The sequence below is a fragment of the Gigantopelta aegis genome, chromosome 3 (assembly GCF_016097555.1).
Source record: "Gigantopelta aegis isolate Gae_Host chromosome 3, Gae_host_genome, whole genome shotgun sequence".
NCBI lineage: Eukaryota > Metazoa > Mollusca > Gastropoda > Neomphalida > Peltospiridae > Gigantopelta > Gigantopelta aegis.
Genome location: NC_054701.1, coordinates 379,731 through 451,819, shown reverse-complemented (window position 1 = coordinate 451,819; position 72,089 = coordinate 379,731). Strand labels below are relative to the sequence as shown.

The 72,089-nt window shown below is 39.7% G+C and overlaps 1 protein-coding gene across 1 annotated transcript; it reads right to left on the bottom strand.

The window, feature by feature from the left end:
- Positions 1 to 15,959: 15,959 nt before the first annotated feature.
- On the bottom strand, positions 15,960 to 33,405 carry LOC121367336 (serine/threonine-protein phosphatase 6 regulatory ankyrin repeat subunit B-like). Its single transcript, XM_041491439.1, has 2 exons — positions 32,876 to 33,405; positions 15,960 to 16,899 (listed from the first exon to the last, which is right to left on the bottom strand). Exons 1-2 carry the CDS (start codon positions 33,359 to 33,361, stop codon positions 16,309 to 16,311), a joined length of 1,077 nt encoding a protein of 358 aa, XP_041347373.1. The 5' UTR covers positions 33,362 to 33,405; the 3' UTR covers positions 15,960 to 16,308.
- Positions 33,406 to 72,089: the final 38,684 nt, after the last annotated feature.

Below are 72,089 nucleotides of genomic sequence, written 5' to 3'. Positions count from 1 at the left end.
GTAAGTTTTTAAAGCTTTGTTGAATAAGTTTGTTTTAGTATTAGTAAATTGTCCTCGGGAGTTTATGGTGCATCCAAGATACGTATATTTGATTTATTTTGATTTAGTTCGTTATACCCACAATAGAATGTTCTATCAAGTTTTGTTTTAGTGTTTTTGTTATGGTCATAACCTTTGATTTCTCAATGTAGTAAGATACCTTATTGAGCGAAAGTCATTCAGTGTTTAAATAATTTTAAAGGCCGTCTGCCGACTCTGAGAGAAGCAAAAGGTCGTCAACCCATATCATGTGAGAAAGATTTTCGATATGTAAATTAAAGGGGTCACCTGTGAAAATGAGAGATCATTAAGAAAAATGTTTAAAATGGATGGGCTGAGATTATCCCCTTGTCTAACTCTTTTGTTAGAAGTCAATGTGGATGTTAATCCGTTATTGCATTTTAGTGCAATTTCATATGGACTGTTCGTGTTCTCAATCATGTTGTGGAATTTACCACCAAACCCCTGTCGGTGTAGTTTAAGTAAAAGACACATTATCAAAGGCTTTGCTGAAGTCAACAAAGCATCTAGGTGGAGTTTTTTGTTAGGTATGTGAAAGTATTTATCAAGACTACCAGTCCATAAAACTAAAATGGCGACCATAACGCTGTAAGCGTCGTTTTCTTACTATCGTAAGTATTACAGTTTTATTTATTTCTGAACCGAATATCTTTTTTATTGCACACAAAAATGGTAGGTTGTTTTGGGTTGTTGTTGCTTTTTTGCTGTTCTTTGGGTTTTTTAGGGGGGAGGTGTGTTATTTGCAAAACACTTTTGCTTTTCTGTTTATGTCAAACTAAACCGAAATTATTTACAAAACAGCATTTATATATAGGAGGATGGGACGGATTATAGACTAAAATCCTTAATGACGTCAGACGCATGTAATTTGTATGGCGCTGCCATGCCGTTAAAGTCCCAAACTATAATTAAGAGTCTTGATTCTAGACTCTAAAAGTGTTATTAGTACGGGGTCTACCAGGCTGTGGCCCGGGCACAACGCACAGAGATGAGGTGTGCTCAGGACAGCGCGTTGAACCTTAAATTGCATAATTAAACATGGAATTAATTTCTTACAGTGAAAATTAAATACATTATCATAGTTTTGCATATAAAACAGTTAAAACCCAAGACTAACAGAGTATGAAACGTTAAGGTCACGTCAAATGTTACGCGTGTGACGTCATTAGATAGTTGTGTCTATACCCTAAAGTTTTATAAGCACGGGCCCATATAGCACAAATAATATACAGGATACCTACAATATGCTTATCTAAACGGTGTACCTAAGCACAATTTCCGTTCCTTAAAAACAACAACAGGAAAAATCTTTCTATAAAGGAATGAGTGGAACTATTAAAATAAAACAAATAAGAATATACATGTTTGAACAGCGACGAAGTGGAGTTCGGTTTCTAATACATTCTGCAATTTTCAAATGTTCTAAACTCTGGGGACAGACTAGGTTACGGGATTATAGTCTGGTCTTTGTATATTGCTATTATATATGGCCGACCAAGATAGCAAGCGGCTTTTAAATAGGTTCTAGGTTGGACTATACCAATTAAAATCCCATAGGCGACCATATTAACGTTTGTGTTTAAAAACACTATATGCAATATATTAACCAAACTATGACCTATAAATATCAGTACTACAACCCCTACCTCAAAGTATTAACTGCAGAAAATGGTACCTTTTATGGCTCATTTTCGGTATAACCAGATGTTTCTACAACACCCCTAGTTTCGCACAAAATTTGAATACTTTTTTTTACAGGTACCCCATACATGTTCCAAGAACAAAGCTACTTGACACGGTGGTACTACATCAAATGAAATTGCATACATTTTTAGCCCAGATGAAACTAATTTTTTTTTACAACCGACACACTCACATTTATAACAGGACTTGTGGTGTTAACTTCTCTATCAAAACTTAAGTGCACCTCGAACTTTGACCCAGCCGGAAATTAATTGGTTTAGTGCTACCTCTAGGGCATGTTTTGTTGAATGAAGTGTAAAGTCTTACTACACAGTTCACTTCCGGGTGGGAGTTCATTCATCAAGGTCCACTATAGTTCCCAATTGTGGTATATGCTGCGGCTCATATATTCACTTCTAGTAACTGGGGAAGAATAAAACGATTTGTATGTTCAATGGCAAGCCCTCTGGCTAGATTTTGCTCATGTTATTTTGCAGTATTGTGCATTGACTTTTGGGAACATGTATGTACAGTGAAAGAGGCAGTCGCTGTGAATCGGTTTCCGCACCACTTGTTCGGACCGGTACTACAGCCAGATGCGGTCTTATAGCAAACAAAACTGATACGGAAATGTTCTTAATTTTCAAGTGAAAATAAATGCTCATATAATTTATGTTTTCAGGCGTATATGTTGTTAGTGCCAACGAGAATTGTTTCCATTAGCAATCTTCATTTGAAGTTGGGCAATTTAACATGGATTTCAATGGCAGTTGGCATCTGTGCAGTGGGATCTAAGGTTTATAGAGAAGGTAGCTACCCACCTGGATGTGACGTTTACAATAACATAACTATAGTGTTGATGACCATAAAATCTCATGTCGTGTTAATACTGACATGTGGTATAAAACGGTATTGTGATAACATCTTGGAATCACAGTTAGTAATATCAGTAATCTTACGCTACCAGAATTATTATCTTGTAGTTCTGGAATATACATACTGACAATTATGACTGTGCTTAGGTCGATGTGTTTGTTTTGTTCTTGTTGTGTTTGTTTTTGTTTGGGGTTTAGAGGGTATTTCTTGTTTGTTGTTGTTTTCTATTGTTGTGGCCGTTTTGTTTTATATTTTTTCGTTGGTGGGAAGATTTTTAGTTTTAGGTTTGTTGCAGGTTTTTCAGATGCATGGTTGTGGAGTTTGTTATGCGGATGAGGACGTTTATGCTTTCTTATGTTTTCTATGAGGGTCCGTAGTCCTTTAATTAGGTTTAATGTTGACTGTGCATGTTGAATTAGCCTTGTGGCAGGGGTCGTATAACGACAGATGTGTCATCCCCTAGTGGAGTCCAATCCATGATGGCACATCGGATGATTTCTTAAACTCGTGAGGTTCAATCACCTTCATGTCAGGGCATAATCCATGTTCCAGCTGTGTGGTTCGCATGCATAATGCATGAGATATGATCAATCTGCAAAGATCTGCTATAACAAATGGTTTATGAAGCACTGTCGACAAATGGTTTATGACGCACTGTCATAAGGTGGTTTATGAAGCACTGTCAGCAAGTCGTTTGTGAAACTCTGCCAACAAGTGGTTTATGAAGCACTGTCAACAAGTGGTTTATGAAGCACTGTCGACAAATCGTTTGTGAAACTCTGTCAACAAGTGGTTTATGAAGCACTATCATAAGGTGGTTTATGAAGCACTGTCATAAAGTGGTTTATGAAGCACTATCAGCAAGTCGTTTGTGAAGAACTGTCATAAGGTTGTTTATGAAGCACTGTCATACGGTGGTTTATGAAGCACTGTCATAAGGTGGTTTATGAAGCACTGTCATAAGGTGGTTTATGAAGCACTGTCAGCAAGTCGATTGTGAAATTCTGTCAACAAGTGGTTTATGAAACACTGTCATAAGGTGGTTTATGAAGCACTGTCATAAAGTGATTTATGAAGCACTGTCATACGGTGGTTTATGAAGCACTGTAATAAGGTGGTTTATGAAGCACTGTCAGCAAGTCGTTTATGAAGCACTGTCATCAAGTGGTTTATGAAGCACTGTCATAAGGTGGTTTATGAAGCACTGTCATAAGGTGGTTTATGAAGCACTGTCAGCAAGTCGTTTGTGAAGCACTGTCATAAGGTGGTTTATGAAGCACTGTCACAAGCTGGTTTATGAAGCACTGTCAGCAAGTGGTTTATGAAGCACTGTCATAAAGTGGTTTATGAAGCACTGTCAGCAAGTGGTTTATGAAGCACTGTCAACAAGTGGTTTATGAAGCACTGTCATAAAGTGGTTTATGAAGCACTGTCAGCAAGTGGTTTATGAAGCACTGTCAACAAGTGGTTTATGAAGCACTGTCATAAGGTGGTTTATGAAGCACTGTCATAAGGTGGTTTATGAAGCACTGTCATCAAGTGATTTATGAAGCACTGTCATAAGGTGGTTTATGAAGCACTGTCATAAGGTGGTTTATGAAGCACTGTCATAAGGTGGTTTATGAAGCACTGTCAGCAAGTCGTTTATGAAGCACTGTCATAAGGTGGTTTATGAAGCACTGTCAGCAAGTGGTTTATGAAGCACTGTCATAAGGTGGTTTATGAAGCACTGTCACAAGGTGGTTTATTACTGTCAGCAAACACTGAAGCACTGTCATAAGGTGGTTTATGAAGCACTGTCAGCAAGTCGTTTGTGAAGCACTGTCATAAGGTGGTTTATGAAGCACTGTCATAAGGTGGTTTATGAAGCACTGTCAGCAAGTCGTTTGTGAAGCACTGTCATAAGGTGGTTTATGAAGCACTGTCACAAGGTGGTTTATGAAGTACTGTCAGCAAGTCGCTCGTGAAGCACTGTCATAAGGTGGTTTATGAAGCACTGTCATAAACTTGTTTATGAAGCACAGTCATAAGGTGGTTTATGAAACACTGTCATAAGGTGGTTTATGAAGCACTGTCATAAAGTGATTTATGAAGCACAGTCATACGGTGGTTTATGAAGCACTGTCATAAGGTGGTTTATGAACCACTGTCATAAGGTGGTTTATCAAGCACTGTCAGCAAGTCGCTTGTGAAGCACTGTCATAAGGTGGTTTATGAAGCACTGTCATAAGCTTGTTTATGAAGCACTGTCATAAGCTTGTTTATGAAGCACTGTCATAAGGTGGTTTATGAAACACTGTCATAAGGTGGTTTATGAAGCACTGTCAGCAAGTCGTTTGTGAAGCACTGTCATAAGGTGGTTTATGAAGCACTGTCACAAGGTGGTTTATGAAGTACTGTCAGCAAGTCGCTCGTGAAGCACTGTCATAAGGTGGTTTATGAAGCACTGTCATAAACTTGTTTATGAAGCACAGTCATAAGGTGGTTTATGAAACACTGTCATAAGGTGGTTTATGAAGCACTGTCAGCAAGTCGATTGTGAAACTCTGTCAACAAGTGGTTTAAGAAGAACTGTCATAAGGTGGTTTATGAAGCACTGTCATAAAGTGGTTTATGAAGTACTGTCAGCAAGTCGTTTATGAAACACTGTCATAAGGTGGTTTATGAAGCACTGTCATAAGGTGGTTTATGAAGCACTGTCATGAGGTGGTTTATGAAGCACTGTCAGCAAGTCGTTTGTGAAGCACTGTCATAAGGTGGTTTATGAAGCACTGTCACAAGGTGGTTTATGAAGTACTGTCAGCAAGTCGCTTGTGAAGCACTGCCATAATGTGGTTTATGAAGCACTGTCATAAGCTTGTTTATGAAGCACTGTCATAAGGTGGTTTATGAAGCACTGTCAGCAAGTCGTTTGTGAAGCACTGTCATAAGGTGGTTTATGAAGCACTGTCAGCAAGTCGTTTGTGAAGCACTGTCATAAGGTGGTTTATGAAGCACTGTCATAAGATTGTTTATGAAGCACTTTCATAAGATGGTTTATGAAACACTGTCATAAGGTGGTTTATAAAGCACTGTCAGCAAGTCGTTTGTGAAGCACTGTCATAAGGTGGTTTATGAAGTACTGTCATAAGGTGGTTTATGAAGCACTGTCAGCAAGTCGTTTGTGAAGCACTGTCATAAGGTGGTTTATGAAGCACTGTCATAAGGTGGTTTATGAAGCACTGTCATAAGGTGGTTTATGAAGCACTGTCAGCAAGTCGTTTGTGAAGCACTGTCATAAGGTGGTTTATGAAGCACTGTCAGCAAGTCGTTTATGAAGCACTGTCATAAGGTGGTTTATGAAGCACTGTCATAAGGTGGTTTATGAAGCACTGTCATAAGGTGGTTTATGAAGCACTGTCAGCAAGTCGTTTGTGAAGCACTATCATAAGGTGGTTTATGAAGATTGTCATCATGTGGTTTATGAAGCACTGTCATAAGGTGGTTTATGAAGCACTGTCATCAGGTGGTTTATGAAGCACTGTCATAAGGTGGTTTATGAAGCACTGTCATAAGGTGGTTTATGAAGCACTGTCAGCAAGTCGTTTGTGAAGCACTATCATAAGGTGGTTTATGAAGCACTGTCATAAGGTGGTTTATGAAGCACTGTCAGCAAGTCGTTTGTGAAGCACTGTCATAAGGTGGTTTATGAAGCACTGTCATAAGGTTGTTTATGAAGCACTGTCATAAGGTGGTATATCAAACACTGTCATAAGGTGGTTTATGAAGCACTCTCAGCAAGTCGTTTGTGAAGCACTGTCATAAGGTGGTTTATCAAGTACTGTCATAAGGTGGTTTATGAAGCACTGTCAGCAAGTCGTTTGTGAAGCACTGTCATAAGGTGGTTTATGAAGCACTGTCATAAGGTGGTTTATGAAGCACTGTCAGCAAGTCGTTTGTGAAGCACTGTCATAAGGTGGTTTATGAAGCACTGTCAGCAAGTCGTTTATGAAACACTGTCATAAGGTGGTTTATGAAGCACTGTCATAAGGTGGTTTATGAAGCACTGTCAGCAAGTCGTTTGTGAAGCACTGTCATAAGGTGGTTTATGAAGATTGTCATCAGGTGGTTTATGAAGCACTGTCATAAGGTGGTTTATGAAGCACTGTCATCAGGTGGTTTATGAAGCACTGTCAGCAAGTCGTTTGTGAAGCAGTCATAAGGTGGTTTATGAAGCACTGTCATAAGGTGGTTTATGAAGCACTGTCAGCAAGTCGTTTGTGAAGCACTTTCATAAGGTGGTTTATGAAGCACTGTCATAAGGTGGTTTATGAAGCACTGTCATAAGGTTGTTGATGAAGCACTGTCATAATGTGGTTTATGAAACACTGTCATAAGGTGGTTTATGAAGCACTGTCAGCAAGTCGTTTGTGAAGCACTGTCATAAGGTGGTTTATGAAGCACTGTCATAAGGTGGTTTATGAAGCACTGTCATAAAGTGGTTTATGAAGCACTGTCAGCAAGTCGTTTGTGAAGCACTGTCATAAGGTGGTTTGTGGAGCACTGTCATAAAGTGCTTTATGAAGCACTGTCATACTGTGGTTTTTGAAGCACTATCATAAGGTGGTTTATGAAGCACTGTCATAAGGTGGTTTATGAAGCACTGTCAGCAAGTCGTTTGTGAAGAACTGTCATAAGGTTGTTTATGAAGCACTGTCATAAGGTTCTTTATGAAGCACTGTCATACGGTGGTTTATGAAGCACTGTAATAAGGTGGTTTATGAAGCACTGTCAGCAAGTCGTTTATGAAACACTGTCATAAGGTGGTTTATGAAGCACTGTCATACAGTGGTTTATGAAGCACTGTCATAAGGTGGTTTATGAAGCACTGTCATAAGGTGATTTATGAAGCACTGTCAGCAAGTCGTTTGTGAAGCACTGTCATAAGGTGGTTTATGAAGCACTGTCATAAGGTGGTTTATGAAGTACTGTCAGCAAGTCGCTTGTGAACCACTGTCATAAGTTTGTTTATGAAGCACTGTCATAAGGTTGTTTATGAAGCACTGTCATAAGGTGGTTTATGAAACACTGTCATAAGGTGGTTTATGAAGCACTGTCAGCAAGTCGTTTGTGAAGCACTGTCATAAGGTGGTTTATGAAGTACTCCAATAAGGTGGTTTGTGAAGCACTGTCATAAGGTGGTTTATCAAGTACTGTCATAAGGTGGTTTATGAAGAACTGTTAGCAAGTCGTTTGTGAAGCAGTGTCATAAGGTGGTTTATGAAGCACTCCAATAAGGTGGTTTGTGAAGCACTGTCATAAGGTGGTTTATGAAGCACTGTCATAAGGTGGTTTATGAAGCACTGTCATACGGTGGTTTATGAAGCACTGTCATAAGGTGGTTTATGGAGCACTGTCATAAGGTGGTTTATGAAGCACTGTCAGCAAGTCGTTTGTGAAGCACTGTCATAAGGTGGTTTATGAAACACTGTCATAAGGTGGTTTATGAAGCACTGTCAGCAAGTCGTTTGTGAAACTCTGTCAACAAGTGGTTTATGAAGCACTGTCATAAGGTGGTTTATGAAGATTGTCATAAGGTCGTTTATGAAGCACTGTCATAAGGTGGTTTATGAAGCACTGTCAGCAAGTCGTTTGTGAAGCACTATCATAAGGTGGTTTATGAAGATTGTCATAAGGTGGTTTATGAAGCACTGTCATAAGGTGGTTTATGAAGCACTGTCATAAGGTGGTTTATGAAGCACTGTCAGCAAGTCGTTTGTGAAGCACTGTCATAAGGTGGTTTATGAAGCACTGTCATAAGGTGGTTTATGAAGCACTGTCAGCAAGTCGTTTGTGAAGCACTTTCATAAGGTGGTTTATGAAGCACTGTCATAAGGTGGTTTATGAAGCACTGTCATAAGGTTGTTTATGAAGCACTGTCATAATGTGGTTTATGAAACACTGTCATAAGGTGGTTTATGGAGCACTGTCATAAGGTGGTTTATGAAGCACTGTCAGCAAGTCGTTTATGAAGCACTGTCATAAGGTGGTTTGTGAAGCACTGTCAGCAAGTCGTTTGTGAAACTCTGTCAACAAGTGGTTTATGAAGCACTGTCATAAGGTGGTTTATGAAGCACTGTCAGCAAGTCGTTTGTGAAGCACTGTCATAAGGTGGTTTATGAAGCACTGTCATACGGTAGTTTATGAAGCACTGTCATAAGGTGGTTTATGAATCACAGTCATAAGGTGGTTTATGAAGCACTGTCAGCAAGTCGTTTGTGAAACTCTGTCAACAAGTGGTTTATGAAGCACTGTCATAAGGTGGTTTATGAAGCACTGTTATAAAGTGATTTATGAAGCACTGTCATAAGGTGGTTTATGAAGCACGGTCATAAGGTGGTTTATGAAGCACTGTCATAAGGTGGTTTATGAAGCACTGTCAGCAAGTCGTTTATGAAGCACTGTTATAAGGTGGTTTATGAAGCACTGTCATAAGGTGGTTTATGAAGCACTGTCATAAGGTGGTTTATGAAGCACTGTCAGCAAGTCGTTTGTGAAGCACTATCATAAGGTGGTTTATGAAGATTGTCATAAGGTCGTTTATGAAGCACTGTCATAAGGTGGTTTATGAAGCACTGTCATAAGGTGGTTTATGAAGCACTGTCAGCAAGTCGTTTGTGAAGCACTATCATAAGGTGGTTTATGAAGATTGTCATAAGGTGGTTTATGAAGCACTGTCATAAGGTGGTTTATGAAGCACTGTCATAAGGTGGTTTATGAAGCACTGTCAGCAAGTCGTTTGTGAAGCACTGTCATAAGGTGGTTTATGAAGCACTGTCATAAGGTGGTTTATGAAGCACTGTCAGCAAGTCGTTTGTGAAGCACTTTCATAAGGTGGTTTATGAAGCACTGTCATAAGGTGGTTTATGAAGCACTGTCATAAGGTTGTTTATGAAGCACTGTCATAATGTGGTTTATGAAACACTGTCATAAGGTGGTTTATGAAGCACTGTCATAAAGTGGTTTATGAAGCACTGTCATAAGGTGGTTTATGAAGCACTGTCAGCAAGTCGTTTGTGAAGCAGTCATAAGGTGGTTTGTGAAGCACTGTCATAAGGTGGTTTATGAAGCACTGTCAGCAAGTCGTTTATGAAGCACTGTTATAAGGTGGTTTATGAAGCACTGTCATAAGGTGGTTTATGAAGCACTGTCATAAGGTGGTTTATGATGCACTGTCAGCAAGTCGTTTGTGAAGCACTATCATAAGGTGGTTTATGAAGATTGTCATAAGGTCGTTTATGAAGCACTGTCATAAGGTGGTTTATGAAGCACTGTCATAAGGTGGTTTATGAAGCACTGTCAGCAAGTCGTTTGTGAAGCACTATCATAAGGTGGTTTATGAAGATTGTCATAAGGTGGTTTATGAAGCACTGTCATAAGGTGGTTTATGAAGCACTGTCATAAGGTGGTTTATGAAGCACTGTCAGCAAGTCGTTTGTGAAGCACTGTCATAAGGTGGTTTATGAAGCACTGTCATAAGGTGGTTTATGAAGCACTGTCAGCAAGTCGTTTGTGAAGCACTTTCATAAGGTGGTTTATGAAGCACTGTCATAAGGTGGTTTATGAAGCACTGTCATAAGGTTGTTTATGAAGCACTGTCATAATGTGGTTTATGAAACACTGTCATAAGGTGGTTTATGAAGCACTGTCATAAAGTGGTTTATGAAGCACTGTCATAAGGTGGTTTATGAAGCACTGTCAGCAAGTCGTTTGTGAAGCAGTCATAAGGTGGTTTGTGAAGCACTGTCATAAGGTGGTTTATGAAGCACTGTCAGCAAGTCGTTTGTGAAGCACTGTCATAAGGTGGTTTATGAAGCACTGTCAGAAAGTGGTTTATGAAGCACTGTCATAAGGTGGTTTATGAAGCACTGTTATAAGGTGGTTTATGAAGCACTGTCAGCAAGTCGTTTGTGAAGCACTGTCATATGGTGGTTTATGAAGCACTGTCAGAAAGTGTTTTATGAAGCACTGTCAACAAGTGGTTTATAAAGCACTGTCAGAAAGTTGTTTATGAAACACTGTCAATAAGTGGTTTATGAAGCACTGTCAGAAAGTGGTTTATGAAACACTGTCAGCAAGTGGTTTATGAAGGACTGTGAGAAACACGTGGTTTATGAAGCACTGTGAGAAACACGTCGTTTATGAAACACTGTGAGAAACACGTGGTTTATGAAACACTGCTCGCGAGTGACTTACTGTCAGCAAGTGGTTTATGAAGCACTGTCAACGACTGCAGCTTTTAAATTTAGAAAAAACGTAATGGGTGTTTCTAAATATTCCAAAATAAATGTAATGGAAGGAAACATGCCACGTGACCTATATTTAGCACCAACCATGTAAAATTAATTATAAATTGAATCACCTAAAAAAACAATTCTTTGGAAAACCAAAAAAACAAAGATAATCCCGATCCATTAAACTGTTTATTTTTACACCCAAAGGCCACGCAGTACGGCATTGTTGGGATCTGAAAAGATCGTAAACCCCTTACTCCGAAAGCTCACCGATAAATATGCATAAATCGTACTTTGATACTGATTGGTGTACTTTCTACGTTTTAAGACAATTACACGTGTTTTATTGTTATAAACTTATTTGTATATTATTTTTATATCATTTTGCTTTTAAAATGAGCTATAATATGGTCTCGTGGCAGGTTTCCTGTAAGTATACAAACATGCAACCGACATAACAGTATACATATTTATTGAAACTGGTTGCTTTACACTTAGCATTTTCTCTGTTATAACCTGATCCAAATGTTTTGCAGGTGTGTAGATTAGCTAAACGTACTGTCCATTTTCACTGGGATATGTGCCTTTAAGGCAGTATCGCATTGGTTGCAAAACAGACTAAATCCAAATACTTACAGTATTATATTATAGACAAAATACTACACTAGTGGCCGTTGTTGTTGATGTTGTTTGTGTTCTTTTATGCAAATTGGTTATTATTTTATTTTTAGAACGTGAGTGTGTGAAATCCCTCTAAACCGGACACCCATGGGACCAAAACAAATGTCCGGTTGAAACAGGGATCCTGTTTAGAGAGGTTAAGTTATTTCCTTTTTACAGAGTGTCCAGTTTTGAAAGGTTTCACTATATATATATACTTGCGGAAAAAAGTTCCTGTGCACCAAATAATTGCATATAGAGCATAATTTACTTGAAATCTGGTCATAAAAATTCAGTAAATAAACGTGTAACCACTTCCTTCCATATCCCAGCAGTGCCCAGTCAATTGCACGAGCTATTCATGTTTTGTGATCATAAGTTGCATTACTAGCATTCTTGGTCACGTGCTCCTGTCTGACGTCATTTTTCTTATCATTGGACTCTAAAACTGTTGTATGGATTCTCATCACTCAGAAAAATACTTTTGTTGGCATCTGATCGTCGTCAGTGTGATGTCATGCCTCCAAGAAAATTAACTTCTTCGAAAGATGGGCATGAATGCAGTTAGAATGGCACAAACGTTGTTGCTAGTCATTTTGGTGTTCATTGGTGTTCCTCACAAAACTATGCAGTGTCTGCGGAGATGTTCTCGACAGTTTAGGAATACTAGGGATTTCCATGTTTAGTAAGTCGACACGTGAAGTCACGTTAACCAATCGTCAATATAAAGCGGGTACACATGTGGAATCATTTGTAAATGACAAGTTTAACATCCCAATACATCCCTGTGTTAATGCCAATCAGTGGAAGAACTTTTTGCAACCGATTAGGTGATCACAAAGTACACTATGACATGACGTCAACATTAGAAGAAGTTTGCTGGCGTGGCGGTCTATTTTTAGATTAAAAAATCATTTATGACGCGCATCCGTCTAAATATAGACTAGTTATCCGACTGTGTGACCGAGCCGGACTAGACCATTACAGAGAAGGGGTGTAATCATACAATATTTACCTGTGCACTACAGGACAATACTGCTGCACGCTGACACTCGGAGTTGGGTGTTTGTGTAACAGGGACATTTTAATCTGTACATAATGTTTTATTTTGTTTATTTCAGTTTACAATTAGTTTGTTCTTTCTTTCAGACTGACATGCAAACTAAAATAATTATAGTTCACCCGACTCTTGCACACACTCCACTATCGTTCACGTCACGGCAACCGGCACCTACGTTTTCAGCAATAACTTTACTAAAACTAAAATAATCAAGAAAATAAACCCCACGGATTTGTTTTTAACGAAATTTATAGTATAATAGTATATTTTTACTCCTTTGCAATAAATAAAGAATTGATACAACGTATTAAAATTTGTCAATTTAGGAGGGTTGACTTTCATGAATTTCACACAAAATGTCAAATATCGCGTTTTCGTCAAAATCTTCAAAACACAAACACCTTAAATTGTAAGATATGTCTACAACATAGTAATTTTAAATGAAGTTTGTGGTTGCAATGTTTATGAAAATGACCGTGGAAAATTGCTCAAAAATCGAAAATTGTCTAAAATAAATAAATAATTTTTCGCTATTTTTTTAATTTTTGAAATAATTTTATTTAAATTCACAGAAAAAAAAAAAAAAATTGTTATTTCCAAAACGTTGATCCAAACTAAAATAATAAAGGAAAAAAACCTACTCAAGACTGCTAGCTGTTTGTGGTATAGACCTACGAAACGCACAGAAAACACAACTCATCCACACCTTGCATCAGCAGCAATGGTACAGCCCACGCATGTCAGATGTTTACCGGACAAAAGACACACAAAAAACACCTTCGTGTCGTTTATAAGACAAAAATTACAAATATTACACATTTAGCATAATCTACAATCAATCCCAAAGTCATAAGAGCCCATAAAATCGAGAAATTGATACATTTGTTTACAAACTTTGACGTTTTCACAAAGGTCGCAACAGCAGACATATGGTGTGCGCATGCGCTGAGAGTAAACTTCACTTTTTTCAGTTCAAAAATGACGGATTATAATCTACACCAATCAAAAAAATATTTACACTGATAGCTCGGCAAGTATCTCAGGCATTAATTGGCTAACGAACTGGGATGAAACCGCCTCCTGTCAAAATGCTTGACACGGGGAATCCCTTCGAGTCCCCAATTTTAGCAGGGAATCCTCAAGCTTTTCCATTAGGAATGAAATTTAAACGATTTAAAAACATGAAAAATGACGGTGGAAAAATCAATCAGAAAAATATAACTAAACTATTTTCGGGTAGAAAAATGGTTACAGTTCCATATTCTGAGCGAACTGGCTCGCGATCGCCGTTTTATTAAAATAAAAATGGTGTTGACAGTGAAAAAGCCAGTGTTAAAACGCTACTTAAAGCCGCACACCCTGGTTCCATCCAGCGAAAATAAATTATAATTTGGTTAATCTACAAACCTGTGACACACTTAGATCACGTTTTTATCAAATGGAGTGAAAAAGCAGGTTTTATATCAATAAAAACAATGGGAATCCCCATGTCCCAATTGCTTGAAATAATTTTGAAAGTTAGTATTCTGATGTCACCGGTAGATGTCGCTCGAAGCACAACAATGCCTACGTCACGACAAATTTCACAGACTTGGGGTGCGTTCCTTTCACCTCTTCTGAACATGTTCCAACTGTTCTGTCCTGGTTGTATCCCCTCTCCAGATATCGTAAGACATAGCAAAATTATTGGTTTTAAGGGTTTGTAACGTTTTGTATTGAGACACTTACTTGTCTGAACTTTATTGTTACTGAAAATGTTCACGAACTGTGAAGAAAAATCTCACAAATGAACAACAACAAATCGGATGTTGATTGCGCGAACCGTGCACGAGAAAACAAACCGAACCAAAATGATAACGGTCACGTGGTATACCAACGTCTGTGACATTGAAATGGAAATATCCCCTCTAAAAATAAATTAGACCTTGTCTGCTCAACGGTTTTTTCTCAGAGGCCCGTGCCATTTTATGAAATACGAAAAATGCAGGATTACCAAAAAACACTTCAGGTGAATGGAAATGTATATTCTAAATAGTAAACGGTAAGTAAAGTGCAATTTTATTTGTGAAAAAATGGGTTTAATAGCGAAAAACAACGTCGTAATGGTTAACAACTAGCCGTAACTAGGGTATGTCCCTTTAACCACTGAATTTAATTAGGTCAGCGCTCAGTGAGCAAACTTCTTCTAATGATACGGTGTTCTGTTATATCGTCACTGACGGCGCACCAAGCATTGTGTAGACCGTATTTCAGGTTCAGAAGACAGGAGGGGATCACTGTACTTTTGACAGATAAATAGTACATCTATGTAAAACACAATATTTTAAAATTTTATAAATATACGTCTCACTGAAATTTTAATGATGCACGGGAACTTTTTTCCGTGAGTGTATATATACATAAACCTGAGAATGATCTACAAGAAACAGTTCATCCGTCTAATGTTTTAAATATGTCAAATAGTGGCTTCCGAACAGAAGATATGTGCGAGTAATTCGCAGATGTAGCACTTAGACAGGAAATAATTTCTTCTGTCTTGGACAGGGATTTCCTGCTTTTTGTCTCGTATGAAAGAAAGCTTTTTTGCTCGTGTCATTAAATCGTTCTCTAAATATCTGTCATCCCCGCGTAGTGTTACACTTGATACAGACATGGAAGAAGACCTAGAAGAAGACCATCTGTTATTTGTGTATGTCGCCAGACCAGGACACGGGGTCTGCTGACGCATAATCAGCAGATATCAACAGGTACTCTCAAAGACGCAGGGATTCCTTCTGAATTAAGTTTTAACTCAGAAAGGCGACCAGTCTAGTTTGTCAAATAGCTGTCATAATTGCGAACGAAACCAAAGTTCATATTCCTTTGGAATACATGTTTTTATAATACAGGAATAGTTTGATGTAACATTTGACTAGAGTTGTAATTCTGTCTGGTGGTTTTTCGATATGGAACTTGTAAATCCATAAACATGGGCTCATCATAGATGTCAGAAGCGGGAGGGGGGGGGGGGGGGACCTCTCAACGTTGAAAATTAAGTTGAATATATACTAACCCCCACCCCCAGTGCAGGTATCTATGTTCCTATATGTTTTAGGGCTGTATCTAATCTAATCTAAACTAAAGGCACATTCAGACAAAATAATAGCACAGTAATGTATATTTTTCATCACACAGACCAAAATGGTAAAGCGCTTGCCTGATGAGCAACCGATCTAGGATCGATCCCCGTGAGTGGTGTAGCAATGGTCGTGGTATGTACTATCCTGTCTGTGGGATGGAGCTTTTAGACGATCCATTGCTGTTAATCGAAATGAGTAACTCTTGTAGAGGCGGCAGCGGGTTTCCTCTCTCTCGTTATCCGTGTGATTCTTCAGTATATGTTCGACGTCATATAAAAGCGAATAAAAATGTGTCGAGTGCATCGTTATATAAAATATTCCTCCCTTTATAAACTAAAATGACACTTTTTGTGGAACACCACCCCTACCACCACCCGCTTCACAATCTAGGGCCCTGTCTTTGCATCCTTTAATCAGTAGGACATCTACTTATGGTTGTGTGGACTATAGGTGCATTTGGTCTATTCGCGAGGCACAATCACACATAGAATTATTGATATTCTAGTTTTTCTTCCTGTTAGTATTGGTGCCTGATTGAATTCACAGCCTCCGCTGGATAACGAGTAAAACTCTCGCTTCAGAAAGACTGAGGACACTGTAGGTACACCTGTAGATGTTTGGGTATATCCAGAGATGCCACACTGCGTTCAAAGTGCACACCTGGCAGGTGGGAGCGCACCTGGAGCCAGCACATTCCCTGTAGTGTTGGAACGTGTCGCTGTTGCCCTCTCAGATGGCGGTACAGCTGCTCGACCTTATCTCTTCCATTTCGCGGAGATTTCCTCTCAGATGGCGACAAACTAAATCCATTCGCTATCAACACTTTGGCCATTGATCTGCGCGTCTTGGCGTGGAAGTCGTGGTGGTTGCAGGCGTGTTCTAGTAACTTGTTTAACGGAGTCTGGCCAAGGCTGTTAGTACAGTTTACTCGAGCACCGTGTCTAATCAGGTAGGAAATAGACAGCATATCGGCTCGGCTGCAAGCCACGTGGAGGGGAGTGTTTGCCTGAGTGGCCTCCCTTGTGTTGACGTCACATCCGGCCTCTGATAAAGGGATGATTGCCAGTGGAAAGTGACCAGCGGCTGTGTGGATCGGTTGCTTGCCTGACGAAGATGTATGTGAAATGTCTGCTCCTTGTTTTATCAGCCATCTGACGATGTGATTTTTCTGAAAATAAATATACGAACATTTGTATTAACAATATAATATGCATGTCATGCGATGCCATGTCATGCCAAATCATGTCATGTCATATATTAGTCACGTTAGAACCAGGAGGTCAGGGAAACAGCTCCACCCCCACTTGATGACAAAAATGTACGGGTTTTTTTGTGTTAATATCCTGCTCCATATAAAGTACAAATATGGCACCTGCTCTCATCACTAGGCATTGTACACCCCACCCACTTCATATATGGTTCCTACTGGCATGCATATTGATGACTATCATAAACGGACTTCACAAGTAGTATAGGGGCCTGTATGGGGTCATGACCTACTTTCCCGTGATCACGTGACCTTGGTAGGAGACAATGGGCTTTTGTGTAGGAAACAATGGCCTTTGTATAGGGGGGTGCAGGTGTATGGCCTTGGTAGGAGACAATGGGCTTGGTATAGACAATGGGTTTTTGTGTAGGAAACAATGGCCTTTGTATAGGGGGGTGCAGGTGTCTGACCTTGGTAGGAGACAATGGGCTTGGTATAGACAATGGCTTTTGTGTAGGAAACAATGGCTTTTGTGTAGGAAACAATGACACAATGGTATTTGTGTATGAGACAATGGCACAATGGCCTTTGTGTAGGAAACAATGGTCTTTGTGTATGAGACAATGGCCTGGGTACAGGTGTGCGTCCTTGGACTGAGCTGGGGGTGCCTCCCTCGGGTATAAAAAGGGTACTTTTGGTTTCATTGTCATTCGTTCGCCGAAAAGTCTGCAGATCTACGTTCATGTTTGTTGAAAGAAAATAGGCTCGTATTTGGATATAAAAAGGGGTGTGTTGTTAGTAGCGTCATTTGCTTGCCGAAAGTTCTGTGAAGGAGATCTATTTTCTGCTTTTGGAGTTTGAAGATATTCTGAAAGAAGACGATGGCATCGGGATATTCGAGCAGTGTTAGTAGCAGCAGCAGTAGCGACGAGGACGACGTCATGGTCTGCAAATGTTCAGAAAGACATACAATCAAATGTAAAGGAGTGACTACCAAACAAGATGAGAAGAAGACGAGTATTCATTATACGGATCAAACGGATGCTACACGTGAAATTGGGGATGGAACTGAAGATGGCGAACTCGTGGATGAACCCACAGATCAGACGGATGCTGCCTGTGAAACAGATGCTGCCTGTGAGGAAGACTGCTATTCGAGACGTTACTTGTTCTGTCATCGTCCCGAAATGAGACATTTCTATGCCCGGATGCTGACGTATGCTCGGTGGCCCATACAATTACGTCAAAAACCAAAAGAACTTGCCAAGGCCGGTTTCTACTACACGGGAGACCACGATGCCATCACCTGTTACTGTTGCGGACTTCGCATCTACCGATGGAAGAAGACAGACGACCCAGTGATGGAACATTACAGACTCTCTCCAAGATGTCCCTATGTGAACAACATGTTCAGACATTAAATATTTCAGACACTTGTGTGCTATGTTTTCATGTTGTATGTTGTGAATAAAACCGTGAATAACATGTTTTGCTTTCTTAGTTATGTCCATGAGTGTGTCTCTGGACGTGTCCCTATGGTAGTGACACTGGTAAAGGGTAATATGTTGGTAACGATGTTTTTTGGGGAGCTCGCACGACGAGATTCGTGTTTGGGAGAAGGGGCACTGGTCATACGTATCACACACATTCAAACATTCCTGTACCATATCTTTATGCGTCATAAGGTATATAAGTAAAATAGTTTTGGAAAACTCGTCATTTGAGGTAAAACCTTCAGAGGAGCAACATGTCAGACCAGTACAAGTTATATGTACCCGACGTGGATAAGTGGACCCGTTTCTATAAACTGCAGGCAGAAGGTAAACTTCAACCTCATTTTCCAGTGCAACGTGGTGGGAAAAGTCAGATGATGTACAGTGTAGATCGATGTCTAGAACTGTATGACCCTACATGGAAAAAAGAAAAAGAGGAACAGAAGAAGCCCACGGCACCCAAAGTCGTCATGGTCTCCCCAACGCAGCAGGTGGTAGAGCAAGCCAAGGCCGAGCAGAAACGGAAACGTCAAGAGAGTGGCGTGGAACAGAAACGACGAGAGCAGACTGGGTAAAAACGGCACAAGCATTTTTGAGAAGACTATAAAAGGGGGCATGGCAGTTTCAACATCGTCAGTTCACGTCGAACACTTCAATAGTCAACATCATGAATCAGAATTGGTTTATTCCGGAACATGTCATGAACAAAAGATCGTGTCCCGTATGTCCAAAGACTTTTTCAAAACCATCAAATATGCTACGTCATTGGAAGACCTTCCATTCAGCTCAACTCCAGGCTCCTATGGCTCCTATAGCTCCTGCTCCGGCTCCTATAGCTCCTATGGCTCCTGCTCCTCTGGCTCCTATAGCTCCGGCTCCTCTGGCTCCTATAGCTCCTGCTCCTCTGGCTCCTATAGCTCCTGCTCCGGCTCCTCTAGCTCGTATAGCTCCTGCTCCGGCTCCTAGGGCTCCTATAGCTCCTCTGGCTCCTATAGCTCCTGCTCCTAGGGCTCCTATAGCTCCTGCTCCGGCTCCTCTGGCTCCTATAGCTCCTGCTCCCGCTCCTATAGCTCCTCTGGCTTCTATAGCTCCTGCTCCTAGGGCTCCTATAGCTCCGGCTCCTCTGGCTCCTATAGCTCCTGCTCCTGCTCCTAGGGCTCCTATAGCTCCTGTTCCTAGGGCTCCTATAGCTCCTGCTCCTCTGGCTCCTATAGCTCCTCTGGCTCCTATAGCTCCTCTGGCTCATGTAGCTCCGGCTCCTCTAGCTCATATAGCTCCTGCTCCTGCTCCTCTGGCTCCTATAGCTCCTCTGGCTCCTATAGCTCCTCTGGCTCCTATAGCTCCGGCTCCTAGGACTCCTCTGGCTCCTCTAGCTCATATAGCTCCTGCTCCTCTGGCTCCTATAGCTCCTGCTCATAGGGCTCCTATAGCTCCTGCTCCGCTGCAGCAGCAGCCCCTAAGATTGTTACATCCGTTCACCATGATCGTGTCGGGACCCACGTCGTGTGGAAAAACTTTTTTGTTGTACAAACTGCTAAGGGATGGTAAAATTCACCCGCCTCCTCAGCGCATTATCTGGCTCTACAAACGATGGCAACCTCTCTATGATACGATCAAAATGGTTGCTCGAGTAAAATTTGTTCAAGGTATACCTGCGAATTTGGAAAAGGATCGTTATTTGGATCCAGGAGTCAGAAATCTCATCGTGTTGGACGACCTGATGTCTACAGCTGGAAAAGACCCTCGCATCACCGATCTGTTCACGGAAGGAAGTCACCACAGAAACCTCTCTGTGATTGCCATCAACCAGAACCTCTATAACAGCAAGGACCCGACACAAAGAAGAAACTGTCATTACCTGGCACTGTTCAACAACCCCATCGACAAGCAGCAAGTCCTAACCTTGGCACAGCAGATGTATCCTGGAAATACTCGTCATTTCATGCAGCGGTTTGAGGAAGCTACCCACAGGCCCTACGGACATCTCTTGGTGGACTTAAAACCGACCACGCCCGAACATTGGCGCCTTCGACCTAATGGTTTAGAGACGGGGCCGTCCGGATGGTATATAAGCACGAGCGTAACGGCGAATGTCTCAGAAGAGTTTCAACCACCGTCGGAGAAGGAGCTCTACGAGCAAATCATGCAAAGAAACGCATTCAAGAGAAAACTACCAGGCATACCCGCCTACGAAAGTGACGACGAAGAAGAAGAAGATGAGGTAGAGCCCTATCTGAAAAAGGTCAAGAGGATGCAGTCTTGCGATACGTGTGGTCTGGTCTTTAAAGACGGGAGTGACTTGCAGCGACACGTGAAAACGTGCGAGGAGGGAAATGAAGAGCCGTCGTCCGATCTGGAAAACGAAGGCGTACGTCTGATGATCGAGCGTGAATTCGACATCAATCGTGACTATTTCGAAAGCAAGAGGAAACGCTACGAAGAAAAAAACATGTCCCAAGATGCCATCGAAAGAAACATGAAGACATTGCAATGGAAGTTATTTAAAGACACGTACTCTCGCTTTCTGACCTATATGCATTACTTTCACAAAGGCCCCAACACCAGAAAAATTCTTCAGTTTGTGAATCCAGACAGAGATCTCAGACCTCAGATTCGTTCTAAATTAAATCAGTATCGTTCATGGATTGGCGAATATTTGGACGAACAAGACGACGACGATACCGACGATGAGGAGGACGACGAAGATGAAGAGAAATGAACACTCATATTATTCACATGTCGCCCTTAAGGCCTCTCGATGTAACCCAATGTGTGTCCATTGCATGTGTAGTTGTCTATAGTGATTTTACTTTAAAAATAAAAAAAATAAAAAACCAAACCATTGCGTTTTTTTGTGTGTTTTTTACTCTATGACTAGATTTGTGATTGGATATGTCTACCCCGCTACTTTATAGTAGCAAGAGTTGTATGTACAGGACAGCACATACCACGGCCTTTGATATACCAGACATAATGCACTGGTTGGCTATAGCCTATTTGGTCATCGACGGGGATCGATCCTAGATCGATCACTGTATTTACCCATTTGGTAATTAAAAAGCCCTGTACGAAGGCTAGTACTCTAGAGAAATTTTCTGTTTAAAAATGCAGCTATTTCCCTTTGGTTAACACGTACTACTTGTTAAACCCATGGCGGCGCGCGTGTCGCCGACTTACACTAATGGATTAATCACGTGTGACATCTCTATCTCTCTCTCTCTCTCTCTCTCTCTCTCTCTCTCTCTCTCTCTCCCTCCCTCCCTCTCTCTCTCTCTCTCTCTCTCTCTCTCCCTCCCTCCCTTTCTCTCCCTCCCTCTCCCTCCCTTTCTCTCTCTCTCCCTCTCTTTCTCTGTCTCTCTCTCTCTCTCAACCATTGCGTTTGTTTTTTGTGTATTCTACTCTATAACTAGATTTGTGATTGAATATTTCTGCCGCTACTTTATAGTAGCAAGAGTTGTGTGTACAGGACAGCACATACCACTGCCTTTGATATACCAGACATAATACACTGGTTGTCTATAAAGGCTTGTACTCTTGGGAAATACTCGTGTTTAAAATGTAGTTAAAAGAGCATAGGTTAGGTTGGAGCGTTGAGTTGCAGTCACGCGTTCTTTCTTCATAGGAATGGGCTGTAGTGTTTCACACACACACACACACACACACACAAAAGTTTGTATTTAATTATGAAATACTGGCCCCATAAGGGGTATGAGATTGTATATATAAAATATCCCTTGCTACTCATGGAAAAAATGTAGCGGGTTTCCTCTCTAAAACTGTCAAAATTATGTTTTTCATCCAATAACCGATGATTCATAAACCAATGTCCTCTAGTGATGTCGCTAAACACAAACAAACTTTGACGGTCAGTGGGCATACCATAACAACTTTATTCTGCTACTTAAGACGGGCACGCGTCGGTATGTCTTTTGCAGTTCACCTGGTTTCATAAACACTCGGAGAGGTGTAATAAAATGCCTTTGTATGAGGGCTGATGAAGAGGTCTCATAAAGTACTCCTCTATTATAAAGCGAATGAATGAATGGCTGAATGACGGCAACAAAGAAAACGTCGACAATGTGCTAAAGAAATACAAATGAATGAAAATCATCACACACGCATTTTGTCTGGCGACATGAAAGCCTCACTTTAGACCAAACAGTCAGCAAACAGTTACAGTCCTTCCCCACGAGACATATTTTAACGGCTATTATTTTGGGTGCCTAGAATAAAACACTGTGAAAAAACATCCACGTGTATGTCCACTGTGAATACAAAAAAACAACACAATAGACGTTATACAATGAAGCCAAATCCAACGTCACTTACACCTGGCCTGTACATAGTGTTATTATTAATTGTTGTTGTTAATGGTGCTGTATGTTTTTCTTTTGCTTTTATTTGTTTGCTGACACCAGTTTGTTTGGTAATATGCAATACATTGAATTGAATACACCATGATCGCACACCTGCACCCAGACCATTGTTTCCTACACAAAGGCCATTGTTTTCCTACCCAGGTCAGACACCTGCACCTCCCTATACAAATGCCATTGTTTCCTACACAAAAGCCATTGTGTCATTGTTTCCTATACAAAGGCCATTGTGCCATTGTCTTCTACACAAAGGCCATTGTTTCCTACCGAGGCCACACACCTTCACCCCACCTATACAAAGGCCATTGTTTCCTACACAAAGGCCATTGTTTCCTACCAAGGTCAGACACCTGCACCCCCCTATACAAAGGCCATTGTTTCCTACACAAAAGCCCATTGTCTTCTACCAAGGTCACGTGATCACGGGAAAGTAGGTCATGACCCCATACAGGCCCCTATACTACTTTCACAGTTTTATAGAATATTGTTCAAGACGGTAGAGCAACGGCATACCAAGAGCGGTCATGTGTGTTGTCCTGTATTTTGGAAAGCGCATATAAAATAGCTCATGCCTTTATTTCAAAATAACTATATGTTAGACACCAAATGGCCTTAGTGCCGAGGTGTCATCAGACTTATATCGAAGACAATTTAATATTGTGAATCTATGGAGACCCAGTCTGATTAGACTTTGCCTAATGCTAAATGTCCTTAAAATGGTAGCGCTGCTGATCACATAGGTTATCTGCTATTGCAAGGTAGTCGTCACTAAGAGCAATATTTTTTGTCAGCGAGTAGTTAGGGAGTTGAATATATTGACGGATAATTCTAAACCAAGGGAAACAACTCTTAGATGTACTAAGTGACAAAGTCAGCTGTCAATGTTCTAATAGACTAAATCAATTCCTATTTCCGATAATGTTAACGTTTACTAATAAAACTGATATAAGCAGCGTATCAACACACCCAGGAAGTACAGCAATAAAAAGTGTGGCACCTCACATCTAATCTACCTGCAATTAAATGGGGGGGGGGGGGGGGGGGTCACGTATCATTTAAGAGATTTAATTAATATTTTTAATAGCTACCGTCATTTTAGCTGAAAATTGCAGTTCCATTTTAGGGGGCACCCCGCATTAGTTTCAACCTCTGGTGTATACTGCATAACAACTGTATAACAAATATAAGTGTATTTATTTATTGTCAATGGATAATAGTATTTGCACAAATAATCAATGTCACATATTACTACCAATCACAACCACAGCTGCTTTTACTCCGTAAATATTTGCACATCGAACTTTGACACGGAACTCTCTTTTTTGGTACTATGCAACCTCAAATGATTAAACACTAATTTACCTTTTTCATTGTCCGTTGTTTTTGTTGTTGTTTTTTTTGTTTTTTTAAGACAGCTAAACAACAACAATAATAACAAAAAACGAAAACAAAAACAAAAACAAACAAACAGACTAACCTCTATTCAGTGGTAAAATTGTTACTTCGTGGAATACTATTATTAATGTCTTTTAACGATGTTGACAAAAACAAGCACATATAAATTTCAATTTTAATTTTCTGTCAGTAACCATGGTATACTAGTATTAATTACAAACGATTGCTGAAACCATTTAAATATCTTATGTCATGATAAAAACTGTCTAAAAAAAAAAAAAAAGGCCCAGTCACCTGTACTACTAACAAATGCATGGTTTGATTAACGTGACGAAGTTAATTAAGATACGTAAATTGTATCCCAGGTTATTTATACTACGAATTCTAATGGGAAATGTGTTATTAGTCAGAACAGCAGCTGTGTATATCGTTCTAAGTGAATCTTTCGATTTACTGCAATTTGATGTAATAAGATTTTAATGTGTGCAGGTTTTTGTTGTAGGTGTGGTAATTTTTACTAAATACAAGTTGATATGTTCTGATCCTGAAACCAGGAAAGGAAAGGAATATATGGTGCTAAAAAAAGGTAGAGAATGTTGAAATTAAACTGAAAGTAACATGAAATGTAGTAGATCGTTTTAATACTGAAATAAGAGATCAGGAAAGGAATATACACCACAGCATTTTTAAACTACAGGAGAAGAGAGAGAGAGAGAGAGAGAGAGAGAGAGAGAGAGAGAGAGAGAGAGAGAGAGAGAGAGAGAGAGAGAGAGAGAGAGACACAGACGAGGTAATCCACTGGTGTCATACAAGCTACTCCTACAGAAAAGCGCCAATGGATCTTTTATAGCACTTTCCTATAGACAGGACAGTACATACCACGTCTTTTGGTGTACCAGCTGTGTGGTACTGGTTAGGACGGGGAAGACCATAGAGGACAATCGCACCACCAGCGAGCGCACTATCACTGATCCATGGTGTACCAGCTGTGTGGTACTGGTTAGGACGGGGGAAGACCATAGAGGACAATCGCACCTCCAGCGAGCGCTCTATCACTGATCCATGGTGTACCAGCTGTGTGGTACTGGTTAGGACGGGGGAAGACCATAGAGGACAATCGCACCACCAGCGAGCGCTCTATCACTGATCCATGGTGTACCAGCTGTGTGGTACTGGTTAGGACGGGGGAAGACCATAGAGGACAATCGCACCTCCAGCGAGCGCTCTATCACTGATTCACGTTCCGCACCTACCTTATTCAGTAAAAATACAATAACCATGACCATTTTACGTCAGTTATTTGTAACCCATGGTTCTTTGCTAACACAGCAAATGAGAAATGTGTTATTGGTCGGAACACTGTACATATCGTTCTTAGCTAGTCGTTCGATTTATCGGAATTTGATGTGATGAGATTTTAATTTAGACAGTAGTTGTGTGTAGATATGGTGATTGTAATAAATAGTGAGCTTGTCCTGTTACCGAAACAAGGTTACCAGTCATTATTTTTGCATTTACCATAGTTTGACACCCAACAGCCGATGTATTATTCGTGCTGGGGTGTCGTTAAACATTCATTCATTCATTTAGGTTACCAGTCAGTACAATGTGTTAGAAACAAATTATGATTTAAGGAGTTATGTCTTTGTCTTTGTACATGTTGGAGGAATCGTGATTATTAGGAGAAGGGTATATTTTACGTACATGCTAAATACAAAATGAAGTCCATTTTTAATAAACACGTGTACGCTTGCTGTCAAATTTGCTTATGTAACTCACTAGTTGGCCATTTTTAAAAGTATTTTCCAAGTAATTTGGAAATGACATTCTGAAGGCAATTTCAGAACAATATTTTTCTACTTTTCTTAACGCAATACATGTAATATTTTCCTTTGGAACACTGAAGTAAAATCCGATCGTAGAGCTCTACCAAAAACTTAATTCTTAATATGATTAAGATTCTAAGTAAGATGTAAAGAAAAATGAATAATAGCGCGTCATGGGTAGAAAATGCAAGTTGACGATCTATTCTAAGTGCTTAAACTTTAAAGCTATCCTAGAGACTGTAGCTTTAAATATGGTATTCATATTCTCAACAGACACTGACTTAAAAAAAACACGAAACAAAACAACAACAACAAAAAACTTTCGATACAACAACAACGACGATAACGATAACATATAGCAACCTATCGGTATCCTCCCATTTGTTACACACCTTATAACAACACAGGGCAACCTGTCGGTATCCTCCCATTTGTTACACACCTTATAACAACATATAGCAACCTATCGGTATCCTCCCATTTGTTACACACCTTATAACAACACAGGGCAACCTATCGGTATCCTCCCATTTGTTACACACCTTATAACAACACAGGGCAACCTATCGGTATCCTCCCATTTGTTACACACCTTATAACAACATATAGCAACCTATCGGTATCCTCCCATTTGTTACACACCTTATAACAACACAGGGCAACCTGTCGGTATCCTCCCATTTGTTACACACCTTATAACAACATATAGCAACCTATCGGTATCCTCCCATTTGTTACACACCTTATAACAACACAGGGCAACCTGTCGGTATCCTCCCATTTGTTACACACCTTATAACAACATATAGCAACCTATCGGTATCCTCCCATTTGTTACACACCTTATAACAACATATAGCAACCTATCGGTATCCTCCCATTTGTTACACACCTTATAACAACATATAGCAACCTGTCGGTATCCTCCCATTTGTTACACACCTTATAACAACACAGGGCAACCTGTCGGTATCCTCCCATTTGTTACTCACCTTATAACAACACAGGGCAACCTATCGGTATCCTCCCATTTGTTACACACCTTATAACAACACAGGGCAACCTATCGGTATCCTCCCATTTGTTACACACCTTATAACAACATATAGCAACCTATCGGTATCCTCCCATTTGTTACACACCTTATAACAACACAGGGCAACCTGTCGGTATCCTCCCATTTGTTACACACCTTATAACAACACAGGGCAACCTGTCGGTATCCTCCCATTTGTTACACACTTTATAACAACACAGGGCAACCTGTCGGTATCCTCCCATTTGTTACACACCTTATAACAACACAGGGCAACCTATCGGTATCCTCCCATTTGTTACACATCTTATAACAACATATAGCAACCTATCGGTATCCTCCCATTTGTTACACACCTTATAACAACACAGGGCAACCTATCGGTATCCTCCAATTTGTTACACACCTTATAACAACATACAGCAACCTATCGGTATCCTCCCATTTGTTACACACCTTATAACAACACAGGGCAACCTATCGGTATCCTCCCATTTGTTACACACCTTATAACAACACAGGGCAACCTGTCGGTATCCTCCCATTTGTTACCACACCTTATAACAACACAGGGCAACTTATCGGTATCCTCCCATTTGTTGCACACCTTATAACAACACAGGGCAACCTATCGGTATCCTCCCATTTGTTACACACCTTATAACAACACAGGGCAACCTATCGGTATCCTCCCATTTGTTATACACCTTATAACAACACAGGGCAACCTATCGGTATCTTCCCATTTGTTACACACCTTATAACAACATATAGCAACCTATCGGTATCCTCCCATTTGTTACACACCTTATAACAACATAGTTTATAATCAGATACCTTGTACCTGGTATGCAATAATGAACTCACCTTCTATTAACAATTAAGACACAAGAACACAACATATATTCACATTTATTTATTACAAATTATCTATTTACTACGTGATGATAGCTTGTAGCTGAGGATGTTTGTAGCTGAGGATGCTTGTAGGATGCTTGTAGCTGATGATAGCTTGTAGCTGAGGATGCTTGTAGCTGAGGATGTTTGTAGCTGAGGATGTTTGTAGCTGATGATAGCTTGTAGCTGAGGATGCTTGTAGCTGATGATAGCTTGTAGCTGAGGATGTTTGTAGCTGAGGATGTTTGTAGCTGATGATAGCTTGTAGCTGAGGATGCTTGTAGCTGAGGATGCTTGTAGCTGAGGATGTTTGTAGCTGAGGATGCTTGTAGCTGAGGATGCTTGTAGCTGAGGATGTTTGTAGCTGATGATAGCTTGTAGCTGAGGATGTTTGTAGCTGAGGATGTTTGTAGCTGATGATAGCTTGTAGCTGAGGATGCTTGTAGCTGAGGATGCTTGTAGCTGAGGATGTTTGTAGCTGATGATGTTTGTAGCTGAGGATGCTTGTAGCTGAGGATGTTTGTAGCTGATGATAGCTTGTAGCTGAGGATGTTTGTAGCTGAGGATGTTTGTAGCTGATGATAGCTTGTAGCTGATGATAGCTTGTAGCTGAGGATGTTTGTAGCTGAGGATGTTTGTAGCTGATGATAGCTTGTAGCTGAGGATGTTTGTAGCTGAGGATGCTTGTAGCTGAGGATGTTTGTAGCTGATGATAGCTTGTAGCTGAGGATGTTTGTAGCTGAGGATGTTTGTAGCTGAGGATGTTTGTAGCTGAGGATGTTTGTAGCTGATGATAGCTTGTAGCTGAGGATGTTTGTAGCTGAGGATAGCTTGTAGCTGAGGATGTTTGTAGCTGATGATAGCTTGTAGCTGAGGATGCTTGTAGCTGAGGATGTTTGTAGCTGATGATAGCTTGTAGCTGAGGATGCTTGTAGCTGAGGATGTTTGTAGCTGAGGATAGTTTGTAGCTGAGGATGCTTGTAGCTGAGGATGTTTGTAGCTGAGGATGTTTGTAGCTGATGATAGCTTGTAGCTGAGGATGTTTGTAGCTGAGGATGCTTGTAGCTGAGGATGTTTGTAGCTGAGGATAGCTTGTAGCTGAGGATGTTTGTAGCTGAGGATGTTTGTAGCTGATGATAGCTTGTAGCCGAGGATGCTTGTAGCTGAGGATGTTTGTAGCTGATGATAGCTTGTAGCTGAGGATGTTTGTAGCTGAGGATAGCTTGTAGCTGTAGCTGAGGATAGCTTGTAGCTGAGGATGCTTGTAGCTGAGGATGTTTGTAGCTGATGATAGCTTGTAGCTGAGGATGTTTGTAGCTGAGGATGTTTGTAGCTGAGGATGCTTGTAGCTGAGGATGTTTGTAGCTGAGGATGCTTGTAGCTGAGGATGCTTGTAGCTGATGATAGCTTGTAGCTGATGATAGCTTGTAGCTGAGGATGTTTGTAGCTGAGGATGCTTGTAGCTGAGGATGTTGTAGCATTTGTAGCTGAGGATGTTTGTAGCTGATGATGCTTGTAGCTGAGGATGTTTGTAGCTGAGGATGCTTGTAGCTGATGATGTTTATAGCTGAGGATGTTTGTAGCTGAGGATGTTTGTAGCATGTTTGTAGCTGAGGATCCTTGTAGCTGAGGATGCTTGTAGCTGAGGATGTTTGTAGCTGATGATGTTTGTAGCTGAGGATGCTTGTAGCTGATGATGTTTGCAGCTGAGGATGTTTGTAGCTGAGGATAGCTTGTAGCTGAGGATGCTTGTAGCTGAGGATGCTTGTAGCTGAGCTGATAGCTTGTAGCTGAGGATGCTTGTAGCTGAGGATGTTTGTAGCTGAGGATGCTTGTAGCTGAGGATGTTTGTAGCTGAGGATGTTTGTAGCTGAGGATAGCTTGTAGCTGAGGATGTTTGTAGCTGATGATAGCTTGTAGCTGAGGATGTTTGTAGCTGAGGATGTTTGTAGCTGAGGATGATTGTAGCTGAGGATGTTTGTAGCTGATGATAGCTTGTAGCTGATGATAGCTTGTAGCTGAGGATGCTTGTAGCTGAGGATGTTTGTAGCTGAGGATGCTTGTAGCTGAGGATGTTTGTAGCTGAGGATGTTTGTAGCTGATGATAGCTTGTAGCTGAGGATGTTTGTAGCTGATGATAGCTTGTAGCTGAGGATGTTTGTAGCTGAGGATGTTTGTAGCTGAGGATGATTGTAGCTGAGGATGTTTGTAGCTGATGATAGCTTGTAGCTGATGATAGCTTGTAGCTGAGGATGCTTGTAGCTGAGGATGTTTGTAGCTGAGGATGCTTGTAGCTGATGTTTGTAGCTGAGGATGTTTGTAGCTGAGGATGTTTGTAGCTGATGATAGCTTGTAGCTGAGGATGTTTGTTGCTGAGGATGTTTGTAGCTGATGATAGCTTGTAGCTGAGGATGTTTGTAGCTGAGGATGTTTGTAGCTGATGATAGCTTGTAGCTGAGGATGTTTGTAGCTGATGATAGCTTGTAGCTGAGGATGTTTGTAGCTGATGATGCTTGTAGCTGATGATAGCTTGTAGCTGAGGATGCTTGTAGCTGATGATAGCTTGTAGCTGAGGATGTTTGTAGCTGAGGATGTTTGTAGCTGATGATAGCTTGTAGCTGAGGATGCTTGCTGAGCTTGTAGCTGAGGATGTTTGTAGCTGAGGATGCTTGTAGCTGAGGATGTTTGTAGCTGAGGATGTTTGTAGCTGAGGATGTTTGTAGCTGATGATAGCTTGTAGCTGAGGATGTTTTTGAGGATGCTGTAGGATGATTTGTAGCTGATGATAGCTTGTAGCTGAGGATGTTTGTAGCTGAGGATGTTTGTAGCTGATGATAGCTTGTAGCTGATGATAGCTTGTAGCTGAGGATGTTTGTAGCTGGTGATAGCTTGTAGCTGAGGATGTTTGTAGCTGATGATAGCTTGTAGCTGAGGATGTTTGTAGCTGAGGATGCTTGTAGCTGATGATAGCTTGTAGCTGAGGATGCTTGTAGCTGAAGATGCTTGTAGTTGAGGATGTTTGTAGCTGATGATGTTTGTAGCTGAGGATGCTTGTAGCTGATGATAGCTTGTAGCTGAGGATGTTTGTAGCTGAGGATGCTTGTAGCTGAGGATGTTTGTAGCTGATGATAGCTTGTAGCTGAGGATGTTTGTAGCTGAGGATGCTTGTAGCTGATGATAGTTTGTAGCTGAGGATGCTTGTAGCTGAGGATGTTTGTAGCTGAGGATACTTGTAGCTGAGGATGTTTGTAGCTGAGGATGTTTGTAGCTGAGGATGCTTGTAGCTGAGGATGTTTGTAGCTGATGATAGCTTGTAGCTGAGGATGTTTGTAGCTGAGGATGTTTGTAGCTGATGATAGCTTGTAGCTGAGGATGTTTGTAGCTGAGGATGTTTGTAGCTGATGATAGCTTGTAGCTGAGGATGTTTGTAGCTGATGATAGCTTGTAGCTGAGGATGTTTGTAGCTGATGATAGCTTGTAGCTGAGGATGTTTGTAGCTGATGATAGCTTGTAGCTGAGGATGTTTGTAGCTGATGATAGCTTGTAGCTGAGGATGTTTGTAGCTGATGATAGCTTGTAGCTGAGGATGTTTGTAGCTGATGATAGCTTGTAGCTGAGGATGTTTGTAGCTGATGATAGCTTGTAGCTGAGGATGTTTGTAGCTGATGATAGCTTGTAGCTGAGGATGTTTGTAGCTGATGATAGCTTGTAGCTGAGGATGTTTGTAGCTGAGGATGTTTGTAGCTGATGATAGCTTGTAGCTGAGGATGTTTGTAGCTGAGGATGTTTGTAGCTGATGATAGCTTGTAGCTGAGGATGTTTGTAGCTGATGATAGCTTGTAGCTGAGGATGTTTGTAGCTGAGGATGTTTGTAGCTGATGATAGCTTGTAGCTGAGGATGTTTGTAGCTGAGGATGTTTGTAGCTGAGGATGCTTGTAGCTGATGATAGCTTGTAGCTGAGGATGCTTGTAGCTGAGGATGTTTGTAGCTGAGGATGCTTGTAGCTGATGTTTGTAGCTGATGATAGCTTGTAGCTGAGGATGTTTGTAGCTGATGATAGCTTGTAGCTGAGGATGTTTGTAGCTGAGGATGTTTGTAGCTGATGATAGCTTGTAGCTGAGGATGTTTGTAGCTGATGATGCTTGTAGCTAAGGATGCTTGTAGCTGAGGATGCTTGTAGCTAAGGATGCTTGTAGCTGATGATAGCTTGTAGCTGAGGATGCTTGTAGCTGAGGATGCTTGTAGCTAAGGATACTTGTAGCTGATGTACTGTAAACTGGAATAATATTGCTTACGTCTTCAGTTGTTAACAATTAAGACTATTTTAGAAGTAAAACAATACGCTTGGATTTTTCAGTTTAAACACGCGTTATTTTACCGCTTTACAGTATGCATATCAGTTTACAAATGCATACATGTATTATATACCATTGTGATTGGTTTGATGGAATAAAGTTGAATTCAACTGAGCAGTTGGATTGGATTAGTGTGTTCCACTAAGGTTATAGGGGTTTGCTTAATTAGTCCCTAAGCCGACTGTGTAAGAAGTGGGAATATGCAGGTGTGTAACGAATGGGATGTGTAACAAATGGGAGACACCCAAGCTCTCAGTTTTGCAACGTCCACAAAACGTTACAGGAAAAGTGCCCAATATTAATTAAGATGGGTGTGTCTTAATCATGAAATAAATAGCAAACTGGAATAATCATTATTTAAAACAAAACCCAAAGCAATTTGCCGATGTCTCTTGTAGTTCTTTTCAAGTTTTTTTTTTTTTTTTTTTTTGGGGGGGGGGGGGGTTTGTTGTTGTTGTTGTTGTTGGGTTGTTTTTTTCGGGGGGGGGGGGGGGTCGGGGAATTTTGTTTTTACTCTTGTTTTGTTTTGTTACCGTTCAGATCTTTTACACTACTCACCTCACTTTCCTTCATGTTCGAAGACAACGCAGCAAAGAGCGGGGACTCCATTTTGGCATCGGTGATGTTGACATCAGCGCCTAGATGCACCAACCGTTTGGCGAGGTGGGCGTGTCCCTGCTGCAGCGCCAGGTGAAGAAGAGGCTTCCCGCGGTACGAGTCGTTCACCAGGGATTCCTGCACCAGTAGCAGCAGCATCTCTGTGATGGCCGTGCTGCCAGCGTCCACGGCAGTGCCAAGCAGGCTCTTCACACTACCACTACGGCATTCCACGCCAGCTGCAGTGCCGTTGACAAGGAAGTCCCAGTCTGAATGCTTCAAGAGCAGTTCGAACAGATCGACGCTTCCTTTGGAGACGGCGCGTCTGAGGATGTGCAGAGATTCCTTCTGGAACTCTGTGATCTTGGTGGTGGAGAAGTGGGTCGACAGAATCACCTTCATCAGGTCTTTGTTGCTGTTGTCCACGCACGTGCACAGCGCCGACATCGCGTAGTGCTTCGAACCGTCCGAGTTTAGGCTTTCTACATCCATTTCTGGGTCTATTATCTGTGGACAAAAAGTACTTTATTTTGTAAGTTTTCACTTTAAACACACCATCCGTGCCACATGTATTGGCTGTCTAGGTGGGCTGTCCAAGGAAGTATAATAATTAATGGTTAGTTGTTAGTAAGCAAGTGGTTTTAAAGCCCGTTTATACAGAAAGCTAACGCAAATTTTGAATGCGACTAATGCTACTTTCCGTACGAATCATCATTGGCTGATAACAAACAGTTCGGGCAACCATTACTTGTTGTTTTTTGGTTTTGGTTTTTAATCCTTTTAGAGGCAATATCTGCGGCTTTCCATACGAATCTAAGCCCAGCCGTGTGTATGGTCGCAGTCGGTATTTAGACGCTGTCATTCAAATTGGCTGTAATCAATCCAATGCGAACACCGCATTTGCTTTCGTAGTCGCATTCGCATTCGGTTTCAGTATTTAAACAGGCCGTTAGAGACGGTACTGAGACGCAAACTCAACATATAAGAGAACTGTCCTAAAACAGATTTAATATTATCTTATAAAAGTATCACTAACTCTATTACAGTTATTTCAGTTTTGACATATTACCATATCACAAGATATAACAACGAACACACATTATGCTTACTTCTATACCTGTAATTTCAAGTTCCATATATTACCATCTCACAAGATATAACAACAAACACACATTACCTCTATACCTGTAATTTTAAGTTCCATATATTACCCTCACAAGATATAACAACAAACACACATTACCTCTATACCTGTAATTTCAAGTTCCATATATTACCATCTCACAAAATATAACAACAAACACACATTATGATTACCTCTATACCTGTAATTTCAAGTTCCATATATTACCATCTCACACAATATAACAACGAACACACATTATGATTACCTCTATACCTGTAATTTCAAGTTCCATATATTACCATCTCACATGATATAACAACGAACACCCATTACCTCTATACCTGTAATTTCAAGTTCCATATATTACCATCTCACAAGATATAACAACGAACACACACTATGATTACCTCTATACCTGTAATTTCAAGTTCCATATATTACCATCTCACAAAATATAACAACACACATTATGATTACCTCTATACCTGTAATTTCAAGTTCCATATATTACCATCTCACAAGATATAACAACGAACACACATTATGATTACCTCTATACCTGTAATTTCAAGTTCCATATATTACCATCTCACAAGATATAACAACGAACACACATTATGATTACCTCTATACCTGTAATTTCAAGTTCCATATATTACCATCTCACAAGATATAACAACAAACACACCTTTCCTCTATACCTGTAATTTCAAGTTCCATATATTACCATCTCACAAGATATAACAACACACATTATGATTACCTCTATACCTGTTATTTCAAATTCCATATATTACCATCTCACAAAATATAACAACACACATTATGATTACCTCTATACCTGTAATTTCAAGTTCCATATATTACCATCTCACAAGATATAACAACGAACACACATTATGATTACCTCTATACCTGTAATTTCAAGTTCCATATATTACCATCTCACAAGATATAACAACGAACACACATTATGATTACCTCTATACCTGTAATTTCAAGTTCCATATATTACCATCTCACAAGATATAACAACAAACACACATTACCTCTATACCTGTAATTTCAAGTTCCATATATTACCATCTCACAAGATATAACAACACACATTATGATTACCTCTATACCTGTAATTTCAATTTCCATATATTACCATCTCACAAGATATAACAACACACATTATGATTACCTCTATACCTGTAATTTCAAGTTCCATATATTACCATCTCACAAAATATAACAACACACATTATGATTACCTCTATACCTGTAATTTCAAGTTCCATATATTACCATCTCACAAGATATAACAACGAACACACATTATGATTACCTCTATACCTGTAATTTCAAGTTCCATTTATTACCATCTCACAAGATATAACAACGAACACACATTATGATTACCTCTATACCTGTAATTTCAAGTTCCATTTATTACCATCTCACAAGATATAACAACAAACACACATTACCTCTATACCTGTAATTTCAAGTTCCATATATTACCATCTCACAAGATATAGCAACACACATTATGATTACCTCTATACCTGTAATTTCAATTTCCATATATTACCATCTCACAAGATATAACAACACACATTATGATTACCTCTATACCTGTAATTTCAAGTTTCATATATTACCATCTCACAAAATATAACAACACACATTATGATTACCTCTATACCTGTAATTTCAAGTTCCATATATTACCATCTCACAAGATATAACAACGAACACACATTATGATTACCTCTATACCTGTAATTTCAAGTTCCATATATTACCATCTCACAAGATATAACAACACACATTATGATTACCTCTATACCTGTAATTTCAAGTTCCATATATTACCATCTCACAAGATATGCATCGACTCTATTGTAGTATATTTAAGTTTTCTACAATACAACACTAGTACCTATTAACAAAACACCAACTCACAGAATAATCTATAATTTCAAATGTAACAATATATTTGATAAATTACCATCTCACCTAATGTACATGAACTCTATGATAATGACTTCCAGTTTAATACACTTATCGTCTGATTTTCTCACGAAATGATCAACCTACCATAAACTGTATTAACAAAACACTAACTCACAGAATAATCTGTAACTTCTAATGTAACTATATATTTGACATGTATTCTAGGTAGTCAGTGTGCTCTAAGGAAGAAGGAAATAAAGTATACCTACCAAAGAACAAACGGTCAAGCGATTGACTGGCACTACTAGGAAATAGCGAACGTGTCTTTGTCACACGGGTATGACAGGGTGCAGTGATACGCCTGCCAAAACTACCTCGTGCCACTTATTCTACTTCCGTCCAATACGTGACAGTGAAACGCTACCGTTAACAGGGAATGTTTATTCATAAATACGACATTAGTCACTTCAGAATGTCAATTGTAATGGAAAATTGACTCCAAAATAATTACTTCTGCCTACGCTATCACTTGAGAGTTTTCTTAAGCCCGATTTCTTGTTCTTTTGTTAGAGGTGTTTATCTATGTAGGAATACGTATAACAGATTATGTAGTTGCATTATTCGGGGGTCGTGTTTCTCTGGTTGTTGGGAGATTTGCAACACTGCGCAAAGGTGTATTCATTCATAAACTTCACTAATCCATTGACTGTGAAATTAAATAGCATGGTACGATTGAATACACGTGAAATCAAGGGACATTAAATACGCTCCTCTGAGGTCGGTGTGTGAATTCGACGAGTAATGACTTGATTTCGGATTTTCAAACCAGTTGTGGCTCAGTGGTTAGAGCTATCGCTTCAGCAGAGAAGGGTTTCGACCCCTCCGAAACCCTCCCTTATACATGCGCCTGTAAATACAGGTGCGGAATTAATGGTTTGAAGCCCCTCTCCAGTGCGCCGAAAATTTGGTATTGAAGATATGAATTTAAATTAATGAGTCAATGGGGGGGGGGGGGGGGGGATGTAAAACCTGGGTTACCTGGGTCTTCCTGGGTCTTCCTAGGTTACCTGATTTACCTGGGTCTTCCTGGGTTACCTGGGTCTTCCTAGGTCTTCCTAGGTTACCTGGTTTACCTGGGTCTTCCTGGGTTACCTGGGTTACCTGGGTCTTCCTGGGTCTTCCTGGGTTATCTGGGTCTTCCTGGGTTACCTGGGTTACCTGGGTCTTCCTGGGTCTTCCTAGGTTACCTGGTTTACCTGGGTCTTCCTGGGTTACCTGGGTTACCTGGGTCTTCCTGGGTCTTCCTGGGTTATCTGGGTCTTCCTGGGTTACCTGGGTTACCTGGGTCTTCCTGGGTCTTCCTAGGTTACCTGGTTTACCTGGGTCTTCCTGGGTTACCTGGGTTACCTGGGTCTTGCTGGGTTACCTGGGTCTTCCTGGGTTATCTGGGTCTTCCTGAGTCTTCCTGGGTTACCTGGGTCTTCCTGGGTTATCTGGGTCTTCCTGGGTCTTCCTGGGTTACCTGGGTCTTCCTGGGTCTTCCTGGGTTACCTGGGTCTTCCTGGGTTACCTGGGTCTTCCTGGATCTTCCTGGGTTATCTGGGTCTTCCTGGGTTACCTGGGTTACCTGGGTCTTCCTGGGTTACCTGGGTCTTCCTGGGTTACCTGGGTTACCTGGGTCTTCCTGGGTCTTCCTGGGTTACCTGGGTCTTCCTGGGTTACCTGGGTTACCTGGGTCTTCCTGGGTTAAGTGGGTCTTCCTGGGTTACCTGGGTTTCCTGGGTTACCTGGGTCTTCCTGGGTTATCTGGGTCTTCCTGGGTCTTCCTGGGTTACCTGGGTCTTCCTGGGTCTTCCTGGGTTACCTGGGTCTTCCTGGGTTACCTGGGTTACCTGGGTCTTCCTGGGTTACCTGGGTCTTCCTGGGTTACCTGGGTTACCTGGGTCTTTCTGGGTCTTCCTGGGTTACCTGGGTTACCTGGGTCTTCCTGGGTTACCTGGGTCTTCCTGGGTCTTCCTGGGTTATCTGGGTCTTCCTGGGTTACCTGGGTCTTCCTGGGTTACCTGGGTCTTCCTGGGTTACCTGGGTCTTCCTGGGTTACCTGGGTTACCTGGGTCTTCCTGGGTTACCTGGGTCTTCCTGGGTCTTCCTGGGTTACCTGGGTCTTCCTGGGTTACCTGGGTCTTCCTGGGTCTTCCTGGGTCTTCCTGGGTTACCTGGGTTACCTGGGTCTTCCTGGGTCTTCCTGGGTTACCTGGGTTACCTGGGTCTTCCTGGGTCTTCCTGGGTTACCTGGGTCTTCCTGGGTCTTCCTGGGTTACCTGGGTCTTCCTGGGTCTTCCTGGGTTACCTGGGTTACCTGGGTCTTCCTGGGTTACCTGGGTTACCTGGGTCTTCCTGGGTCTACCTGGGTTACCTGGGTTACCTGGGTCTTCCTGGGTTACCTGGGTCTTCCTGGGTTACCTGGGTCTTCCTGGGTCTTCCTGGGTTACCTGGGTCTTCCTGGGTTTTCCTGGGTTACCTGGGTTACCTGGGTCTTCCTGGGTTACCTGGGTTACCTGGGTCTTCCTGGGTTACCTGGGTTACCTGGGCCTTCCTGGGGACGACTGGCTATATATGATTTATTTTAAAGTGACAGTCCTCAGTTTATAAACACTACTGCGTAGTTTTCACTATTAGAGTCGTTTCTGATAGTTGAAATCAAACATTACTTATATTTTATTGTTTAGATTATTCATTTCCGTATATCAGAAGTGTTTCTGGTCATCTCAGTGTTTTTAATACCACGAATTACATTTTTCGTATTTTTTTAAAACACATCTACCTCAGAGAAGTTACGATTATGGAGACAAACCCTAGTCTATTTTTAAGAGTATATCTCTGTTTCAACACCACAGAGTTTTACTCCAATATAACTTTATCGAAATGTGTTACAGGTTTGTAGATTAACTAAACTTAGTGTTCATTTTGTAACTCAATCCAAGTGTTACAGAATTGTAGATTAACTAAACTTAGTGTTCATGTTGTAACTCAATCCAAGTGTTACGGGTTTGTAGATTAACTCAACTTAGTGTCCATTTTGTAACTCAATCCAAGTGTTACAGGTTTGTAGATTAACTAAACTTAGTGTTCATTTTCACGGGATGAAACTAGGCTTTGCGACTTTAAATAAAATAAAAGTAAAGTTTGTTTTATTTAACGATGCCACTAGAGCACATTGATTTTTTATCTTATCATCGGCTATTGGACGTCAAACATATGGTCATTCTGACACTGTTTTTAGAGGAAACTCGCTGTCTACTGCTACTCTTTTACGACAGGCAGCAAGGGATCTTTTATTTGCGCTTCCAGCAGGCAGGATAGCACAAACCATGGCCTTTGTTGAACCAGTTATGGATCACTGGTCGGTGCAAGTGGTTTACACTTACCCACTGAGCCTTGCGGAGCACTCACTCAGGATTTGGAGTCGATATTTGGATTAAAAATCCCATGCCTCGACTGGGATCCGAACCCCAGTACCTACCAGCCTGTAGACCGATGGCCTAACCACGACGCCACACAGGCCGGTACGACTTTGAATAATGCAAATGCTTGTTTTGTTTGAGTTGCATATCCTCCACAGAACAAAAATCCTGAAGCCGGCTCTGAACAGGCAAGTAGCTAAATGGTGTCACTCCTCTCCATCCTAATCATGTTGCATTATACGACTATTGAAGGGCGGATTCTAGGTACGTGATCATGGGTGGCCTGTTCTCATCCTTAAAGGTTTTTTAAGTGGGCTTTCTTAACACTTTCACGAAAGCCTTTTTTTTTTCTTTTTTTTTATTGAGTTAAAGTTTCTTTTGTTTAACGACACCACTAGAGCACATTCATTCATAACAATCTTCTTTGCTTTGAACCACAGTGGTTGATCAAACGTCAGGATGGGGGTTGTAGAATGCCTGCGGTTTTCAGAAACAACAAAGAGTAACGTTGAATATATGCATGTCAAATCAGTGGGGTCCATGTCTATCATGGGCAGGAAATGAATCGATGGTTTTCCTGGATGCTCAGCTGTGCATATTGCCTGCATCAGTCCTGACCACCCTGGCCTTTTGGGACGAAGAGGCCACGATATTTTCCAGATAAGGTCAAGATTGGAGAGTGGGTCACTGGCAATTATTTCTGATCGTTTCTGAAAGAGAATTGGAGTGCATTTTCGGAGTGACTTATTGTAATATCTGATTGCAAGCTTATCTGCAATAACACATTGATCGGCCAATGCCAGTCGGGGGACCAGTGCCCTTCACTGAACCTCAGGTGTGACTGCTACTATAATCCCCATTTATGGAAGGTCCCATGGCCATATAATGTCTGTACATTATGATCTACATTGTCCGCAGTGTAATGCCCGAAGTGTCCTGAAATCGAAATAGTGGTATCAATAACTGTTGCTGCACATTTAGAAAAATGCTAAACTTCTTGGTCTGAGGAACACAACCCATGGTTCGATAAACTGTGTAATAAAAGCCTTGAACCATAAAGATGGTGTAATTGTACACCCAGTCCAAATGGAATTGGTGCGATAACAACCCTTGGCCGTGTAGCTTGCACTATGCACTGACCAATGGTTGAGACTTTCAGGTCAATTGTCTTAACACTAAACACACCAGAGAGTAGAAGACGGAGTGAATTGGGCAAATAAGCAAGATTTGCTTCCAATGATCCGAGTTTTACAGGGTCGGGGTAAAACGCTTTTGATCTGTCTAGGCTTTTTATATCTGCTTTGATTAGTTCTGTGGCAGTTTTGATGATTCTCTTCTTTTCAGCTTCCTCGTCATTCATTTTAGGACGGCTCTCATAAAACGTTTGTAGAATTTTTACTGCTGTGGTGCGGAATGTTACAACATTTTCCTTACCATTTATAGTAGTAATCACTACACCATCTCCTAAATGTTCAGCTAACTTTTGACGCATATATTTCGGACTATATGGATCCGAACATATCTCAGACATTCAGATATTGTTTGTTCCTCGTCGTTGTTACGCAATTGATGAATAACCTGGAGGAATGCTTCTTCACGTGAAATACTCGATCCCCGTCACACTTTAGCTGCCCTTTTTCCTCCACTGTCATATCGGAAACGCAGTGGAATTTGTTTCCCCGTCCGAAAGTTCACGCTGCAAACCTGGTGGTAGATAGCATCGACTGCTGGTAGGTCAACAGCAAATGCAATACGTCCACGAATTGTTTCAGCCCACTTGTCATTACCAGTTCGTTCATCGCATGCTTTGACAATAGATCTTTGGAAATCCCAAGTTCTTACCATGAAGACTTCTTCATCTGTATTGTAATGAGTTATTCGCACCCCACAAAGAAAACAGTGGTCCGAAAATGTGAATTCAGGCTCGTGAGAGCGAAGAGTTCTGGTCGCTGGTATATCATCCTGAAGTTTTCTTTTCAATGCAGACTTAATAGTTTTCTTATTGCAGTAATTCAAACGACAACTAGCATGCAATGGTTGTCCTGATTGAACATGTATAGACGTGTTACCTCGAGCTTCAATAGCCTTGTTTACACCAGCAGCTCCTTTATCACCGATTTTCACCGTCTCTGTACCAGTTTCAAGTTCTTCCCTGCATAGGACACACCTCAGATGAACATCATCCATGAAGGAAGAGAAAGTTTGACGTAATAATTGACCCCTCCGTATGTCGAGTTATCCACGCCCACCGTGACACGTGATGCAAGGTTAGACAAACTTTCAATAATGGCTGCCAATTTGCACAGGTCGATAGCAAAATCAACCGATCTGTCGATTACGTTTTTGCCTTAATTTATTTACAAATATCGTTGTTTAAATAAAAAGCCGACAAGAGGAGACATTCAAGTATTTCACTACAGGGTACATTTACGATGACAACGTGATTTAAATCGACGAAACCATTTTTACTTCAGTAAATTTTATCGAAGCACAAGAACCCGGAAGTGAACGTCGAATGCAACTAAAAGAACATTTAAAACATCCTATGCTCGTTTTTCTTGTCAGAACTGATAAATTAAAATGTCTTGTTTCTTTCTTTTTTCTTCTTCTTTTTCATCTTAATTTTTGTTGTTGTTGTTGTTCGACTTTTATATTAATGGAATCCCGATATGCCGAGGAAAAGAGAATAGATTGCGCGGCGACGACCCGGCCTCGACCCGTTTAAAACCGTGGCGTCTTTATTTTTGGTCGGGTTGCGTTAAATGTTTTGTTTAAAAAAAACAAAAGGGAGGGACGTGAGCAGTAACATTAAAATACAAGGCGTGTGGGAATGCTATCAGTGTACCATAATTTTATGCACGAAAGGTTACAAAACTATTATAGCAGGATACAGTCGCCTGGGCCAAAATTATGCAGGCAGTGGTTTAGATTGTGGGCTTGCGATGTTTATGGGGGTGTATTCTTACGTAGCTGCACTGCTTGAATCAACCGATATACGGCACTTGCCCTATTTATGAAACCAAAGCCATACATAAAATTTAAAAAAAAAAATAATAATAATAATAAAAATAAAAATAAAAATCACAACTGGTGTAGCCAGAGGTTGGTGGGGACCACATCTTTGGCCCTCCAGTTATGTATACTGACATATTGGCCCGTCTCCGTTCTGACAAGACATACTAGGGCTGTTTACGTTTGGGTGCCCCATCCCTTCTTTATAAAATCAAGCTGTTCAGCACACCCTTTTTGAAAAAGTTGGACACAATTAGGAATGAAAATATAGAAAATGTAGGACAAAAGTAGGAAAACGTAGAACAAAAGTAGGACCGAAACAGTACGTAGCGACATTATTCATGCACAAAACACCTTTTTATGTGTGGTGCTTTGTTTGTTCATCTATTTTGTGTTCTATCAAAAATAATGTGAATCTTATGTAACGGTCACGTTATACAGTTATTTCAAATTACTGTACACTATATTAATCAATATACATATTTACATGCATAGGAATGCTGATGCACAGTAAAACAGAGTTAACATGATTAATTTAAGTTTTCCATAATGTATTATAGATTCTGAAGTCATACATACACATTGTACATTAGAATCATATTAATCATTGGAAAATATGTTGGCTTTGAGGGTGTAATTTTAATATGTTGAGATTATATGGTGCCACAAATTGGGAGATGTATCTTGCTGCCAAGAACAATTAAAATAATTCCCATAAATGATGACTTTTATAATAACACAAGGAATATGCACTTTAACAGCAATTCGTGGCATTTTCAAACAAAAAAGTACGAAAAACTAAGTATTCTGAAGAAAAAGTAGGAAAAATAGGACAAAAAGTTTGTAAAGTTTGTTTTATTTAACGACGCCACTAGAGCACATTGATTTTTTATCTTATCATCGGCTATTGGACGTCAAACATATGGTCATTCTGACACTGTTTTTAGAGGAAACCCGCTGTCGCCACATAGGCTACTCTTTTTTTACGACAGGCAGCAAGGGATCTTTTATTTGCGCTTCCCACAGGCAGGATAGCACAAACCATGGCCTTTGTTGAACCAGTTATGGATCACTGGTCGGTGCAAGTGGTTTACACCTACCCATTGAGCCTTGCGGAGCACTCACTCAGGGTTTCGAGTCGGTATCTGGATTAAAAATCCCATGCCTCGACTGGGATCCGAACCCAGTACCTACCAGCCTGTGAAAAATAGGACAAAGACCAAAAAGTACGAAAAAGTAGGATAGCTGGACAGTCTGTAAAATATTTGCCAATTAAGTCAGTACAACAGTGTTTAAATAAATTATAAACTCATGTGTTGTGGCAACAACTGTTGGGAATCAAACTTGAAGCTTCTGCCCCCCCCCCCCCCCCCCCCAATCTCACACAACCCGCCCATTAGTTATCTTACTGTCACACAAAATGTACTCACAAAGCCTTATCTGTTCTAGAAGCATAGGCAGATAAAAAATAGTAATAAATATTATAAGACAACCCATGCCTACAGAACAATAATAATACAAAATAAAAATTTAATTAAAAAAATGTATATATATATATATGTTACAGTCAATCTGTGAAATCAGTCATTACGCGTAATCCCTAAACAAATCAGTCATTTCGAGAAGTGCCTGTGACCACCAGGCAATACGCGAAATGACTGAAAATTCCAGGCATTTCTTGAAATGACTGAAAATCATGGCCAGCCATTACGCAAAATGACTAATGTGATTCAAGTCTTATTGTTGACACTTGTATACAGGCTTTTGGTCTTAAATATTGATAAAATCACATTTTAGGAACAAACAAGGATAAGTATATTGATTAAATACGATTTAAAATACTACTTAATATTAATTCTTATTCAACTTTTGCTATAGTTTCAGATTAAAGAATCTTATAGAAAATATGATTAATACCACTTGAATATTACAAACAAAAGGTTCTGGTAATTAATGTTTCTCTGGTTTATTCTTAAACAAACAACACAGAATCTGCTATATTATTGATGTCTTGTTATCTAGGAGATTCTTTTCATCCCAGATTAATTGTAATGGTTCGCTGGTTTATTCTCAAACCTAGCCTTGCTTTGTGTTTATATAAGCAAATGGATTAAGACATGGCTACTTTCAGTGGCTTCTTCTAATCCTTTAGTACAAATTTGTGATTACAGCACCGTCTGACTTTCATCTCTATAAAACTAAACGTGTTTCTGGAGTTTACTTTTGACTTAAGTTCAGTCACAGCCCCAATCACATGGTTTTACGCGGGCTAATGATATGGTTAATATGGAAATGATATCATTAATCAATCTCCAATTTCTAACATTTACATTATGGTGGAGGTGGTGGTTGGGAGGGCCTAGGGAAATGAATTAAAAATGGGGCGGACGTTCCCTTCTACTCTCCTCCGACATAAATACCAGATTAACCAGACATACATTATTGTCAATATTCTACTTTTTACGTAATCATTTGTAGAAACCTTTTTTAACCCTTTGTTTAAACCCTTTTAACTTCTTTGTAAATAAAGTTTATTTAACCATCAATTAAATAGTTTTACGTAATCATCTGTATAAACGTTTTAAACCTTTTTTTACCCCCCCCCCCCCCCCCCCCCCCCCCCCCTCAGCCCTCGCTTTCCGAGTAGTTTCTGGCTCTAGTCAGAAATCGAGCTCGAAAGGAGCGTACTTGAACATTAAATTGATATAAGCACGTTAATTCCCGACATCTGACCTGACAGTCATTTGTGGGCATACATACATACATATATGGGGTTTACTCATAAGTTCTTCTGCTGCAACCAGTACATGATGGCAGAGTCCTATAAAGATACATTTAAAACTGAGCCTTACAAAAAGTATGAAGTTTGTAGAAAAGTGTTAATTCCAAAAGATTAATATTTCACAATGCTAGAAGATATTAAAACAGCAGCAGCTGATAGTGGAACAAAGAGCAGACATGGATACTATCTGCTATCAAAGTGACCTTTCTATACCAATATGTTACTTTAATGATTTGGCACGGACTACTTGATGTACAACTTCTGAAATGATTTGATTTGAGTTTACATAAAGCGTTACATTAGGACTTGAGTGGTGTGGTATTATAGATAGCACTTTAGTCATTTTGCGTAATGGCTGGCCATGATTTTCAGTCATTTCGTGAAATGCCTGGAATTTTCAGTCATTTCGCGTATTGCCTGGTGGTCACAGGCACTTCGCGAAATGACTTATTTGTTTAGGCATTACGAGTAATGACTGGTTTCACAGATTGACTGTAACATATATATATATATATATATATATATATATATATATATATATATATATATATAAAGAGGCAAAATTATATATAACATAAAACTAAACCACAGATTACAGTTCGCACAATTTGTTTAATATTTATTATGAGAATACATCCTAACATTTTCTTTTTTCTCAAAGAGAGGGTCTTTACATATTAATCCCCATGCAATCTGGTACAGGTAAATATATTTATTCAAAAATGAATCTTTCTGTGGCATCCATCTCCAAATCATTATCCTCAAAACGTACAGTCAACTGAGCAATTAAGGATTACCATTTGATGGGTGGTGTCAAACTGAATCCCAAGTCTTGGAAGTCTGAATTACTCCTTAGCAGCAATATGTCAAACACAAAACAAAATTAAAAAAATATTCATAATTTGTATTAAATGAAATTGTTGAAAGTGTTTCATTTTCAGCAGCAATTTCACCCCTGCCCCAGTTTTTCTTTCACATATCAGTTGAAACTGTTCTATTATTTCCATCATTCTGTTCTCAATATCAAGATGCAATGTAATTTGTTTAATAGTTTGTCTTCAGAATCTCATTTTCGACATCTAATCAATGACTCCACATCCATTGGTCCAGTTGCTGAAATATATAAAAACAAACATGTTAAGTATTTCACATCCATTTGAAGAAGTACATTAGTCTGTAACTTAATTACATATCATTGTATTAATTTAAAGTTTAATTTAATTTTAGGAAAACATTTTTTTAACAGGAAACAAAATCAATGTGACTAAACAAAGTATAAAATTAAAAAGTATAGCAGTAAATTAAGAAAAGTAGTGAACAATGTATTTAACTTTGATGATGTTATTTGATTTCTATTAGAAAGTTGCACAAAGCTACATATAAGATGACATGTCAGTGTTCGAGATTAACGGTATCCCGATATCCTGGGGATACCAGAATTTAATTTTGGATACCAGACTTCAAGAACCCAGTATCCCACCGGGATACCATATAAAACTAAATTCTTAGGTGGAATACCAGATTTTGAAATGTTAGTATCCAACTGGGATACTGCCCAAAAATTTAATCTCAAACACTGCAAGTGGAAGAAGGAAAATGCCTATGCTTTGCTAAATTTCGGGGTATAAAATAATGATGAAAAACAAAACTACTGTCTCCAAAAGAAAATCATATTTAGGGTAGGTAATAAAAACAAAACAGATGTAAGTGCCTGATCTAGGTGGTTATGGGTTTGAAATGTTTTGAAATTAGGGTTAGGACATTACATTTCAAGCACATGACCATTTATAAACAGCAGTTCTTTTACTATCATTTATCTGAACATTAAAAAATATATCTATTAATTTCCAAGATTTTAGGGTACATAAGTTTAACCTCAGTAGCCTCTGGCAGAAACCATTAAGTTAAAAATTCTAAGAATAACAATAAAGGAATAATAAAATGTCTTACCAGTATTTATTATAAATTACCCAAGATTGGTAATTGATCTGCTGTTAGGTGAGGAATTGTTTTAATATATATTATGGTAAAATTGGGTTGTTTTAATTGGGGGGGGGGGGGGGGGGGGGGGACTAATGGATGAGTTAAAGTTTGTTTTGTTTAAAGACACCACTAGAGCACATTGAATTATTAATCATCAGCTATTGGATATCAAACATTTTGTACTTTTGACATGTATAGTTTAGAGTGCAAACCCGCTACATTAGTAGCCAGGTATCTTTTATATATACTCTTCAAAAAAAGAAACGCAAAAGGGTACAAATGGGTTATAACTCCGATTTTATGTTTCCTACCGGTTCATGCTTTGTGAATATAAGGTCATTGCATGTCCCAAACACATTCCCACGGTTACATTCGATAAAACGCAGCTACTGTACAATAAAGTTCCAAAATGTGAATATTCGCAAAAACGCAGGCACGTGCAAACCATGTCACCACTGCACGTGCGATGTCTGCACGTGCAACATGAACACCGACAGTATAAAAGTGCAGGGTGTTCGCTTGCCTGGCCTCTGTATTTGGCCGACAGTTGACAATCCAGGACATGCCACGTCTCAGTGAACCGCAGAGAAACAATGCCATCGGCCGACTAGACGCAGGCGAATCCAGAACGGCCGTTGCCAGGGCATTCCATGTGTCCCCAAGCACCATCTCCAGACTGTGGGACCGTTACCAGCAACATGGATCAACACGTGACCTCCCTAGATCCGGTCGACCACGGGTCACTACCCCCGGGCAGGACCGCTACATCCGGGTACGCCACCTTCGGGAACGATTGACTACTGCCACCTCCACAGCCGCAGCAATACCAGGTTTGCGCAGGATATCCGACCAGACCGTACGGAACCGCCTACGTGAGGTAGGAATTCGTGCCAGACGTCCAGTTCGAGGTGTCATCTTAACACCACAACACCGTCGACTCCGACTGCAGTGGTGCCAGATTCATCGACAATGGCCTCAACTGCGATGGAGACAGGTGTGGTTCAGTGACGAGTCCCGATTTCTGCTCCGACGTCATGATGGAAGATGTCGCGTGTATAGGCGTCGTGGTGAACGTTATGCGGCAAACTGCGTGCAGGAAGTGGACAGATTCGGCGGGGGTAGTGTCATGGTGTGGGCAGCCATCTCACACACTGGCAGAACTGACCTGGTCCACGTGCAGGGCAACCTGAATGCACAGGGCTACATTGACCAGATCCTCCGGCCACACATCGTTCCAGTTATGGCCAACGCCAACGCAGTGTTCCAACATGACAACGCCAGGCCTCACACAGCACGTCTCACAACGGCTTTCCTACAGAACAACAACATTAATGTCCTTCCTTGGCCATCGATATCACCGGATTTGAACCCAATTGAGCATCTATGGGACGAGTTGGACCGACGCCTCCGACAGCGACAACCACAGCCCCAGACCCTGCCCGAGCTGGCAGCAGCCTTGCAGGCCGAGTGGGCCACCATCCCCCGGGACGTCATCCGTACTCTGGTTGCTTCAATGGGCAGGCGGTGCCAGGCAGTTGTCAACACACGCGGAGGCCACACCCGGTATTGACTCCAGATGACCTTGACCTTGGTGGTGTGTCCTATCACTTACTCACAATGGACTAGAGTGAATTGTGAACAATCCTGCAACATTTGGTAATTATCGGACTCACCATTCAATAATTAAATCAATTCTCCAAATGTTACGACAATGTGGTTTTGCGTTTTTTCTTTTGAAGAGTATATATACACCACCCAACATACAGAATAGCACATACCACAGCCTTTGATATACTAGTCGTGATGCACTGGCTTAAATCGAATCAAACCGAGAAACCGTAACCGGCAGATCTGTTCCGATTGCAAAAAATCACAATTATTATTATTTATTTATTTTTGCTTCAAAACATTTCAGGGTCCCTACATAAAATTTGCCTAATTTATAACTTTCCAGACAATACTTCCTTACCCCCCCCCCCCCCAAACTTAGGCTAAAGCTCACAACCATATAGGTTACTCCCTCTCACCCCCCCCCCCCACCACACACACACAAAAGCACATACACAGACTCACGCCTACACACATGCTAACAAAAAGAAAAAGAAAATATGCTAAGACTTCCAAACGTTCCAGCATGCTTGTTAATACTATCACTAACCCTAAACCTAACTTACGCCTAAATTAACAGAATGCGGGAACGATCGGAAGTCTTGCCAAAACTTTTATTTTGGCCATTCGTCTGACTGTGCAGTTTAACGACGGATTCTTAACGACAATATATACATCGAAGACTGATTAAAGGAGTCAGTAAATTCCATTACATTGGAGGGAAAGTGATTCTTAAACTCTTACCTTCGTAGAATTTATATATCAGTTGAATTTTGATGGATTTCGGCAAAACTTCACTTTCAATACCATGTGACGGTTTCGCAGGATAACACTGATTTTACGTCAATCGTAGGCTCCGCATAGTTGTCATCGCTGTTAACACTTGTCAGCAGAAGTATATGTTTACTATGATTATAATTCATTTGGAGGAGACAATTATTTTAACTAATTTTAATGCTAACTATACAAAAACGTTACACATCGAAAAAAATCATGTTGTCTAACCTAATGGCGTCCAAGCAAATTTGGGCCCGCGGTTTTTGAACCGCGAAACATGATTGGTCCAGCGCGGTTGTCAATCACGCCGTACGGAGGGGTCAATTGGATTTAAAGAAAGTTATTTGCGTTATTTTCAAATGCAAGTATCCTCGCGGTATGGGTTTTGACGCAGATAAGCAACGATCTCGCGTAGTGTAAAAATAACGATCTTTTTCTTGTTATTATTTACAGAGACATAATCTAATGTATATATATAATTAAAATATAAACATTAAATTCAATATATAGTGAGATTTTTAGTTTTAGCTTAGGCCTACATGTGCATACTGTAATATTCTAACCTTTTTGATGCGGTATGTATTTTGACGCGGAACATCCAGGTAACTTGTGAATAACCAATATTCAAGAAAAACAACCCCAAACAACTGGAAACGATGTGTGGTGGTCCATAAATTCCATATTAATAATAACACAGTTAAAATACATTTTAATCAGATTGTCACATGTAAACCAAATAGCCCAGTGCAAACATAATCGCTACTTGTACACTGATGGGGTGGGAGTACATTTGACAGCCATTCGATACTTTTTTTGTTTGTTTATTATTAGTATTATTCAAAACAATGTCCACTATACATTTCATGTGAAATAGATATTATTTTAAGATGTAATATGCATTTGAACGTCGTTTAATCCTGACCCAATATAATCGTATGCAATGCACGTAAAATAAGAACAGGGGACTCATTCAGACGTCCAGAGAAATAGATTGATGTAGGGGTGGTCTAATTGTCTTGTGTTTAATTCATTAGTAGCAGACGACAATGTTTCGTGCAGCAGGTGAGTAAAATTAATTGTGAACATTTGGAGATAGAGGGATGTTTATGTATGTTAAAAAAGTGCATTACGGAAAATAGTACTTTTAGGTACATGGTATTATTAATTGTTTATACTTACCGCAAACTGGCAAATTGTAAACATTACTTTATTCTTATCAATAGAAAATACTTCCGTCAACAAAAAAGTCTGCATTTGACGTCATAGTTTTTCTTTGATGACTCACAATTGCTATTTAAAGATAGCGTGCCAAAATACATACTGTGTCATAACATACCGAGACAATACATTGCAATCTGACATGACAAATACGTCATAATGACGTCATAAACCACACATGATGTTTACAAAGCGCCAGAAATAGATAAAAGTACAATTTTAAGGCAAAATCATCTTGCTCATTGATGATTTTATCAAATTTGCTAAAAACAAATCACACTATTTATTCTAAAATTGATGACCTGATGACGCAAAATGACGAAACATGCGTCATTACGTCATAGATACGTCACGGTGTCTTTTTAAAAAGTTAACTTAATTCTTAGGTATAATATTTCTATCTACTGATACGCATATTTGTGGTCTAAAACCAACAGTTAAGAAGTTATAAAACATCAAAGTTGATTTTGGCGGCCATATTGGATTTATGCAAATTATCGGATGTCCGATTTTGTCCTATTTTGGATATAATATTCAGTGAGGTGATATCTACAATATAAAACAAAAAGAAACTTCTGTTGCAATTTGTCCGAGGTCAAATTTACTGGACTAATATAGACCATGAGCCAGAGGGATCGGTCGGTACCATCTGAGGGGACGAATGCTCATAGTGATTTTTGTCAAGGCCTACATCCCTAGAGATGGCAAATTTATGATAGCATTGCTGGACTCCGTCTTTCTGTGTGTATCTACCCGTTTTGTGACCCTAACCTCATTTCCACGACAGTTATATTTTTTACAGAATTGCTAAAGTAAAGGGTGACTATATTAAAAGCTTTGAAACATATTTGTTAAAACATTTAGGAATACAAACTTAGAGGATTGGGAGTCAATGGATTCGGCAATTAAAATATGTTACCAATACTGAAATCCTTCGAGGATTAGGGTCTCATATAACACTTTTTCTGCAAAGTTACAAAATACATTTCACAGAGTTTTATTTGTCAGTAGAAATTTAACATAAAGTTTAGGCTCAACACTGCAAATATTCTCTTCGAATTTTCTAATTACAACAGAAGCTCATTTGGACATCCAGTTATTACTTACGTCCTATAAATAAACTTTTATTGTAGGATTTGCTGTGTAATTACACATTTTATAACCCTATCCCTATTTCCTAAAGAGCTATATTTCACTGGAATTGTTAACTGTGACTAAATAAAACACAATGCCGGTATATAACAGTTAGCAAAAGACATACATCCGTTTACTCTTTGCGGTGGCGAAATCTTTACGCCATCAACCATAAGTCTGGTAGGTACTGGGTTCGCTTCTGGATACAGGTTCCCACATAGAGTTGTCATGGATAGCTTTTACATAAAACGCACTTGACGAAGTGATATCTATAAATGAGTAGGAACACGTGAAGATTTTCTACATACCTTATGTACGGTGTTATTTCTGCCTCGTTCGTGTTAACAATGTGTGTGAATGGATTAGCGTTATTACACTTTAACAACTGGGATTCGTAGCGTACACCCCGCCACATTCCGTACAGCGTGTCTTAAGAGATACGTTATTTCGTTATACGTTAATCCATCTGTCACATAACGGGAAGCCGGGGTATTAGGCCGTCTTATTATGTTGTGGTCATTATATTATATCCTGTACAGACTGGGTTTCCGGAAAGATTATCCACACACCTTTGAGCAAGTTAACATAACGACACTAGGCAGTAATTCTGGTGCATGTGTATAATGACGTCAGCTGCATGGATAGGGGCCAACAAAGGGCCGTTGCCCTCTACCCTCCACCACCACCCCCCACCCACCCCCCACCCCACCCCCACCCCGATAAGATTTATTGTTTTGTATAACAGGGGCGGATCTAAGCTTTTTGTAAAGGATGTCACAAAATTCTAAAAAGGGCAATTTGAGTGTGTTTGTTTTGTTTAACGACACCACTAGAGCACATTGATTTATTAATCATCGACTATTAGATGTCAAACATTTGGTAATTTTAACATAATATAGTCTTAGAGAGGAAACCCGCTACATTTTTCTATTAGTAGCAAGTGGTCTTTTATATGAACCATCCCACAGCCATAATAGCACATACCATGGCCTTTAATATACCAGTCGTGGTGTACTGGCTAGAACGAGAAATAGGCCAACTGGCCCACCGACGGGGATCGATCCCAAACCGACCGCGGATCAAGCGAGCGCTTTACCAGTGGGTTATGTTCCATCCCGGCAATTTGAGATTATCGAAGGCAAATTCTCCAAAAGGGTGTGAGATCCTTAGGGTGTTCGGGCGCATGCTCCAATGGAAATTTGAAATAAAGTTGCTCAGATGCGCGTTTTCAGGGAAATTTAGTATTATATATTGTAGATTGTGAATTAAAAAAAATAAAAATAATAAAGCATTAAAAAGGGGCACTTCAAACTGGCGACGGGGGTGGGGGGGTCACGCCACATGCCACATGCCACATCCTTTGATATACCATTCTTAGGGCACAGATGGTTGGGGGGGGGGGGGGAGAGAACAATTTGTGAATGGGTTCAATGAGGGAATTTGATATTCTACAACGAATAAACTGGTAGCTCCTAGAGCTGAATTACATAGCCATGAGTGATTCAGCGTTTATTGAACATAAACTAAAAACATTAAGCCACGTCAATTAATTAATTAATTAATTCAGCCACACCAATACCAGGTCTGTTGCTGGTTTTCCTCTCCCCATTACTTACTTGCTTATACCTAAACATCCTTCAGGCTCTCACATACACACACGCATATACACACACGCACACGCACACGTACACACACACACGTGTATACACACATATACATACTTACATACATACATATACATACACATACACACACACACACACATGCACATACACACAAATACACATACACACATACACACACACACACGTACATAGCCAACATACATACACAAACAGACACATGCACGCACAAACACAAACAATCATACATACACACAGTTAAAGTTTGTTTTGTTTAACGACACTACTAGAGCACATTGATTAATTAATCATCGGCTATTAGATGTCAAATATTTGGTACTTATGATTCATAGTCATCCCAGGAAAGCTGCTACATTTTTTCTAATGCAGCAAGGTATCTTTTATATGCACTTTTCCACAGACAGGAAAGCACATACCACGGCCTTTGACCAGTTGTGGTGCACTGGTTGGAACGAGAAAAAAAATCAGCTGAATGGATCCACCGAGGACATACACATATACATATCACACACACACATACATAGCACACACACACACACACACACACACACACACACATAGCACACACACATACATAGCACACACACACACACACATACACATGTGCCTACACATACACACATACTTAGCACACACACATATCACAAACACACACACATACACACACATACATAGCATACACATACACACACACATACACATACATAGCACACACATACACACACATACATAGCACACACACACAGCACACACACACACATACACACACACACACACACATAGCACACACACACATACACACACATACACATACATAGCACACACACACATACATAGCACACACACATACACACATACATAGCCTACACATACATAGCACACACACACATACACACACACACATATATAGCACACACACACACATACATAGCACACACGCACACATACACACACACACATACACACACACACATACATACATAGCACACACACACACACATATATATATAGCACACACACACACATACATAGCGCGCGCACACACACACACACATAACCTACACATACATAGCACACACACATACACACACACACACACACATACACATATATATATATACACACATACACACATACATACACATATACACACACACACACACACACACACACATATATAGCCTACACATACATAGCACACACACACATACACACACATACACCCATAGCCTACACACATACATAGCACACACACACACACATAGCCTACACACATACATAACACACACACACACACACACACATCAGAGGAGGATCTAGGGACCCCTCTAAATGTTGCGATAATTTTATTATATATTAATTTTAATTTTTTTATGATCCCCCTCTAAACCTCCCCCAAAATTCCCTTGGCATTCCACCTCATGTCACTGCCCCCCCCCCACCCCCACCCCCAAATGGATTTTCTGGATCCGCCACTGTACATACATACATACATGCATATCACACACACACACACACGCATTACACACATATACTACAAACACACATACGTACTACACACACACACACACACACACACACACTCGTTATACTACTGTAGATAGCTACATGTAGCGTAGTGGAGGGTTAGTACGTGACTGAACAACACCAGCCAGTGACACGACCTGGCAGTTCCGACAATAGGTACGTCTAACTGTTCTGTAACGAGAACACCAGCCAGTGACACGACCTGGCAGTTCCGACAATAGCTACGTCTAACTGTTCTGTAACGAGAACACAGCCATTGACGGGTATTAAATATCTTACCTGCGTCAACTAGCAATGTCATGTCCTCTTGTTTCAAACGGTGGCCTCATTCCTGGTTTGAACGGATACATCCTATGTGTCACTGTTACTGGAAGAATGTAACTAAATCCAAACTATCCACACACACACACACTCACTCACGTGTTAGAATTCCTATCATTCAGTCGGCATGCGTGATTGTTTCCAGATGTCACGAAGATAATTAACCAATCCAGCGAAACATAGAGGTCAGGTTTTATGATCAATCAATATGTTTTGTCTACTAAACTGGGTATGTCTGTCTATTCGTCAAATGGGGAATGCAGGGTGTTCGGACATCCCATCCAACTCTTTGGCCTCTATCTTATACGACCTCACCCCAACACCGAGAAGGAAATATTATCTCTATTTGTTACATCCAACAGCCGATAATTAATATATCAATGTGCTCTAGTGGTGTCGTTAAACAAAACAAACAAACTTTAACTCTCCCTCACTCTCTGTCTCTCTCTCTCTCTCTCTCTCTCTCTCTCTCTCTCTCTCTCTCTCTCTCTCTCATCCTATAACTAGTAAGGTATATTGTGTATCTATAATAATACATGAGTGGCCGTTAGATACCATTTATCTCACAACGAGTTGTTTTAAAATGTACCTAACGAGCGAAAGCGAGTTTGATACATTTTTAAATAACGAGTTGTGAGATAAATGGTATTTAACGGACACGAATGTATTATTCTATTTCTTACATATTCTCAAAAACCATGCTTAAGCAAATTTTAACAACTTTTTCGACTAAAAGATATTTACGCGTCACAGACCCATGATTGTCAGGTTAACTATACGCAACAATGTAATCGATTTCCACCGTGTAGTTTTTCATTGGATGTATGGCGGTGGTGACCTGGTCATTACCTAGGAGCAGCCAGTTGTATGTCTTGAAATTGATAACACATGTACATGTGTAAACAACCATGTGTTATCAAAAATAACGCATGGTATTCTCAACAACAGGTGTGTAAGAAAATGTACTTTCCCCTAAACAGCATACCTCATACCATGTATGGTATTTGATATTTACTATACCAATCGCAGACCACCGGTATACCGTAATAGGTGTTCCAGTGTGGTCCGCCTTCTATCCACGTACACGCACTAACGTTGTAGCCAATGTAGATATGTTCAGTTTAGACAACTTTACATAATATACACGAATATAAATCATTTTTATATACAACTCCTTTGAAATACATAATGCATATTGATTTGATATCAATGTACGTGACTCTAACAGAAACACAAGAAAAACAGTTACATTATAAACAGCCGTAAATACAACTGTATCTGGCGTTTTGATTGGCACTATGTGTTTGTTCCACATAGACATTTTGTTATATATCTGTCATTAATCATCAGCTAGACGTGCTGTACGCAAACACAAGACAAAAATACATTAACACGTCTTTGTGTAGTTTTATACACGGCGAGTGTTTGATTTTTGATAACATTTTCAGGGTCGTTACTGACGGGTTTTTTTTTATTCCGTAGGAGGTGGGGGAGGGTTATTACAATATGAACAGCAATCACTCAAAAGACACACATAAAAAGTATTTCATTACAAACAAGTTCAGCTATAATTCATTTTTGATTGATTGATTGATTGATTTATTGTATTATTATTCTTTTTATTTTTTATTTATTTTTAAAAAATGTAATTTTAATTATTATTATTTTTATTTTATTTTTGGAGGGGGGGGAGGGGGGTAGTGGTAAAGTATACACTAACTTAAAAGGCAGTAGTTGAGGGACAGCACATGCGTTTCTTTTTTTTCTTTTGCACCCTCCTCGCCAGAGCTAGAGACATCACCGAATATGTTGATTTAAAGTCGCAAACCCTAGTTTCAACCAGTGAAAAACTAATATCAAGTTTAATCAAGTACAAACCTGTAAGACATTTGGACAACGTTACAATAGAGTTGAACATAATATCAAGTTTAATCAAGTACAAACCTGTGAGACATTTGGACAACGTTACAACAGAGTTGAACATAATATCAAGTTCAATCAAGTACAAACCTGTAAGACATTTGGACAACGTTACAACAGAGTTGAACATAATATCAAGTTTAATCAAGTACAAACCTGTGAGACATTTGGACAACGTTACAACAGAGTTGAACATAATATCAAGTTTAATCAAGTACAAACCTGTAAGACATTTGGACAACGTTACAACAGAGTTGAACATAATATCAAGTTTAATCAAGTACAAACCTGTAAGACATTTGGACGTTACAACAGAGTTGAACATAATATCAAGTTTAATCAAGTACAAACCTGTGAGACATTTGGACAACGTTACAACAGAGTTGAACATAATATCAAGTTTAATCAACTACAAACCTGTGAGACATTTGGACAACGTTACAACAGAGTTGAACATAATATCAAGTTTAATCAACTACAAACCTGTGAGACATTTGGACAACGTTACAACAGAGTTGAACATAATATCAAGTTTAATCAACTACAAACCTGTGAGACATTTGGACAACGTTACAACAGAGTTGAACATAATATCAAGTTTAATCAAGTACAAACCTGTGACATTTGGACAAGACATTTGGACAAGTTACAACACAAAGTTAAGACATTTGGACAACAGTTAAACATAATATCAAGTTTAATCAAGTACAAACCTGTGAGACATTTGGACAACGTTACAACAGAGTTGAACATAATATCAAGTTTAATCAAGTACAAACCTGTAAGACATTTGGACAACGTTACAACAGAGTTGAACATAATATCAAGTTTAATCAAGTACAAACCTGTAAGACATTTGGACAACGTTACAATAGAGTTAAACAAAAGTATGTAGCGTTGAAACGCGCATACCCATAAAAACAGATTAGAGATTATCTCCATAACCGTTACTTCTTAGAGGTACATGTACGTGAGTTTTTAGAAATATTACGAGAAATACTTGGGATATACGAAAATCGATAATTTAAACAAGACATATAAGTAAGGTCTGATTTCATTTCAGAAACTGCTCTAATCGTAAAAAATACACTGTAGTGTTTCAAAACTACACGACTGTAAAAGTTAGTTTGGTCTGTTTAACGACACCACTAGAGCACATTGATTTATTAATCATCGGTTAATGGATGTCAAACATTTGGTGATTTTTACATGATCTTAGAGAGGAAACCCGCTTCAATTCGTACATGCACGATTGTAATAATATACATGTATTTTGAATATAACATTCACAATGTGTAGTTCATTACATTACACACACACACACACACACACACACACACACACACACAAACATGCATAAACAGGCACGTGTATACATACACTCATAAATACATACATACACATATACACAAACACTCTCACACATACATACATACTTACATACATACATACATACATACACACATACACACACACTCTCATACATACATATACATACATACTTACATACTAGTACATACATACATACTTACATACATACATACATACATACATACATACTTACATACATACATACATACATATATACTTACATACATACATACTTACATACATGCCTCGATTGCTCAGAGCGCATCGTGGTTAGTCTCGCAATTTGCGGGCGATTCGGTGCTACAGGTTCGAGTCCCAGCAACAGAATGGGACAATCTGTGAGGCCAGAAAGGATTTAATTATCCCCTGTGCCAGTGCGTTAATATCTATGTATGTAACAGTCAACCTCGACATACATACAATATATAGATATTCAAACATCAATACATACATACATAAATTCGGTTCGGTGCCATATGTTCGAGTCCCAGCAACGGCATGGGACAAATTGTGAGGCCAGAAAGGATTTAATTATCCCCTGCGTCAGTGCGTTAATATCTATGTATGTAACAGTCAATCTCGACATACATACCATATAGAGATATTCTTACAGCAATACATACTAGCCAGTGCCAGGTCTGCCCACTGTTTCATGCACGTAAGCGGGATCGACCGCGTAGCTTGTAGGCCCCATGCATATAGTTGCGTTAAAGAGCATCCTTTTTATGGATGCCTCAATAGCTCAAAAGGTATCGTGGCAAGTCTGCAAAGTTGCGGGCGATTCGGTGCCATAGGTTAGAGTCTCAGCAACGGCATGGAACAATTTGTGACGCCATAAAGGATTTAATTATCCCCTGCGTCAGTGCGTTAATATCTATATATGTAACAGTCAACCTCGACATACATACAATATATAGATATTCATACATCAATACATACATACATACATGCACACGCATACACATAGTCTTAGATAGGAAACCCGCTACATTATGTTCATTAGTAGCAAGGGATCTTTGATATGAATCATCCCACAGAGACGATAGCACACATCACGGCATTTGATATACCAGTCGTGGTGCACTGGCTCGAATGAGAAATAGCAAAATATTGGATTCATACGTAGATTTGTAGTGTAGTAGAGTTGTGACATATATACTGAACAAAGTGGAAAACTTTACAGTTTGAAAATACATTTATAAAAAGGAACTCTGTCATTCATCAAATTTTTGCGAGCGAATCATTACAACCTTGACACTAGCTTGCCAACAAGCTGATCAGATTGCTTGCGAAACACGTGAGCACATGTGCCGGGTCAAATTGATGGAAATCATGTTTTGCATGTGCAAAATTGGCACGAATTGCATTTCGCGTCCCAAATCGATTAAAACTTGTAGCCTATCGTCACATCACTTGCAAAAACACACTTTCGCTACTGAATTCGTTGCTATTGGAAATGCCGACACTGTGAAATGAAGAACGAAATGGCGCCATATGGCGTCTAAACGGAGGGAAGTCCGTGACGGTCGTTGCACGTGCGTTTGGTTGCAGCAGACATAGAGGATATTACATTCGTGTCCATGACAGACGATGTTTACGACACGAGTGCCTAAATTATCAGATTTCCCGACCGTAGAACTGTCTTGCTAAATGAACATTCCAGTCATTGTTTACAAACTAACGTTTCATTAACGGCGGAGTAATGTTTGTTCATTGATGTCTTGAAAACCAAATCACAACCTGTTCTAAAGTTACGTGATATTTATACGCCCATAAGTAAAGAGTACACATGTATCAACAGCTGTAAATTGTAAAGCATGTGTATACTAAAAAGCAAACAAATACACAGTAAATGAAATAATTAGTTTTGAATTTGAATGACGTCAGTATTCCAATGACGTCACTTTGCATCTCCTTACAATAAAGTCTCACTACACCGATCACTTCCGGGTGAGAGTTCATTGATCCACTATAGTTCCTAATCGTGGCACATGTTATGGTTCACATATTCACTTCTAGGAAATGGTGAAGAATTAAAACAATATGTATGTTTTATGGTAAGCCTTCTGGCTGTATTTTGCCCATGTTATTTTGTAATATTGTGCATCGACCTTTTGGGACATGGGTATATAGCGCAAGTGACAGCCGGAGTGAATCGGTTAATGAGCCACCTGTTCGGACCGGTACTACAGCTAGATGCGGTCATATAGCAAAAAACTGAGACGGAAATGTTCACAATTTTGGAGTGAATATAAATGCTTATATAATGTATGTTCACAATGGTGTATGTTGTTAGTGCCAACAAGAACCCGTTCTATGGGCAATCTTCGCTTGAAGTTGGGCAGTTTAACATGGGTTTCAATGGCAGATGACATCTGTGTAGTGAGACCTAACTATAAATTGGGTACATGACGTTTCCGTTTTAAGAATGCTGGGGAAATTCCAGTGCAAAATTGCTATTGAATTTTTTGTTTTGTTTGAACATTATTAACGCACCTGAATGTGTTTGAAGAAAATCTTGTGATTAAAGGGACACGCCCTACTTACGGCTAGTTGTTAACCATTACGGCGTTGTTTTTCACTATTAAACCCATTTTTTCACAAATAAAATTGCACTTTACTTACATTTTATTATTTAGAATACACATGTCCATTCACCTGAAGTGCTTTTGGTAATCCTGGTAATCCTGATCTTTGTAAAACCACGAAATGCATTTTTTTTATTGCTTAAAATGCCGCGCACACTCGAGAAAAAACCGTTAAGCAAGCGAGGTCCAATCTATTTTTAGAGGGAATCTTCCTGTGTAAACGTCACAGACGTTGGTATACCACGTGACCATTATCATTTTGGTTCGGTTTGTTTTCTCGTGCACGGTTCGCGCAATCAACATCCGATGTGTTGTCGTTTGCTTGTTGTTCATTTGTGAGATATTTCTTTACAGTTCGTGAACATTTTCAGAAACAATAAAGTTCAGACAAGTAAGTGTCTCAGTACAAAACGTTACAAACCCTTAAAACTAATAATTACGATACCTGGAGAGGGGATACAACCAGGACAGAACAGTTGGAACATGTCCAGGAGAGGTGAAAGGAACGCACCCCAAGTCTGTGACATTTGTCGTGACGTAGGCATTGTTGGGCTTCGAGCAACATCTACCGGTAACATCAGAATACTAACTTTCAAAATAATTTCAAGCAATTGGGACATGGGGATTCCAATGGTATTTATCGATATAAAACCTGCTTTTTCACTCCATTTGATAAAAACGTGATCTAAGTGTGTTACAGGTTTGTAGATTAACCAAATTATAATTTATTTTCGCTGGATGGAACTAGGGTGTGCGGCTTTAAAAAACACTACCTTTTACTAAATATGGCTTTCAAGTGAAATTACGGTAAGATATTCTACATTTATTATGTACGAAGCCAAAACAGGGTGCGAAAAGTGACTCGTCGACCGTAGTATAGATTTCTAACAGTTGTGAACGTTATATTCATAATTAAGTGTTTGATGTGTCACAACTACATCGTAATATAATACAAGTTATCATAAATAATCAATTAATGTTGATGGGGTGGGGAGGGGGTAAAAGCCATGTTCGGATTGCTTTTCAGGTAAAACATCGGTCCATCGAAGGTCAATGTTTCGTCAATGTGTTTATGTTAGGATTAGGGGAGGGAGGGGGGGGGGAGGGAGGGGGTCAAACCCAATCCTAACATTGTTAGGATTATGAAAACCATTGACATTTATGGACCGTCCCTAAATAACCTGAGAGTCCGTCTTCATCAAACTGGGTCAGTTGCAGATCGCCCTCGACCAGGTCCTCCACGTGTGACGTCACAGAGGGAGGACCGGTACATCTCTTTACGTTATCTCTGTGACCGATTTACGACAGCAACTTCCACCAGCATGGTGCACCTGGGAGGGAGGGTAACCGCACAGACCATCAGGAACCGCCTGCGCACCACTGGACAGAGCCCGAAGGCCATACTTCGGTCCCATTCTTACCCGTTTACATCGTCAACAGCGACTTCTGTGGACGAGACGCCATGTCAAATTCACTCAGAGACAATGGAACACAGTAGTCTTTAGCGACGAATCCCGATTCACAATGAGTTTCGCCGATGGCAGAATAAGGGCGTGGCGAAGACGTGATGAACGTCATACTCAGTGCTGTGTCAGAGAGGTTGACCGTTTTGGCGGAGGAAGCGTAATGGTGTGGGGAGCATTCACCAGCAATGGAAGGTCAAGGCTTGTCGTCATCCAGGGGAACATTCATGACGGCCCAAGTCTACTGCGACCAAGTGCTTAGGCCGGTGCTGGTGCCATTCATCAATAACCATGGGCCTGGGTTGAACTTTCAACATGATAACGCAACCCCCAACACAGAACTTTAACATTAACACGGAACTTTCCTCAAAATGCCGGTATCTCAGTCATGGCTTGGCCAGCCCGATCACCCGACATGAATCCAATTTGAACAGGTCTGGGATGAGCTCGGAAGACGTGTCAGAAACCGTGTTAACGCGCCTCGGACACTGCAGGCATTGGGACAGGCGCTGGTGGCTGAATGGAGGCGACTTCCGGTTCAGTGTTTCACACGATTGCTGAGATTCATCATGAGAAGACGCTGTCGGGCAGTTATCCAAGCCCAGGGAGGTCACACGCGATACTGACACTGCATAATGCGTTCATCTAAAATCATGTGAACGTTGATTTGGACCCCCCTTCAACATTTCAAGCCATAACATGTTATACAATTAAACATCGTGATATTATGTTTTGCTCTTTATCACATGCCTCCCATCGACAAATGTCTGCATTAATGAACATACATATCGTTGTGAGGTTATCAGAGGACAAATAATATGTGTCAAGTTTTCCATTTTGTTCAGTATAGTAGTATAATAGTGTAAAAAGTGATACTAACATGCCAGTTTGCATTTTAGGCGATCGTATATAGAGTAAATATTGATATACTTTTGTTGTCATAAAGTTGCATCAGTGCATATTATGCACCCAGGACACATTCATCAACATATCCGATTTATTTCTCTAAAACTATATATTCGTGATACGCCATTTCGACTCTTGTTATGTCTCACTGGTCATTTGTTTGTCTATTATTTCTTTTGGTATTGGTTCTACAAGGAAACTATTCATGTAAGTCAGGGGAAGAAGACTAACGTTTTTCTGATTGTCTCCTCTTAAAACAAAATTCATTTCATCAAATATGGGATTGTCACCTGTGGAATGTAGCAAGGTACAGAGACAGAAAGAGAAATGAGACGGGAGGGAAGAAGGGAGGGAGGGTGTGTCATTCTCAATAGCCGATGTATTTTTCGTGCTGGGGTGTCGTTAAATATCTATTCTATTCTGTTCTGTTCTGTTCTATTCTATTCTATTCAAAATGCTAGACTTCATTATATGATACTTTGTTTTGGGTTACCATGAGAACTGGTGTGTTTAATGTTTAGATAATGGGTCATATTCACTAATGATAGTAGTGTTAATACGTGTTAGTGGCAAGAGACTAATTGATCTATCAATCCCAAAAGTAGAAGCTCTAGGATGTAGTTCTACTGGTCCAACAACTAGTATGTAATCCTACTGGTCCAACAACTAATATGTAGTCCTACTGGTCCAACAACTAATATGTAGTCCTACTGGAATAGAGTACTCTATATACGAAATACTGGAGTTTGACACTGTACACATTGTGGTCCATTTCACTGCTTAAGCCCCTGCGCGTGCTGTAACCTCACCGTGGTGCAGGGGTGTAACATTCTCTTTGAGAATGGCCAATACAGCACAAAATTGAAGTTTTGAGTAAAATTCAGTATCCGTAAAATTCTGTGATATTTGTGTTTTTGCACAGTTCTTTACACTGTTCTTTACACTGTTTTTGTTTAAACCTTGAATTTTTATATTGATGTTGATCATCACTTTATTTGTTTGCATTACCATAGTTTGACACCCAATAGCCGATGTATTTTTCGTGCTGGGGTGTCGTTAAACATTCATTCATTCATTCACTGCTTAACATTTGCATTTTCATTGTGCTTCGACTTTTGTTTGAAAGCAGCCGCTGTGCAAGTCATTTCATCTTCCCAATCACTGTATGTGTTCTGCATGTGGCTTGTTATGAAATGTTTCCTCAAGTTCTAAGCCACCATTACGTTTGGTAGAACATGCCTCTAGTAGAACACCGCAAATTCCATTTAATGTTTCCTGGAACACATCATTTGCCAACCTTAAAAATATGCTCTTTTTTTTTTTTTTTTTTTAAACAGACACTTTAGTTTGGCAGCACATCATAACTTCTGACATCTTTGAACCAAGCAGTCAGATTGTTATTTTGGATCTTTTAATGTATTCTTGTCAAACCATTTTGGTTCATCTAGTAATTTTCTATTACAAAATGAGTTGACCTTCAAGCTTATACATCCCCCCCCCCCCCCCCACACACACACACACACTCCCCTACAAGCACACACATGCACATTCACTCCTGTAACACAATTAGTCGCTGGAATATCAAAGGTCATACGCAGATATCTATACAATTAAAATGTAGTGGTGTAACAACACATCGAACTATCGATAGGTTGCGATAGTCAGTGCCTCAATAGCAATGCATCGATAGTTAATTCAACTAGCTGGTATTCTCGTCGTTTGTCGCTAATAACACTGGTCTGAACCACGGCACTAAAAACCTCCGGCAGTAGGTGCCTCTTAGCAATGCCAGAAGTAATTATTGAACACAGTTCAACATTCTCCGAAGTGGTCATACTACGCCTACAGCTAATGGCTGATGGGGAATGACAGGTGTGTGGCACGGATAGCCACAAGAGACAAAACACCTGTCGCGGTTGAAGAGAAAAATAAACGAAGTGGAGGTGGACAGCGAAAGAAGTTCAAAGATAGGAGTTGCCAGATCGGGAAGAAATGAAACGGAATTCAAAGGAGAGAAATGAAATTGGGCAGTGAGGTGTTGAAAATATTTGTTTTTAAATAAATAAATAACTAATAGGTCGTCTTTTACTCATTACAATGACATATGATTCAGATGAGGTATTTCAGAGAATTATGCATAAACATCATGATGCAACTTCCAAGTTAGCTTTATTGTAATTTTCTTTTGGTAAATATGTACACAAGCATGAGCAGATTTACAGGTTGTAAAATAAGTGTATAGACTTTGGAACGCCGGTCCTATCTGGCTTACATTTCGAGATATTCATTCAAAATGTTTACATACTGTGGCCATCTTTAAATCCAATTTGGTGAATATATTAGCTACTTTTTATATGCACTAATAGATTCATAGTTCCTTAAAAGATGAGTACAGGTTTTGGAATAATGTTTTTTATGTGCCTTAGAATCCGATTTGTTGACAGTGGCCATTTTAAAATTTAAAATGGCGGTCATCAGGAGAGATATTCAAATGTTTTAATGTTCTGTTTTTAAATTGACTTCACCATGCTATAGGGCATTTGTGCCAAGTGTCATGCGTTTCTAAACAGTGAACGATTTCACTGATATACGGACTGTATACACTGGGCTAATATATACACGTTTCTTTTGTTGCTCATCATATTCATCTTCTTGTTTAATGTTTAATATATAACAGTAACACGTAAATATTAAAGGCGCAGAACCTAGTTTTAACTGGTAAGAATGGACACTAAATTTAGTTAACTTACAAACCTGTAACACATTTGAATAAAGTTACAACAGACTGAAAGAAGAGTCTGTGACCGGGAAATATCCGTGCATTTTAAAAAAAATATGAAAAATGCATTTTTTGGCATTATAAACAACAGGATGCACATAAACACTTTCGGGTCTACGGAAATGGATAATCTAAACAATAAAATATAAGTAATGTTTGATTTCAGTGATCATAAACGGCTGTAATAGTGAAACATATGATGTAGTGTTTAAAAACTAGGGTATGTCCCTTTAACAATATTGTCTTCAATTTGTTATTGGAGCTTGGAGGTAATATATTATAGCTGGCACTTCTAAATGTGTTTTCGTTCCAACCAATGCACCACGACTGGCATATCAAATGTGTACTAGTCTCAGGTGCGTGTGCGAGGGGGGGGGGGGGGGGTCTTAACCCTTCTCTAGCTGCTTAAGCAATTTTTCTTTTTTTCTCAATATATTTTATGATGGGATCGATCCCCATTGGTAGACCCATTGGACTATTTCTCGTTCCAATCAGTGCATCACAACTGGTATACCAAAGGCCGTGGTATGTGTCATCCTGTTTGTGGGTTGGTGCATATAAAAGATCCCTCTCTAAAACTCTATGTCAGAATTACCAAATGGTTGACATCCAATAGCCGATGATTAATAAATCAATGTCCTCTAATGGTGTCGTTAAACAACAACAAGAAGAAAACAAACAAACAAACAAACAAACAAAAAAACAATACATTTTTCGGGAGAGCATGATTTGACCCTCCTGTAAGCTTTGGTCGCCACAGTCTAGACCCCCCCCCCCCCCCCCCATCCCCCCACCCCACCCCCGCCCTACTAAAATTCCTTCACACTTTCAATATTATAATATATAAGTTTTTTTTAATATTATAGGGCGGGATTTAGCTCAGTTGGTTGAGTGTTCGCTTGAGGTGATTGTGTCGCAGGTTCGAACCACCTCAGTGGATCCATTCAGCTGATTTTTTCTCGTTCCAACCAGTGCACCATAACTGGACAAAGGCCGTGGTATGTGTTTTCCTGTCTGCATTAGAAACAATGTCGCGGGTTTCCTCTGATGACTACGAGTCAGAATTACCATTTTTCACATCTAATAGCCGCTGATTCAATGTGCTGCAGTGGTGTCATTAAACAAAAGAAACAAAATTCAATATTATACTATATTAGTCTTTCAATATTATAATATATTAGTCTTTCAATATTATAATGATCTCTTATTACGTCTTCGTAATATTACAGTTTGCGTCATTAATCCGAATATTTCCGTCTCTGTAAAGCTACATTTCATATTTTAGATTCATTTTTTAAATTACTTATTTCTTTTATATTTGTATCTGATGTTCAATGGCTTTATAGAAGCCACATAAGATATATCAATATAAAATAGGCAAATCAGGCCCGTGGAACGATATAAAGTAGGACCACAAAACGACATTTTCGTCCTCGAGTGGGGGAGACTGTCACACGCACACGCAATTTCGTTTCGTTTTTGTGACGTCCGGTGGTATAGCTTGGGGCGAAGTGACGTCAGCTCCGTCCATCTGCTCTATGCACAGTGTAAACAAACGCTCTAATTTACAAGGCGCTTCGCTTTCACCAACCTGACTTGTAAAACAACATAAATGACTTGATAGTATAATAAACTATATAACTAAATATATTTCAGTTTGCATCAATAGAACGAAATGGAGATATAGTATTTTTCTTTTTTTTAAAATCCAAAGAAAAAAATGCATATTATTAGGCCTATTGGTATGCTACGTTCGAGCAAAAACGACCACTCACAATACCCAAGTGATAATTTTCTTTTCTTTGGGACTACGTAATTGGTCAGTTTTGTGATTTTAGATGGGAAAGTCTACTTAATCAAAGGTTTTACAGAATTACAGTAATAAAGCAGGACGGCTGATCGATTACGATTAAAGGGGTGTCCGTGCATGTCCTTTTAGTGTGTCTAGACACAGTGGCTGGGGACCGTCTAAATATACACCTGCCAATCAGAAACCACAGGTACAGGCCACGGAAAGAAAAGACCAATTAACTAAGAAAACACCTCGATTATTATTTCAGTACGTGGGTTAATTTATGTACAAACCATAATACAGTTATTTCAACACTTTGACAATGATGGTTTATTTTGTATTAAAAATAATATATAATTGTTGCTGGCTTACTGGGATGACTATTATTACAGAATATTGCGATGCATCCGCAAAAAATCAGGTATGTTTTGTTTCTTCAGTTCGAAAACTAATTCCTGATGTGACACGTTAGGTATTACGTAACCACCAGCTCGCCAGAGGGCGTATTCACTGGGATGGTACACAATGGCTGCTCGCGTTATATATCATAGCCGTCACATTTAACCGTTTTATTAATTAACTATACGATTATACTTGTTGATATTAAGCAATAATGTGCATTATATATCGTTGAATATGCATACCAGGTCAAATGCCTTGATTGTCCCTTCCTTTAAGACTGACACTGTCTGTAATGTTTCAGGATTCACCCTGTCTATTGCCAAATTAGTGAATTGCTAATTTTTATACAAAGTGGCTCAAAGATTGGCTAACAAAGGAAAGGAAAGGAAATGGTTTATTTAATGACGCACTCAACACATTTTATTTATGGTTATATGGCGTCGGACATATGGTTAAGGACCACACAGATATTGAGAGAGGAAACCTGCTGTCGCCACTTCATGGGCTACTCTTTTTTATTAGCAGCAAGTGATCTTTTATATGCACCATCCCACAGACAGCATAGCACATACCACAGTCTTTGATATACCAGTTGTAGTACACTGGCTGGAATGAGAAATAGCCCAATGGGCCCACCAATGGGTATCGATCCCAGACCGACCACTCAGCAAGCGAGCGCTGTACCACTGAGCTACGCCCCACCCCTTGGGTAACAAGGGCACACTATTTCACGAGAACCGTTGTTCTGTTCCAACTGTTGTTCTGTTCGCATGTCAGTTATTCAGCTTTGTGCCAGCCTGAGCCGTGTGTTCACTTATCTGATACAATTATTGCATATTTCAGACTGCTTGGAAATGCTTAATTTTTATACCATAAATGGGACAATGGTTCCCACACACATGTATGAATGTCATATTGGGAATGACCCCTATGTTAGGAAATTGTAGCTTTCTAGTGTGAGTTTTGAGATAACTATTGGTTGTTTTGATTTAGCTCTGAAGTCTGACAATTAGCACCATATGAGGTTTGTGGGTCTTTGTCTGGGACACAGCCCAGTGGTAAAGTGCTCGCCTCATGTGTAGTCAGTCTCGGATGAATCAGTAGTCCCATTGGGCTATTTTCCGTTCTAGCCAGTGCACCGCGACTGTGGTATGTTCTATCCTGTGTGAGATGGTGCATATAAAATATCTCTTGCTACTAATGGGAAAATGTAGCAGGTTTCCTCTCTAAAACTGTCAGAATTACTAAATGTTTGACATCCAATAGCCAATGATAATAAATCAATGTGCTCTAGTGGTGTCGTTAAACGAAACACTTTAACTATAACTGACCTGATGTAAGGACACAAATTAACCTGGTCTCATAATGTCATATGTGAATTTAGAAAATAATAATTATAAAATCAGTTTTCCCTTGGTCTCCTTAGTGTTAAGATGTGTGGGAGTTTGGGGAGATCTGTGTTACAAAATTTGTATTTGTTAGGTTTACAGACATTATTTAAAATAGACCATGTATTTGTACAGTTAAGTGTATTTGATCCATTTAATACCCGTTTTAAGGACTTGAACACCAGGATATCATATCTGGAATAAGCCTCAGAGCAGCATACTAAATGTTTGCTCTTTTTAACCGTTTATGATCCTGGTCACACACACTCACCCCTGACCCCACCTTCCACCCATTCTAAGATCAGGATGTTTCTTAGTGGTATGGAGTTCCTGTGAAGTGTGATAAGTTGTAGGATTGATCGTCATAAGTCAGTATAGCTTTACTAGTATATCAAAAGTCGTGTATAATGTTTCGTCTGTAGGCCGTACTTACGTGCCGTGGGTTTCTTCCCATTCTTTGTCTAACAGACTTTTTTAAATTCATCTTGTATATAATATCATCTTTTCCTCATTGGGGCGGGTCGTAGCCCAGTGGTAAAGCATTGGCTTGGTGTGCGGTCGGTCTAGGATCGATCCCCGTCAGTGGACCCATTGCGCTATTTCTCCTTCTAGCCAGTGCTCCACAACTGGTGTAACAAAGGCAGTGGTATGTACTATCCTGTCTGTGGGATGGTGCATATAAAAGATCCATATGTCTAATACCATATAACCGTAAATAAAATGTGTTGAGTGTGTCGTTAAATAAAACATTTCCTTCCTTTTCCTCAATTTGATTGTAATCAAAATAAATTTGTATATACATTTGACATCTACATATATGTACAGTAATTACTATTATAATATTATAATTATGTAATTGTCGCCAATAGTATTGTATGTATATAGGAGAAAGCCTAATAAATTTGTATATACATTTGACATGTACATATATGTACAGTAATTACATTATTTATTCAACACACTCACATTTATCACTTGTGGTATTAACTTCTCTATCAAATGTTCGGTGCACCTCGAACTTTGACCCAGCTGGAAATTATTATGTTTAGTACTACCTATAGTCCAGAGAATATTTGAATGAATCGTGCACTGTTTGATAAAAAGCATGAAACTTACCATTTACACATACTACAGGCCATGGATATTAATTGTAAGATTGCAGGCATTCTCAACACCACCTGTGGCCCAAATGGCAATTTCTCCATATAAAAGCATGGTAACAATAACCCTAAATCATATTTTAATGTCATTTATGTTGAACTATTTCCATGAATGAACCTCTAGAATTAAAAACATAATTAGGAAAATGACTTTAGATGACCTTTAGAGGTCAATTATTGGGTAGTACCAAACATATTTTCATGCCGTCTACAAATTCTTTGAAGGCGAAGAATTGGCTGTTGTTTTGGTGACTTCTAGAAGTATATATATTTGTTATTTTCTGTTTATTTTTACCATGCCATGTAATGAGAAAATTATCATTTATTTTTACCATGCCATGTAATGAGAAAATGATCGTTTTTTACCATGCCATGTAATGAGAAAATGATCGTTTATTTTTACCATGCCAGGTAATGAGAAAATGAGTTTATTTTTACCATGCCATGTAAGGGGGCATACTTTTAGTACGTACGCATTTTTTTTGGGGGGGGGGGGGGAGGGGTGGGGGTTGAAAATTTAAGAGCCATTTTGCGTACGCTTGCGTACGGCGGGGGGGGGGGGGGGGGTGTTATTAGGGTAAAATAAAAATAAAAATATATAGTTAATATGAATAACACTACAACTTTTCTCACTGATCTAGGCAGTTCTATTGTTTATCAATATTTTGTTGTCATGTGCCCCAAAAAGTTGTACCTACTGGTACTAAGTTCCGACTTTTAGGTTTATAGTTCCGAGTTAGTTCCAGTTTTATAGTTTTGTGATTAAATCATTAAACATGATTTGAATTTTTTTGTAATTAAAACAGAGCAGACGTTCCGGTTTGTAATACATTTAGAAACATTTTATTCGTCGTCAAGCGTTGTTTA

Coding starts and splice junctions, on each gene's coding strand:
- LOC121367336 (XM_041491439.1), bottom strand. CDS start 33,361: ATGTCGGCGCTGTGCACGTGCGTGGACAACAGCAACAAAGACCTGATG. Junction 16,900..32,875: donor CGAACATGAAGGAAAGTGAG/GTGAGTAGTGTA, acceptor ATTTATTTTCAG/AAAAATCACATCGTCAGATG.